The sequence below is a fragment of the Pinus tabuliformis genome, chromosome 8, assembly GCF_031772625.1.
Source record: "Pinus tabuliformis cultivar Carrire ecotype Pingquan chromosome 8, CPIR1, whole genome shotgun sequence".
NCBI lineage: Eukaryota > Viridiplantae > Streptophyta > Pinopsida > Pinales > Pinaceae > Pinus > Pinus tabuliformis.
Genome location: NC_142294.1, coordinates 1,668,779,372 through 1,668,851,460, shown reverse-complemented (window position 1 = coordinate 1,668,851,460; position 72,089 = coordinate 1,668,779,372). Strand labels below are relative to the sequence as shown.

The following is a 72,089-nucleotide window of genomic DNA, read 5'->3' as shown; positions in this document are numbered from 1 at the left end:
TCTGAAGATAAACAACAGTATTGCAGGTCTCAACCCACAAAAATAAAGGCAACCCCTGATCATGAATCATCGCTCTAGCAGCCCCAACAATAGCTCTGTTCTTCCTTTCAGACACCCCATTCTGTTGGGGGTTGTAAGGAACTGTGAACTCTCTCCTAATGCCCTCCTGTGCACAGAAGTTAGAAAACCCACCATCGGTGTACTCACCACCATTGTCTGACCTCAAGACCCGAATCTTCCTACCTGTCTGCTTTTCCACAAGAGCTTTGAACTCTTTAAAGCGACTGAAGACCTCACCCTTGGTCTTCAGGAAATATATCCAAGTCTTCCTAGAGCAGTCATCAATGAATATATGTTAAGTTATGGTATGTTCTATGCTTATAACAGTTTACTTCTTTTTCTTATTATATTCCACCGATTAGCAATCACATGTACATAAACTAAAGTGCAGATAGAACATTAAACGATCGATAGAAAACAAGCCAAGACAAGAGACACAAGATGTGGCGGCTAGCCAGGGACAAAACCCACAATGTGTGGGGAAACCCTTTGATCAAATCTTCTTTTATCTTCAATAATTCAGCAGAGAGAAATAGTACAATAAATCTGATTCATATCAGCAGTAACAAACCCTAGATCAGTAGCATCAGCATTAGCAGCTTCATTATCAAACTAGGGCAGACCATATCTCACAAACCGACAGTCGGATTGAATTCATTCCACCACCAAAAGTTTCGGCTTCCAGAGGAGGTTCAGATGAACCTACAACGCAGTTCAGATGAGGAGATATTCTAGGCCACGCAAGTCAATCTTTACTTCTGCAGTTGCAGCTTCAAATTCAACAGCTTCCGGCTTCACATGTGTGAGAGAGAGAGACCCATTTCAGCGTAGTAGAGAAGAGACTCATATCTGCGCAGTAGAGAGAGAGAGAGATGTGATGAGATGAGTGAGTCTAAATGAGGAAAAGTCCTCTTATATTTATACACAACGTTGGTGGGTGAATAGATGCGACTGTTGGGCTTCTGAGCCTACATGAGTTGTAGGTAGGCTTGATAATAATTCCATAATCAAAATAAATTCATATCTCCATGAATACTTATCGGAATTGGATAATCTTTATATCAATCCTACACCTCTCGACGAGAGGAATCTAATAAAAATATTATTAGCCATGAATAAGATGACCCACATGAAGTTTTGCCCTGGTTGCCAATTTTAACACTCCCTCTCAACCATGGAGAACTTCATCTGCAATCTGTCTATCGGTCGTTACTATTCATCCATCAAATGCACTGCCTTGTACAGCCTGACCCTAACCCTGCTTTGCTCAATTTTGCCTGTTTTGCTTTGTCTTGTTCTGCCCTGCACTGATCTGTACTGTTTTGTTCTGTTCTGCTCTGCTCTTGCATTGTTCTGTTCTACTTTGCTTTTGTCCGAATTATGAAGAAGAAGAAATGATCGAGGATGTATCATACTGACTCAAAGTCAGTCTCAGAGTATGTACCACTGGTCCCAGACCAGTCTCAACCAACCCAAAGTCAGCGTCATAGTGACTACAACTCCAATGGTCCCAGACCAATATCATCCTCCACTGACTCAAAGTCAGTCTCAGAGTATGTACCACTGATCCTAGACCAGTCTCAACCGACCCGAAGTCAGCGTCATAGTATGGTACAACTCCTACCACTGGTCCCAGACCAGTATCATTGATCCCAGATCAATGGAGGTCATCCTAACGTAGGGAGTACGATAGTTACAACGATGCGTCCATCGCTACTACTATGGTCCCGAACTTCATTTCCCTGCTCATTGATCAGATGAGAGGTACTTCCCATGAGTCCCAGACTGCATGGGTAGGATGCCTCGACAGGAGAACTAATCAATCCTGTCCTCACAGGAGAACACATCAATCCTGCTACAATTGCCATGGAGAACACATCAATCTAGGCCTCACAGGAGAACACATCAATCCTGCTACAATTGCCATGGAGAACACATCAATTCAGGCCGCCATGGAGAACACATCAATCCAGGCCTCACAGGAGAACACATCAATCCTGCTACAATCGCCATGGAGAACACATCAATCCAGGCTCTTGCATTGTTCTGTTCTACTTTGCTTTTGTCCGAATTATGAAGAAGAAGAAATGATCGAGGATGTATCATACTGACTCAAAGTCAGTCTCAGAGTATGTACCACTGGTCCCAGACCAGTCTCAACCAACCCAAAGTCAGCGTCATAGTGACTACAACTCCAATGGTCCCAGACCAATATCATCCTCCACTGACTCAAAGTCAGTCTCAGAGTATGTACCACTGATCCTAGACCAGTCTCAACCGACCCGAAGTCAGCGTCATAGTATGGTACAACTCCTACCACTGGTCCCAGACCAGTATCATTGATCCCAGATCAATGGAGGTCATCCTAACGTAGGGAGTACGATAGTTACAACGATGCGTCCATCGGTACTACTACGGTCCCGAACTTCATTTCCCTGCTCATTGATCAGATGAGAGGTACTTCCCATGAGTCCCAGACTGCATGGGTAGGATGCCTCGACAGGAGAACTAATCAATCCTGTCCTCACAGGAGAACACATCAATCCTGCTACAATTGCCATGGAGAACACATCAATCTAGGCCTCACAGGAGAACACATCAATCCTGCTACAATTGCCATGGAGAACACATCAATTCAGGCCGCCATGGAGAACACATCAATCCAGGCCTCACAGGAGAACACATCAATCCTGCTACAATCGCCATGGAGAACACATCAATCCAGGCTCTTGCATTGTTCTGTTCTACTTTGCTTTTGTCCGAATTATGAAGAAGAAGAAATGATCGAGGATGTATCATACTGACTCAAAGTCAGTCTCAGAGTATGTACCACTGGTCCCAGACCAGTCTCAACCAACCCAAAGTCAGCGTCATAGTGACTACAACTCCAATGGTCCCAGACCAATATCATCCTCCACTGACTCAAAGTCAGTCTCAGAGTATGTACCACTGATCCTAGACCAGTCTCAACCGACCCGAAGTCAGCGTCATAGTATGGTACAACTCCTACCACTGGTCCCAGACCAGTATCATTGATCCCAGATCAATGGAGGTCATCCTAACGTAGGGAGTACGATAGTTACAACGATGCGTCCATCGGTACTACTATGGTCCCGAACTTCATTTCCCTGCTCATTGATCAGATGAGAGGTGGAGAACTAATCATCCTGCTACACAGGAGAGCGAATCATCTTGTTCCACAAGAGAGCGAATCATCTTGTCCCACAAGAGAGCGAATCATCTTGTTCCAGTGTGCACCACCAGGGGAGGGTGAGTCACCCTGTGGTCGTATGTTGCTCCAGTAATAACCGCAAGCCCTCAAAGCTCCCAGAGCTCAATGTATGCAACATGCAGGACCCTTGTACAAGGGTTTCTTACCGACTCCAAGTCGTTTGGGAAAATCACAGATTAGATCTTTCCTCGGGGCTTTGACAAGGTGTATCAACCTGTACATCATCTTAATGCGATGGAGCCTCCTTGCTCATCAACTTACCATATCCAAGATGATGTCTATCTGCTGGAGCAATCGACGAATACGGGATTCCTCAATAATCGAATCCCACCTCTGGTTGTTATAGAGAATCACAGTGGTATCCAATGTAAATCCAAACAACTCACTGAAGAGCTTTCACAACCAGACTACCTCACACGAGGTTATGTTAGCAACAATATATCCTGCTTCGACGGTGCTCAAAGCCACCGACTTCTGCTTCCTGCTCATCCAGGATATCGAAGCAGATCCCAAGTTGAAACAACACCCAGAAGTGCTCTTACGGTCCACCACACTGCCTGCCCAATCAACATCAGTATATCCAAGTAGTCTCACATCTCCGGCAGCGTATCTTAATCCATGAGAGATTGTGTCCTGAAGACATCTCAGAAGATTCCTGGCATCAATCCAGTGAGGCTCAACCAAATATGAGCTCACAATGCTAACTGCAAAAAATATGTTCGGACGGAGGTTCACCAAGAACATCAATGCGAATGAGTTTATGAAACTCAGAGGCATTTCCCAAATCTGGTCTGACATCACTACCATATAACTTCTAAAAGTTAAGATCCTCGAGGTAGTCACAGGCTTACAGTCCATCATACCAAATCTTTCCAATATCTTTACCACATATTTCCCTTGAGATAGGAAAATTTCCCTTGGCTTCTGCCATACTTCAAGTCCTCGGAAGTAGTGCATCAGTCCTAGGTCTTTCATTTCAAATTCAGAGGCCAACTCCCTCTTACATTTGTGAATGAGAGGGTCTGCACCTGTTAGAAAGAGGTCATCCACATACAATACCAGTATGAGAGGCTTGTCATCTTCAACCTTAAAGTAAAGGTTAGGATCGGCTTCACTCCTAGTGAATCCCAACTTCATCAAGTAGCTATCGATCCTCTCATACCATGCTCGGGGTGCTTGCTTCAGCCCATAGAGAGCTTTCTTCAACCTGCATACATGAGATTTTCGATCATAAATCTCAAATCCTTCGGGTTGCTCCACGTAGACCTCTTCTTTGATCGAGCCATGCAAGAACGCAGTCTTGACATCCATCTGATGTAGGTTCCATCCTTGTGAAGCGGCAAGCCGCAAGGGCTATGATCGAGCGGATGGTCGTATATCTGGCAACAGGTGCAAATATCTCATCATAGTCTATACCTTCCTTTTGGGAGAAATCTCGAGCAACAAAACGAGCCTTATACTTTTCCGTGCTTCCATCTGCTGCATGCTTTATCTTGTAAAGCCATTTTGAAGTAACAATTGTCTTGTCCAGGGTCTGGGAACTACTTCCCAGACATCATTCTCCATAATAGACTCATATTCTACAGTCATAGCATCCTTCCATACTTGATGCTTGACGGCATCTGAGAATGACGAAGGCTCATTTTGTATGATCGTGCTCATGATGGTCAGGTATCCTTGATACCTATTAAGTTTCTTACTTTGACGGAAGGTTCCCTAGGGTGCAGCATGTCCTTTAGCATCATCAAGTATCCCCCTAAGCCATGAAGGCCTCTTCCTAGAAGAGGAAGGCTCATGTGGATGAGAATCTATCAAATCCATGGGTTCTTCTACATCAGGCATTGATTCATCATCCTTTTCTTTCGGTTCCTTGGTGTTGGCTTCTTGAGAGCTCCTCAAAGTCGAAAGATTGTTCACCTTGCGGTGAACTTTTCTTTAGGAGTCTTGGAACCCAATGCTTGATGAGGGCATCAATTTTGTATATATACGACGGTGATTGTAGTTTCAGCCCATAGAAACATCAGAAGTCTTTGATCATGTAGCATGGCCCAGACAGCTTCCATCATCGTGCGGTTCTTCCTTCCCACCACACCATTCTGCTCAGGAGTATGTGGTGTAGTAGTCTCCCTCTTAATGCCAACCTCAGGTATGCCTGAGTGAACCAATTGTAATATATCAGAGGTCTTGCTTTGGCTTGAGGGGAATGGTCCCCTTTTGAGCTTTCCTTCAGCACATCCTGGACATACACCTTCATTCTCTATTCAGAATTCGGGCATCCCTATCACCATTTGTCTTACACCGAGTATAGCTTTATAATGAAGGGGGGAAAACCTCTAATGCCAAAGTTCGAACTGAAGAGATGTGTCATAAGACATGACACCTAGCAGACTTCCATCGACCTGATATAATGAATCAACACTAAACCCAAGAGTAAAGGCATCTTTAACATTATTTTTCCATATACATACCTTGCCATCGCTGAAGGTTACCTTGTAGCCTTTGTCTTCCGTTCCCGAGATGGACACTAGGTTCTTTTTGAGGTCAGGTGCATTTAATACATCCTGGAATTTCTGGCCTTCTTGAATGCTTGTCCTCTTCCTTGATTCCCAGCTCTCCTCTTACCTTTGCTGTTGAATTTGTCATTCCTTTGATTGCCATCAGAGGGATTTTGATCATTGTCCTAGAGTGAGTCCTTTCTATCAGGGCACTCCCTTGCATAGTGACTTGCTTTATCGCAAATGTAACATCGTCATTTTCTTCTAGCCTTAGGTCCAGCGTTTCCTTTTGATTTAGTCCCGGAATTATTTCTTTTCTTTGCATGAAAAGAAAAGGCAGGAGGAGGACCTTTAGGCATGGGCATTTCTTACACGTCTTCCCTTGTTTCTTCTTGAATGCATCTAGCCATTAATTCCTCGAAACCAGGAATTACATTATAGTTCAGAAGAGTAGTCCTGAACACATACCATTCAGATGGTAATCCTTCAAGAGTTGTGAGTGCCATTTCTCTGTCAGTAATAGTTTCCCCAATAGATAGGAGATCGTTCTTGATCTCGGTGATTCTTAAGAAGTATGCTTGCATACTTTCATCTTTACCCTTCTTGATTTCCCTCAGCTTATTTCTAAGAAACAAAACTTGATTTGCATCATTAACTTTAAATAAACTCACCAGTCTGTCGTAGATTTCCTTGGAGGTGTCTAGATCAGAGATGTAGGCCACCAAGCGCTTGTCGATAGAGTCCCGGATGATCTTCTTTTTTTTGACTTCTCCATTTTTCCATTTGTTCCAAGCAGCAGCAGATGCATTTGATGAAGGCTCAACAATATTGCCTCTTACATGGTCCAGCACTCCTTGATCTTCAAGGGTTAGATCGATAGACATCTTTTATCCGTGATAGTCAGCTTTCTCACGGAGCTTGTCTTCGGCAGGAAAGAGTATTGAGGACCCCATAGTTCTTTTAGGATAGCCTTGCCAATCTTCTCTTCAATGATTGCTCTTGCTCTTGCTCGGGCTTTGTCTTCACCTCAGCTCTGATACCATGTTAAGTTATGGTATGTTCTATGCTTATAACAGTTTACTTCTTTTTCTTGTTATATTCCACCGATTAGCAATCACATGTACATAAAGTAAAGTGCAGATAGAACATTAAACGATCGACAGAAAACAAGCCAAGACAAGAGACACAAGATGTGGTGGCTAGCCAGGGACAAACCCCACAATGTGTGGGGAAACCCTTTGATCGAATCTTCTTTTATCTTCAATAATTCAGCAGAGAGAAATAGTACAATAAATCTGATTCATATCAGTAGTAGCAAACCCTAGATCAGTAGCATCAGCATTAGCGACTTCATTATCAAACTAGGGCAGACCATATCTCACAAACCGACAGTCGGATTGACTTCATTCCACCACCAAAAGTTTCAGCTTCCAGAGGAGGTTCAGATGAACCTACAACGCAATTCAGATGAGGAGATCTTCTAGGCCACGCAAGTCAATCTTTACTTCTGTAGTTGCAGCTTCAAATTCAACAGCTTCCGGCTTCACATGTGTGTGAGAGAGAGACCCATTTCAGCGCAGTAGAGAAGAGACTCATATCTGCGCAGTAGAGAGAGAGAGATGTGATGAGATGAGTGAGTCTAAATGAGGAAAAGTCCTCTTATATTTATACACAACGTTGGTGGGTGAATAGATGCGACTGTTGGGGTTTTGAGCCTACATGAGTTGTAGGTCGGCTTGATAACAATTGCATAATCAAAATAAATTCATATCTCCATGAATACTTATCGGAATTGGATGATCTTTATATCAATCTTACACCTCTCGACGAGAGGAATCTAATAAAAATATTATTAGCCATGAATAAGATGACCCACATGAAGTTTTGCCCTGGTTGCCAATTTTAACAATATAACATAATACTCATAACCACCCAAAGACACATGAGACATACGACCACTAACATCAGTATGAATCAAGTCTAGTATACCTGTAGATCTGTTGTCGCTTGCTGGGAATGGTAACTTGGTGTACTTGCCCAAAGCACACCCTCTGCAGACCTCATAATGCTCGACACTGAAATCAGGAACTCCAGTAGTGATCTCCCTCAGTACTCTCAAAGCTCCATGATGCATATGCGCCATCCTCCGGTGCCATAACTCGCACAAGTCTCTATTGCTGGTGGTACTAGTGTGAGTGCTATCAGATGTGCTGCTCACCAATGCTCTTGCCGACTGAAAACTAAACCTGTATAGTTTCCCAGAGCGAACTCCAATCACTTTGGTCGAAGTGATGGAAGCTCCCCTAGGCTGCATCAATACCTGCCCTCCTGAGCAAGTGACGTCAAACCCCTTCTCCTTGATCCAGGTGGCTCCAGGGACACACAGGACAAAGAGGCTTATGGAAGCTCAAAAATCAAAGTGATCAGAATGCTTTCGAACTAGGACCAGAGCGTAGAACTTGTCATCCTGATCGCAGCAGTGCAAACGGTTCATCAATTCGAGCTCGTATGAGTGAGAACGAGCTAGTCAAAGTTTTGGTCAAAGTTGGACTGTGGGCCAGGTTTAAGTGTCTTATAATTTGACCAACCTCGGAGCATGAAACCTAGGTCCTGAAAGCGGGCGAATTTGTTGGATTGTTATTTTGTCTAATATCCCCTATATTAGACAAATTCAAAAATATGTGTTTGTTTAATAAAAAAATATATTTTATGGGGTGGCAGGCCACCAACCCCGCCACCCCCCCCAACTACCAACACATATATATAAACTAAAATTTTAATTATGGGCTGATGGGCCATGACCCCCGCCGGCCCTCCCTCAACCACATATTACATTAAACATTTAAAAAAGGGGTGGGCGGGCCACCTCCGGTGGACCCAACGCACACCCTTTCCCACTTACCATATATATCATCATATTAAAGTGGAGCCGGCGGGGATTGAACCCGCTCGGCCCACGTGGACTGGCCTCCACCGGGTGGGCCCCATATGGTGGCATACAACCAACCCACACCTCCATTTAACCAATGACCCAATCCAAACTTAATACCAACAACACGCAGGGGCGAGCCGCCCAATGTGGACCCAACCCCCAAAACAAACATTAATGCAGTTTTCAAAAAACAATATGGGTATTAATATGGAGGGGTTAGGGTTTGGGTTTGACCACCTGACCTCCTCCTTGTAATTTGCCTTCTTTACCAATGCGCCAACGACATTCCTTGGTTTATTCGCCGACACTTGTTTATATAAACCCTCATTTTCTTAAGAGTGGGGAGCATGGAGGAGCGAGGAGCTCACACGGAAATTGAGATGCTGATTTTATTAATTTTTGCAGGTGGAACCATGATCCTAAAAAAGGGCAGGCGGAACCATGATTGAGCAAAATTCTCAGGACGACGAAATTTTGCCAGTGTCCAAATTGGACAAACTTTATGTCGATCTTACACCTCTCAGCGACACGAACTTGATGGCGTAGTCAGAATTTTGATTTGAGCAACAGATCTTCAGATGACCCGGAGGAGGGAATCTTTGAGGAATCTAGGGGGAATCTAAAAGATTCCTGTAGCCCCAAATTTCCATTTTCTCAGAATTCAGAAATTTGACAATCGATTTTACTCTATTCGACACCACAGCACTGATGGTGCATTCAGATTTTCCATTTGATGATTTCATTTTTCGGCCACTCTCGAAAGTGGAGTGCAGGTGCAACATTCATATGCGAGCAGTCAATTCCATGAGATTCGATGCAATGAGATTGATGGTAAAACCAACTTCAACAATTTGACATCTTTTTCTTCAGATGGCCCCAGGATGTGAGGTATATGCAGTGCGTTCATGTACTTCTTTTTGTTATGAGATGCATTGTGTTGCATAGATCCCTGTTTGATGTTTGATGTGGGATCTTGTTTTCTTACTTGTTTCATGATTCCTGCTTGATGTGACACGAAATCATTTGTGGGATGTACTTGTCATGATTGTCATGTTGTTATTTGAGATCCCTTTGTTGTCATGTGGACGGGATACTCATGTTGCAGTCATTTATGTCTCAATTGAGATCCCTTTTATGCCATGATTGGCGGGATGTTCATTATTGTCATATGTGAAATTATGTCATACTGATAGGAGTCCTTTTTTGAATGAGAGTTCCTGCAGTGGAACATCTCTTGGAGCCACTCCTGCATGAGGGCATATTCCTTGTATGCTAGATAAAACACATGCATGTATATCATCACTCTTTCTAGCACTTAATGTAGCGGCCTACACCATCTTGACACCGGGGCCCAGAGATGTAGTCTCTCCTGGACGAACTCCGTTATTAATGTCTTGAGTTTTATGTTGCTGATTATTGTCATGTTCCTTCTTCTTTACAACATGCATATGTATTCATTTATGCTCTTTTAAATGCAATTATAATCACATCACGAAAGCAAAATATCTTGGTTAAATCCGGGAGTTGAGTCATCTCAGATCACTCCTCCATAGCAGACACTGAATTCAAGTTCTTCTTCATCCCCGGAACATACAAAACATCCATGATCTTCAAAGGAGGCAAATACTCCCTCTCAAAGGTCACAGTCCCCACACCAACAACTCTCACAGTGCGGTCATCTCCTAGTACAATCTCAATATCAAATGCCTTCTCTACAAGCTCTTAAAAGAACTCCTATGCACTTGTCATATGGCGGGAAGCCCTGCTGTCTATGTACCACACATCAGATGATGTACTCCTACTAGATGTAGAAGTGATAAATGCAAAGTCCTGGTCAAACTGTGAAGCAAATTGCTCCACCTTTGCTGAAGCTGCAGTACCCTTCTTCCCCTCGTTCTTCCTCTCATGACACGTAGCAGCATAGTGTCCCGTCTTCTGACATGCCCAACATTTGACTTTGGACATATCTATATCCTTTTTCTTCTTCTCCTCCTTTCCCTTAGCCCCATCTGATGAGGCCCCTTTCTTGGCCTTCCCTTTGTTCTTCCCCTTGGCTGTCAAGGCTATATCCTCCTCATCTACGATCTTCACCCCACCACTGCCAGTCTTCCGTATCTCATGCTGCACACAATCATCCCAGAATCTGTCCCAATTGGGAAGATTCTCCCTAGAGGTAACAACATCTCCAAAGACCTCCCAAGACTTAGGAAGTCCCGCTACAACCATCCTGACTAACTCTGTGGGTCCAACTGCTTCACCAATAACAGTGAAATCATCACGTACCTGTTTGACCCTGCTAAGATAATGAACTACACTTTCAACCTTTGTCATCTTGATTTTCTTCAATTGTTCTTTGAGTACCATCTTCCTGCTCTCATTGGTACTCTAATAGAGAGTGGTTAGAGCTGTCCACATCTGATATGCATATGTTTTTCCTCTCATTTGAGGAACCACATGATCCTTCAGACTGTCCATCAAAATCATTTTTGCCTTTGCATTATTTTTTGCGAATTTAACAAGTTTATCTGTAGCAGTAGGAGGTACAACCACTTGTTGCACTATGTCCCAAACTGTTGCCTCCTCAAACACTGTCTGAATTCTATCCTTCCAAATGGCATAGTTGGATATCCCATCCAGTCTGTCCTTTATCCTTAAGAACATGGCCATGACTGCTGTCCAAAATTTACAAAACCAAGAAAATGGAAAAATGAACTTTCCAGCGCACCTTGTTGTCCCAAAACTTTAGTCAGTGTGAAATCACCTTACTGTCCCAAAATATCAGTTTGCTGTCCAAAAATTCAGTTTGTTGTCCAAACCACTGTTTACTGTCCCAAACTACTGTTTGCTGTTCAAACTGCAATTTTCAGTCTATAGCTTTGATACCATGTTGAAATTGGATGACTAAAAAGTTTTTTACAACCCCAACCCGGTTTTAATTTCACCTTATCGCTCCCATTCGTTAAATGCCCTTTCCCATAAATATACATTCAACATATAGAATTCTGGAAATGAAATTTTCAAATTAAAACACATGGGACTGTCAACACATGCTGAAAATAAATATGGACATAAACAAACTAGCAACACATAAAAATACACACAGATTTTGGTCAACTTAGACCCAGGCAAAACCCCTTCAATCTTCTTCGGGAAAAACCTGTTAGAGAGCTCTTCAATTTTTTTTCAAGTTCAGGAAAAATACATTTGCAGACAAAACAAAACAGCGAAATACAACTTATCTCTTCGGCCCAAAACTCCTTGAAAACCATGTCCACTTTGCCTCGATTTCCGTGCCCACTTGAAGCTGAAAATATGTAATGTACGGATTGTACGGATTCCTTACGGACTGTACGGATTTCCGTACCACTGTACGGACTATATAGTTTTTTCATTTATTTTCAAAAACTTCTTTTGAACGACGTGTAGCTCACAACATTAAATGTTGTTCGTACTATACCTTCTGTGGTCTTCTATGCCTTGATTTTCATGCCCAACTTTGCCCATAAATCACTCCTTTAGCTTGCTGCAACAAATTTCTCCTTCAGAACTTTTCTCTAGCTCTCAACCTCCTTTCTCCAATCTGCTCATGAAGAATGAATGTAATCTCTCTTTTCTTTTCCCCCTTTTGTTTCCCTAAATGACTTTTGGGCAACCCTAAGATCTAATGGCTCAAATTCATTTAGATCAAGGGATGAGAATAAATGTGCATTTAATTCTCACTTTCTATTTTTTAACTCACCCATTAAATAAAGTACCCACATTGTACTTTATGTCTAAAGTCACTTTCACTTTATAAAATCACACTTAGGAAAATAATTATTTTGGACTCTTTTCCCTAGGTAGAGACTAACCCATGGGAAACCACTTGTCCAAGGTACATTAAAAAATCAACACTTTTAGGAGTCCCTTTTAGGTCCCCTACTAGTTTGAGTGGTAACAAGGCCGACTTGATGCATTTGGGGGCCGACTTGATGGAGGCTAGGCCCACATGATGGAGGAAGGACAAGACACTATTTTTGACATAATAATCTTTTTCTTTCTTGATTAAAAGGCCTAAGAATGGTTTGTTAGATAATGATTTTCACTCAAGATACAAGCCTAGAAGCTTTCAATGGAGGCTACACCTATTGACCAATGACCCAGGCATGAAACCCATGCTTTAATAAGTCAATTTTCTTTAACAATAAAAATTTATTTTTCTTTCTTTTGATAAATACATTACATCATGACTCAAATGCAATTATGAAGACTAACACTAGTTACATTCTTCAACACTCCCTCTTAATTAGGGAGGTATTTGTAGTTACATATATAGAAAGGTACATGGAAGATCTCAAAATGATATGCTCTATGAAGAGTCTCGACACACACTGTGCTACAAATTAGATATTTGACCAAGGTATCTAATTAGATGGTACTAAGGTGTGTTCCAAGCTTTAGCCACTCTAGGTACCATCAGGCTTCAACTCTAACACCAACCTAGGGATCTAGGTATCATATCCAAGGTTAGAGCTCCACAAGACTAACAATACCCTCCCTACTTCAGGATCTAGGCATCACCGACCAAATGTCCTCCCAAGCATCTTGTCTTCCCAAGATGCTTCACCTCCCCTTATCAACTAAATCAGATATATCCACCAGTCCAAGCATGCTTCAAAATGTTCAACCTTCGTATGGAGAGATCCTGCACAATCACAACCCTAATTATTGATAGACTTTCAATTTATATATATACATATGTATGTTTTGCACAAGCCTTTGGGGCCCTCAATCATTTTGATGTTGCTTCGGTCATCACAATTTCCAAACTCACTTTTACAGAAGCTTCCTTATTCAGCAACACCAAACTCATCCTCAATACTTTATCTAAGTCTTGTTCATTAATCACGAATATCCTTTTGTAGTGCTTTAGCTATTCTCTGATCTTAATCATCCTTATGATCTTTATATCAAATTATCAGCTGGAGGAGATTAACTTTTTCAACCAAGTGCCCTCTCAAATATACATTTTTCGTTTATCCAAGTTTCTTCTCAACTAGGGAATAAGTTCATAAAAAATTTGATTCTTCTAGCCACACAAACTCGTTTCTTTCGTATCATCATTTCATCGGAGAACTTCAATTTATCGAAGCTTCATTCCTTTAGGAACAACATTCTTTCTATGGCAACAAGGTCATCTTTTAATGTCATCATTATTCTTACAACTCCCTTTTTCCATCACGATGATCATTATTATCAAGTCATCTTCAACATCTTGAAAATCGTGTACCCTCAACTCTTCAACAAGTACAACTAAGTAGAAATATATAGGGGCATGAAGTTAAATTTATCAAAATAGGGTTAGCATGTCATTGTAATCAAAGAAATCAAGCTTTAGACATCTAAAACCTAGACCTAGTTAGGTTTACAGTCAACAAGAGTTACATCTTTTCATAATCTAGACTTCAACAATTTCTCTAGGGGTTTGTCACAAACCCTAGATTCCATCATTTCGACTTAAATCCTTAGATAACAACAACTAAATTAAGCTAGCAATCCAATCATAGCATTTTACATCTAACATTATGCCCTAGAATTTCATGCCAAATACTACTAGGGTTTTGTTACAAACCCTAGATTTCATTAAACTAGAACATGAATAATAATCAAGTTATCATTTTATAATTTAATATCTAGGATTTCATTATCATTTCCTTATATCAATCTCTTACTAAGATTTTATTGTAACCGCTGGATACAAACATCAAACTTCAACAATTTTGACCAAACTAGCGCTTCAATTATGCAGAAACTCATCCACCTAGGGCTTCATTCCTAGGACCTTATATTTTACTATTACAAGGGTTTTGTTTATAAACCCTAATTTACCAAATCCTGAGAATCTAGGGTTTCATTATATACTCTAATCATCAATAACAGACCCTAAAAACTAGGGTTATGACAATATTAAAACCTTAAACATATGTGATCTAAATTTGATCGACAAACCCTAAGTGGATGAGGGTTTCATTATTAACATACCCCAAGCATCAAAAGGCTAGGGTTTTACAATGGACCCTAAAGGTTAGGGTTTCTAAAAAATGAACAATTGGCAAGAGATAGTATAAGAAGGGTAGATTCAATCTAATGATTAATCACCCTAACAAGAATCTTTATGATTGAAGAGCCTAGACATAAAAGAGTTAACAAATTTCAAAATGATCGTGCCTTTTAATGAAGAAGTCCTACTACAAATCATGTACTTATACATATGTTGAGTTGCTTCTTTTACAAAACTTGTAGTGTTTCCTTATTGAAGGACTCCCTTTGAATCATGACAACATCTTCATGGTCCAACTCGATTTACCAAGTCATCATTCTTAATACCTGCAATTTTATTGACAATAAAAGTATACAAGTACACTAGTGTGTGATTATCTAGGGTTTCCTTTTAAGAGAGAGTTCCTAGGGATTTGAGTTACAAAATCTAGACATCATTATATTTCATTCTTTCCAAGGATTGTTATATATCTCGGACAATTTACAAATCCTAGGAATAAGTGAATATGAGTGAGACTTTTATATGTACTATCTAGGGTTTACAAACCCTAGTCATTAACAATCTTCAATGAGGACTTGTCAACCTAAGACATCAAATTCTTAACAAATTATTCATACCTCGGAATTTGCATACCTTTGTTTTTCATGCTTGAAAGACTGATATTTCATTGAGCTTAATGCCTTCTCTAGCAAACTGAAAGACATATGTTAGATGACAAAAAACATGAAGAATAATATTAATACTTACTTTAGTTAGATGATGTCAAGCTGGTCTGCTTTCTCTTGATTATATAGAGGGGTTTCAAGAAGGAGTTGCTACAAGACTTCATGTAGACTACTCCTCATGCAAACATAGACTGCATATTGTTTGGTTATAGATTGAGATTATGTCTCATTGAACTTAGACTTCAAGCATGTCTGATTGTCATCCTTTTAGGTTGGCTTTTATATCATTGCTTAGGCTCATACATTATATATATAGGTGTATTGGTTCTTGTCCTATTCCATATTGATCTCGGCTCCTCCTTGTAGCTTTGGCCTATAATCCTTTTTGTGCCGGCTTCAAGGACTATTCATATGATTCTATCCCTTTGATACATAACTTGTGGTAACTTTAGTAATTTCTAGATCTTCAGGATTAATATTGCAGAGCTTCGCCTTATCCCATAATGAATTCAACCTTTTCTAAGCTAAAAATCTAAATTCTCGGTCTCCCAAAGATGTTACTTGGATCTCATTTTTTGTTGTTGCGACTCTGCAACCTTAATTGCAAAATAATGGTATTATAATTATGCCCACAAATATACCATGACAATGCGGTTTTTCCTTCTGGATGATTCAACTTTCGAGGATGGACTATTGAACTAGACATTCAGATTTCTGAAATAGAGTTTTTATGCTCCTCAAAACTTTGCTTTCCTTACTTAGGTCCACAGTTTGAACACTGTGATTAGGGCTTTATGAATGTGCCCAAAATTTTGATTTTTCTTTTCAGAGGAGCTCGGTCCTAGAGAACTAACATTTCTTGCTTGATTTGAACCCTATGTGATCTTCTTACTACCCTTATGCAAGTGAACCAAGCTCTGATACCATGTCGAGAAATCTAGGGCAGCTTAGCTAGGGCATTTTAAATTTGATTTCTCCTTTAGCTTTGATAGATGCTTTTGATCTTCTTATTAAATTCTTCTTCTTCTTCTTGTTATTATATCCTTGATCATCAAACAACTACCAAAATATGAAAATTAAAGAAGACAAATGGACACTAGATATAGGTATTCAGCCAGGGAAAAAACCCCTTTGGAGGGGAAAACCTAGTTAAACTCTTCCACTAGAAAAATCAAATCATGTTGAGACAAACCAAGACCCTCTTGACCATGACACAAACTTTCCTCCATCCATCAAGTCAACCTCTATGAAACCAAGTTAACTTCTGGCACATTTCTTCGCAGGTCAACATCAATTATCTCTTTAAGGTCAAGTATTTCTTCACAGTTCAACATCAATTATCTCTTTAAGATCAAGTATAAGTCTTGAATTTTGGCTCTCTCTGTAATTCTGTAACTTCAGTCCTTACACCCTCGACCCTGCAACAAATATGTTCCTTCGGTCCTGTAGTGGCACTATAGTGGTTCGGTTCTGTGACAAAAAAGGTTAAGTACTTCAAATTTCATTCATAAGATATCACCTTTTCTTTGCTTTAGTTTTCCCTTAGTCCTTGACTTGTTCGCACTCTTCCTCTTGCAGATCGAGCCTTCCTTGTTGTAGATCACTTGACTTGCTTGGATGGTCGAGTTACACGTCTTTATGTTGAAGAATCAAGGGCAATTAGGTGTAGTTGGATTCTTCTTGACTTGATAACAATTTGTAAAGCACTTTTACAATTATCTTAGCTTGATCTTCTTCTTATTATTAGTGTGCATGTTTCATCAAACTGCTGCTAAAAACATAAAGACAAGAACACAAATTTTGGCTCTCTGCCAGGGCCAAAACCTCTCTCTCTTAGAGAGGAAAACCCTTCGGTAAGTTTCTCTTATTGAAGCTTCTTATTGATCACTGCCAAACCCTAGACCCTTGACTAGGATGTCCTCCAAGCACAAGTCAAGTCCCTCCTTTTTGCACTTGGAAAGAGTTTGGTACTCTTTTTGTTCCAATATCTGCTTAGATAGGATATGCTTTAGACTGTCAAATGTCTAGCTTAATATTAACTAGCAATTGCCCTTGGTGTTGTAAATGTAAACCAATGGGATGTAGGGTTAGAATGTTGTACTGTAAATTGTATTTTGGATATTTGTGTAGTTGGATTATTGAATGGAGCAGTTTGACAAGAGTATAATTTTAATTTTTTTAGGGTTGTTATTGTTTGGAGTGTTTGAAGAATAGATTTTGAGAGTGCCTTTGTTTGAATGAGCATGGAAACTCCTTGACATGGTCAAAACCCTCTTCATCAACATTGTAGCTACGAAGGATGCCATAATAAGTTAATTTTAAGGAGGATCACCTTGCTTGAAGAGGTATAGTGTGGCACTAGAAAACATTCCTATGGTCAAAAGAGGTCCCTTGGTGGCATAATACTTTGTTTGAGGCATGTTCTACATACTTGTGGGAGTGCCCAAGCATAAAATGGCCAAAAGAGACTTTGAAACATGAATCAAAAATTATATTTAAGACATGGAGAGGTTGACCCTAATAAAAGAAGCTCAAGTTAGTGAAAAGTTATAATTAAACATAACTATATGTTTTGGTTGACCTTTATCTAAAGTCATTATTAAAACATAAGTTATGCTAAGGTTGGCCCTAATTCAATTGATAAAAACCACCTCAATGAAGAAAAAGGTTGTCAATTGTTGAACACCCATGTGGAGATCGAAAAATGTGCGATAAGATTGAAATAGAAGGCTTGGGAGGTGTGCCCTAGCCTTAGGAGCTGCCATGTGTCCTTTGTGAAGTATTAATTCATACTTATGATATAATGAAATCATTATAATATTAATGAAAGTAGATTGTAACAAACAATGTTCGTACTCACAAGTTAAATACTCCAGAACACTTGGAATATGAAGATGTCCATTGAAAATTCAAGTGTATATATAAAATGTATGAATAAGAATATGAATATGGCTAGTTACAAATGAGGGTCATCTTTACATACTAGGCAAGGTGACCCTTTATGAATAGTCATGTCCTTTAAGACATGTCTCTTCAATAACTAATTATTATTTAATTAATCATTATTACGATTATTATCATTTATATTATTTATATTATTTTTATATATTATATTCAATACATTGCCTTCCTCTTCAGAAAAGATTTATCCTCAAAGCTTATTGTTGATAAGGCGTCTCATCTGTTTCTTTGTCTTGTAATCTATTCACATTTTTCGAAATTCTTTGAGTTGTCATCTTTGATGATACAAGATGATAGGATCCTCTTAGTGATTAACAAAATTGTTGAATTGAGAATGGATCTGACGATTCTAAATCAATTTTTGTGGAATCTTGTAGTTGCTAGATGCTTCAAATGATATTTATCATAACACTGAGTTGTGGTGACATCGATATTCTTTCAAACATAAGTCACTTGTCTCTGGTCTAAGTGATATGGATTTGTAGATTGGTTGAGGTGTCTGCTTTTATGATTCGGGTGTCGATAAGGAGTTCTTGTGATCTGATTTCCCCTTATTCTGTTTGTGGCGATTTCTTGATGTACTTCAAGTATCTGATTTCCTCCATGTATGGAAATTACTTGCCTAATTGTTGGATCTTCACTTGAAATCTTCATCATTTCAACTGAAACATCTGAGTATGCTTTGGCTTTAATCGGGTATGGACTTGTCTGAATTGTGAGGTTAATGGGATCTGTATTTGTTCCCTTTTCTTCAACTTGAATTTCCACATTTGAAAATTTCGATGCTTCCTTCTTGATAAGCTGATGTACCATGTTTTCCAATGACTTCTTGTCCTTTTTAAGCTTCCTAATTTGCGTCAACAATTTTTCGCTATGGTCCAATGACTTCTTGTCCTTCTTAAGCTTCTTAATTTGCGTCGACAATTTTTCACTTATTCATTTTGTTAGTGGTGATTTTGTCAACTTCCCTTTTCATATTTTGTATCGTTTTTTGGCTTTCTTGAATAATTACTTTTGAGATATCATTTATGTCTTCTGGTGTTACTGAATCTGACTTCAATGTAATGTCTTGTAGTGTTATTTTTTTCCTCCTGTAATAAAATGTCAAAAAATTCTTCATATTTAGAATGAAGGACCCTAGTGTTTACATTTAGGGTGAACCCAAACTAATGTCACTGCGATCTCTCCACAAAGATCAAATAGAGAATTGCATTATAAATGAATAATCCCTAGTGTTTAATTGTAAATCAGTTTTGTCATATTGTTTTTTATCCCTCAAAGGCTTGGTCAACCAGAATGTCGGTTATACAGAAGACAGGTGACCATAACTTTGGCATGACATGTAGATGCCATCATTCTAAGGAGAGGATTACTCTCACAACAATGTTCTTGATCCTCTTGATCCCAAATGTCTAACTTTTTGATTACATTTGACTTAGAATCACCAATTGGTTTTCGATTTTATGGTTTATATAATTTTTATCTTTGGCGTGAGATAGAAATACTAACATCTTTTCTTACAAGAGTCCCTTCAATTCTAAATAGCACTGAAGCATAGTTATATGAAGTTTCTGCAAATCTTCCTTCATTTCCGAATTGGAATCCTTTCCTTTCTCGTTAGTGATTGATTTCATTTTGCTTTGTTGTTAACACCCACAATATTTTATTTAAATTTGGAATCTTTTGACTTGTAATTTTGACCTTTTTTTTAAAATAATTCTTTTCCAATATTTATAACAAACTTTGCGAGTGTTCTTCTTGTTCTTATAATTGAATCGAGAGGCACTCTAGAACCTAGTATAGGGGAGATGTGTGTAATGTAAATAAGTATTGTAATGCAAGTTTGTCGACATTTTTGAATGTCGTCTCTATTACAACTAAAAGTAAATGTATAAGTAAAAAATATACATCATACAATTTCATATTAATATATAATAATAAATATTAATAAATAAATATATATATATATATATTTCACATCTTTTTTTTTTTCACATACTGGTTCACAGATACCCGGGTCAGTGGGTAGCCGCTACGTCTAGGGTTGTTTAACATTGAGTGGACGCCACCCGAAGGGCATCAACACCCCTCGGCCTATTTACTGACCTGACCCCAAGAGCTTTCGGGATTTGACCCTGTGACCTCCCATTGGCGAGGCACTTGATTTGACCGATTGAGCTAACTCTTGGGGCTATATTTCACATCACTTTATATCAAAATATTCTCATTTTTCATTTTACTAAATATTGATTTAATCTCTATGGAATATTGACAGAATATTCTTAGTAGTAGTGAGGACAAGTAGTTTAGATATATGTCAAAGGTAATTATAACCTTTTTGCTTTTAGATTTAATTAAAAATGTCAAATTAAAATTAAAATAAAATATGTATAAAATATTTTGATTGTGAAATGAGTTATGGCTTTTGGGCAGGTGGTATTGATAAGCCATGGTATAGGCCCATGATATTGTCGCAAATCCTATTTACAAGTTAATTACGCCAATAGGCGTTCCCTTTTGAAATTGTTCACTTGACATTTTCGTCTACCTTTTTGTTGCGCCTGTGACATCTGTCCAATAACTCTACACGGATGATATCTGTCCAAGTACTTTACGCAGTTACACCTGCCAGAACGGTGGCTCTATTTTCGGAAGGGTGGCTCCATTTTGGCAACTTCATACACTCTACGAGCAAATTTCATGACGCATGACCAACACTCTGTCGATTTTTATGGCGCATGACCAACATCTTGTGAATTCCATGATGCAAGATCAACTATTTCCTTATGCATCGGGCGGTCGGCACCTTTCTTGCCATGTCGGGTCAAAGTAAGTTCCTTAACGATCTTATCTACAATGAAACTGTGTATTTTCCCTGTTTGTATTTGTTTTTTCTTGGTTCTCTTCTTGTATTTGTTGTTTCTCAGTTTGATTCATTGGGTATGCCTGTTTGACAAACATAATTGTGTACTGCAAGCGGCCCATATCAAATTTTCATACATGGAGCCCCTATGTATTTCAAGTTGGATTTTTAATTTATGTAATTTAAACTAAATTCTGTAATTAATGGAATTTAAGAATGTTCTCGATGCTGTTCTTTTGCTTCTGGTTGTGTGGTGAATAGTTGTTTGGGGTGCGCTTTCCTATTCGAGTATACTCTATCTATTTATCAGTTTAATCCATGGGATCCAATCTTTCAGTTTGTCAAGTATTACCAAATTCTGCCGGTGAACTGATGGCCATATGATATTTGTATTGGCCGCCTCCAATTTTGAATGCATACATTAATGAGGGAGTGGGGAGGGTCACTCTGATAACATCTCGGTACCTTCCAGCGCTTCCTTCTGTAATTCCTATACTGAACTTCGTATTTTTGTCAGAACCCATACTTCACATATCATGAACATCACTAAGCTCAACTGCACCAATTCAAAACAATTTCTTTCCATGTACGATATAGACTGACCTTTTTGTTGGCTTCATCAGGGAGAGAATACTTCACTTTCCAGTCTTCAAAAGCCTTCAATATGTCAGCGACAAAATATATCCATCCCATGTTATTAATTTCTTTTTGCACACAACTTAAAAACTAATTAGAAGCATATGTTATCCATAACATAGACAAACTTTAATGTAATTTTGCTGATTTTAATTTAGCAAACGAAACTGAAGAATTTGAAACTTTTGGGAGCTTTTATGCCATTTATGCTTTTTATTTACCTTTGTTCTGCTTCTCCCTTGCAAGTATTAGATCACTCTTTAAAGTCTGTAGGTGATATAGACCTTGATATAGAAGTTATCTCTATTCCACGTTTCGTGGTTGCATTCTTCATTCTGGGATCTGCAGGATTTCCCTTCAAGTAATTTCAACATATTAATACATGATAACTATTTATTGCAGTATAATAGACAAAAATACCATTTCAATTAACCTTGACCCGTGATAAGCTAGAACCTACGTCGCGGTAGTCAATATTTCCAGCAGAGTCAATTTTGAATGCTGATGTCAATCCCCTTTTCTGCACAGCTTCACAAAATACAGCCTCTGCAGTGGGACTCTGACAAATGTTGCCTTCCAAGAACAAGAATAAAGAGAGATTATTTTCCTTGACGGATTGCCAAATATTTTTTCAACTACTTAAGATATCTAATCTTGCAATGTTTTTATCATCCCTAATTGTAACAATAGGGGTCAATAAGAAATCATTATCCTTGACAAATTAGATAATAATTTTTCCACAGCTAATAATCATTATCCTTCTTGACACTGAAATGCGTCGTGGCCTTGAAAAAAAGAAATCATGAGCCTTGACAGATCAACTGTAACTAGTTACTAGAATTTCTGCTGAGTAAAGGACTGAGGTAATGCATAACTCTACATGAGATATTTTGTTACCATGAGGCGGTGATGATTCTACAAAGTTTTTATAAAGAAGTTTATAATGGTCGTTATCTCGTGTGATTGTCCTTTATGTTCCATTCTCTTCCAAGTTGAACTCATGATTAGATATTAAAAAAATTGTATCATGATAAACTCAACAACTTGTGTAAAGATGAAGCAGGCTCTCGTGTATTAAAATAAAACTGAAATGCAACACTCAGCACTAAAAACAGAACTATGGAAACCCAATCCTTGTAGGTGATAAGGCCCTGGATTCCACTAAAATGTTCAGCTAGATTTAATGACAGAAAAATACAAAATACAAAACACAAACATGAGTGCAGGGAGCACAATGAGCCACACTCCTTGGTGACTGGCGCTGTTTTGACATGAAACTGACAACCAGAAACACACAAAAATCATCTAGAAACTACTTAGAATGGAGAGACCTTATGGAAGCAGTAAATTGGCCATTGAACTTAGAAAGTTCAGGCAATTGGAAGTCACAAGCAAAGAAGTGATCATGTCAAGAGTCCGACCCTTGCTTCAATGGCCCTCTATGTCTCTGCATTTAAAAAAAAATATTTTTTCAGTAGTTGTACATTTGAATGAAAACAATGTGTTTTTTTCTTGTCTCATAATTCCCTTGTTGCCATTAAAGCATAATTGTTGAGAACCATATGAACTAGTCAGTGAACCTTCTGAAAAGTAACAACGCTAAACCATAGAAGCCTGTTTGGTCATATATGAGAGTTGCATTACCCAAATTGAATTTGAAGTTTGATTGATGCAATATCTATAGGAGTCATGTGTCTTCTCATTTAGGAAATCATTCTAGGTAAGATAGAAGTCGAGAATCAATCAACTCCTGGGATTTCGAAAATGAATAACAGGTTTGCAGGTTCTTCAGCTGTCTAAAATGTTGAAAAATCCAAAGCGTGGCAAGTTAAATGATTTCCCTTGTTATGACATTATCTTGGGATGTTTTCATTATTATTATTCTTTCTTTCAATTTATCTTTTCTTATCAGCAAGACTAATGCCAAGCAAGAAATAGAGGAGCTGGAGGACACAAAATGTAGGCACGTAGCCAGGGAAAAACCCCACTCTAGGGGAAAACCCGGTCAAAATTCTTCCTTCAGTAGATTCAAAAGATGAGACGACCAAGATCCCCGCAACTTAGACTCAAGACTTCCTCCATCAAGTCATCCTTGCATTATCTTCTTCAGTTCTTAGTTCTGTGAGTAGTAGCTCTCCACAGGCAGCTCTGACCTTATCAATGCTTCCCATATACATATCACTGCTTCGACCTTAGCAATGCTTCAGCCTTTATACATATCAGTACTTCGATCATAAACATATCACTGAGCCCGAATGACTATGACTGTGACTTCACCCAATCTCTGAAGATGATCCAAATTTGTCCTACTCTGAAATTTATCTTCGCTTATATATGAGATTTGCACCGAACTTGCTAACCTGTAGATTTCTGAAGTTTTAATACTTAATTCCACTGAAGTTTTCTCTGCAAAGTATAGCAAGTCACATCTTTATTGTACTGTGACTACACCGAGACTTGACTGACCCAATTTTTGAAATGAACCGAACTGTATTACTGTGATATATACCGAACTGTAATCCACACTTGCTTCTGAGGTTATACGAATTCATCTCTCTGAAATTTCTGCGACTTATGTATCTGACCTGTGGAGCGAGGTATACCCTCCTATTTATAGTTGTTCCCCATAGTTAATAAGCCGACATGAGTACTTTGAAGAGCAGTGTCTATATAAGGTTAGGCCGACATGAGTTCATTGAGGGAAGCCGACTTGATGATGATTCTTTTTGAGGCTGACAGCAAGGAGACTTTGATGGAGGAGTCTTTGACCAAACAAAAATTGATTTTGACAACAACCTAAAGCCTACAATGGAGGCTTGACCTAAGACAATTGACCCAAGCATGAAACCCATGCTTTAACAAGTCAATTCAATTAATAATAAAATTCTTTTTTCTTTCTTTTGACAAATATATTACATTTTGACTCAAGTACAATTTATGAAGACCATACCTAGTTACATTCTTCAACATAAAATTTGGAATAGAGATGTCAACAGAAGTGGCGCTTGTCATAATTCAATGTGATGATATTACAGATCAATCGGAATAATATCAGGACAGGAAATACTTTGATACATAATACACACACTGCAGGTCTTCTAAGACAAGTTAAATGGCTAGAAGCTTGTAGAAGGATCACCAGAGTCCAAATTATATAGAAAGCTGATACAAACAATAATATATCTCATAATATTTTCTGTAAGGTTTTAAGAAAAACCCAGCTATAATCTTTTGCATACATCATCACATGTTACATCAAATCATTTGTACATGCTGTGCAACAACTGCCCGTGAAAAGGGGCATTTGAGAAAATTCCAGAGATGCAAAGCACTAAGTTTAATATCCAAATATTGCAAAAAAGAAAACCACTTGGTCCTAAATGGAGTAACTGAGATACAGGTCTAATTAATCATGTTCTAACATTGCTGTCCCAACAAAAGACACTTCAAAATACGATCAGGAATGCCTTCCATTAGGTTGAATAAGTGACCAACCCCAGGAAGCTCATGATAGTGGATCCAAGAAAGCTTTTCACCAATGTAACGCTGCAAAGTCACCGGCACTAATGCATCCTCATCCCCTTGCCATATATGAACTGGAACATCATTGTTAGGAAATGGGTTATTGAGTTCCAAAGGATCAAAATTTCACTTGCCAAACATCACCATCAGGTCTTGATGTAGTGACTCAAACAATCCTTGCTGCATTGCTACCCTCAAGCGCTGCAGAGGCAAATGAATCAGTGAATAAGGAGAAAGCAGCTATTGGATCCAGAATCAAGCACAATACCAATATCTTGTTAATTTGAGATTCTTTGTCTAATCTTAGCATTGGTTTATTGAGAAAGGTATCATCACATGTTACATCAAGTCATTTGTACATGCTCTGCAACAACTGCGCGTGAAAAGAGGCATTTGAGAAAACTCTAGAGACGCAAAGCACTGCATTTAATATCCAAATATTGCCAAAAAAGAAGAAAATTACCTGGTCCGAAATGGAGTAACTGAGGTACAAGTCTAATTAATCCTGTTCTAACATTGCTGTCCCAACAAAAGACACTTCAAAATATGATCAGGAATGCCTTCCATTAGGTTGAATAAGTGACCAACCCTAGGAAGCTCATGATAGTGGATCCAAGAAAGCTTTTCACTGGAACATCATTGTTAGGAAATGGGTTCTTAAGTTCCAAAGGATCAACATCTGACTTGCCAAACATAGCCATCAGGTCTCGATGTAGTGACTCAAACAATCCTTGCTGCATTGCTGCCTTCAAACACTGCAGAGGCAAATGAATCAATAAATAAGGAGAAAACAACTCTTGGATCCAGAATCAGGCACAATACCAGTATCTTGTTAATTTGGAATTCTTTGTCTAATCTTAGCATTGGTTTATTGAGAAAGAGAAAAGTCAATCAACCTCAAGCAAATTCCACAATTCAATTTCGTTAAGAACAGCATAGCATTCTGACTTGACTTTTGAAAATGGTTTTTTCTAGGAAAAGGAGAGATCAAGGTCTGAGATGGAAACCAAAGTCAGTCAACCTCAAGCAAATTTCGAAATTCAATTTAGTTGAAAAACATAGCATTCTGACTTGCCATTTGAAAATGGTCGTTTCTAGGAAAAGCAGAGGTCAAGGTCTGAGTTGCAAACCACGTAAAATAACATAAATAGACAAGAAATTATAATTCACTTTCCAAAAAGAAGTGAGAGGTATAAGGCCTAGATCAAGGAAAAATAAATACTTCAGCAGATCTTCCACTTGCAGCTAATTTGCGGCCTAGCTCCCGGTCATGCCTGTTCAGAGGTTTCCATGTCCCTTGAATAACGCTTGAAGAAGGAAACCATTTTTGGGTATTCCACCAATAAGTCAGCCAAGGGGTATAATAAGCAACACGAAGTGCCCATTGATCCTGTCGGGCTTGCTGATAATAAGCTTCTTTAGATAAATTAGCTGGGAAACCAGGCCACCTGTAGTTTATTACAGGTGCTAAGAGTGCAGCACCTGCTAACCTGTGTTACCATCATTCATATTTCAATGTTATTAAAGTGCAGAATCCCAAAATTTCTTAGAAAAGGATCTAACACAACCGTTGTGTTTCTTAACTATAGTCACAGAGACTGCATGCTTTTCTATTCACCCTAATAGTATTATGTCAAGTAATATCATATACAATAGAAGCAAAGTTGGGAATATATTTGAGGCATCCCCATATCGCGTGTCCCCCAAGGGAGAAGCTCATCACATAAAATTTGGGACCAAGATCAAGTTGGTCTGCAAGCTCTTCAATATCTAAAGCCGCACTTCTTACAGATCGCTTAGGATGAGGATCGCTTTCTCCGTACCCAGGCCTGTCAAAGGTTACAATGTACACTCCCAGCTCTTTCACAATTTCCTGCAAAATCCTTGATGGCTTAAAAAATGCCATTATCACAAGCTCACAACCATCAACCACTGAATTGGGTGTGGCAAACGAATGTCATTCTGCACTTACCTCAGAGGCTTGAAAGGTATCATTTCTGGACCTTGTAAAACCATGTGTCATAATGATCTTATACTTTGCTCTCTCTCTGGGAACTCCACTTTCCTTGTAGGCCAAATGTCTTCCATCTTGAAGGCGAATACGAGGGGCAGTAACTGGAGGGCCATTAGGAGATCCACAAATAGCAGAAGGGGGTGGCTGGATGGACTTGTATGGCTAATTTTCTCAATATACCTTACATGATATGTTGTTACCTTTGCTTACGCCTTTGGATATTAGAGTACGCTAGCTCATAAAATAGGGAAGGCATTCAAAACTATAACAAAATTGCCATTAATGATCAGAAAGAGCAAAAACCAATATTGCACAATAATTCTGTGTATCATTCTCATCATCCTTTGGATTTCTCTTTTATACCGTGTTTCCACATTGTTGTTTTTATGCCAATATTTTTATAACAGTTAGAATGCAAGTTTATTGATTAAAAGCCATTTTGCACTTGTAGATTAATTTATGCTTTAGGCTGAAATAAATTAGGAACAAATCCATATATTCTGGTTTTTGGATTGCAATCTGTCAAGTAATTTCTTAAAATAAGCTTATATATAATGACTAAGGTCTTGCTAACTGTAAATTAGTATCATTTATTCTAAGTGATGTTGAGAGAAAAATCTTAATTGAATTTATCGAGGATATATCAAGTAGTGTGAAGCAACCATCTGATCATAAACAAACAATAAGTTACAACAATGTTATCATCATTTGCCTGTGGTATATTAACCTCTGGCACTGTTCTTTTTAGCATTAAAACCAGTGTTCCACGGGGACGCGTCCCCCAGGGTTGGGTGCGCGCACCCCTCGCACCCCACGCACCCGGGACGGGGAGTCTCTTGGGGGTGCGTTTCCCCACGCACCCTTTTTGGGGAGTCTTGGGGAGACGCAAGGGGGTGCGTTTCCCCAGTGTGGGAGTCTAGACTCCCCACGACTCCCCAAAAAGGGTGCTTCTGGGCGTCCCCCTTTAGTGTGGGAGTCTAGACTCCCCAAAAAGGGTGCTTCTGGGCGTCCCCCTTCAGTGTGGGAGTCTAGACTCCCCAAAAAGGGTGCGCCTGGGCATCCCCCTTTAAATTTGTCTAATAAGACTTAAAAATAAAAAAATTCAAAATAAAAAATTCAAAAATCAAAACCATTAATTTTTTTTTTAACTAAAATTAAAACTAAATAACTAAAACTTAAAAGTCTAAAAAAAATTAAAATTAAAACTAAATAACTAAAACTTAAAAGCCTAAACCTAAAAGACATGAAAGGCAAAACTTAAAGTTAAAAGCTCACTTCATTTCAACCCAAAGTCATTTCCATTTCCACGCAATGCTGATTTGAATGAGTTATCGATCAATGTATTTGAATATTTTATTATTGATTTTTATTTTTGTTTTTCGAATCTCATGGTATGTATGAATAATAATTAATTCAATAATGAGACTTGTCACTTGAGTATGTCATATGAATGATATATGTATTAAAATGAATGATGATGATGGATCAATGACTCAAATTTCAATTGTCTATTTAATATTTTTATGCTTTCATTATTGAACAATGAACAATGAATATCAACTTGAATTATATATATATATATATATACCTCGACGACTCCCCGCACCCCCGAAATTTCCCTAAAATTTGAGGGTACTCCCACACGTCCCCCCTGTGCGTCTCCCCGCACCCGCGTCTCCCCGCACCGGAGTCTTGGTGGAACATTGATTAAAACTAAATTCTCCTTCTGGCTATCATCTTTTTTTTTTTCGTTATTTTTACCATATTCTGGATCTCGAAATGCACTTTCAGAATAGAGAATCTTTTTCTGGTTCTTGTAATTAGGCTTTTCTTGAATTCCTTTAAGAAGTGTTTCTTTTCCCTTTCCCGTTTCATTCCCTGTTTTGCTCTGCTTTATAATATATATTGTATTTTTTGGCTTTTGCTAACCTAGCCAATCATGAAATTATGTTAATAAATTTTTTAGCTGTTTAAAGTGATTGGAATTTTTGTTTGCTGATAAATTCTGTTTTGCTGACAGCCTCTTCATACACATCACTCTTAATGAAACTGCTTCTGATTGAAATAGTTGTTCCTTATCATTTCCCCCACTAATATTTAAGACTTTATACACTTACATATCACAAATGATTGTTCATGCATTCCTTGTATAATTTATAGTCCTAATTTTTATATCTCTTCAAAAAAATTGAAGAGTTTTACAGGGTTATCTTGCCAAACCAAAATTTTACAGTGCTTATATCATGGAACCAACCTTGAATAAGAAGATTCAACCATTACTCCGAATAATTGATATTGGCTCGGTTACCTCAACAAGAACTACATCCTCACACTTCCACATTTCTCTCTCTAATAGAACACATCAACACTAGACTTTGCTACCATCTGCATATGCTAGACAGGTTACATCTAGAGATATCCAAGTCAGCTCGATTGTTTTGCTTAAAAAAGTAGTTTGCACGGTCTTCCAACACTCTACGTAAGACCCAACTTTTTCCTTCACTCTCTTCTGAATTTTTGTCTCTTTGCGCTCTTCCTTCATTTAGCAAAAATACTAATAGATTCTACATTATTTTCTTCTTCTTTCGTTTGCACAAAGTCCATAAGGTTTCTTCAATTTGAGGTTGTGAGATAGAATACAACGTTGACTAGAGACTCATCAACACTACTACATGCAAAGACAAACACACTCCAAGCTAGCTCTTCATTAACACAAGAGGGTTTGCCCTCTATATTAACTCCAACAAATATGTCCACAACTACAACTATCTCATTCAAGGCACTCGATCCCTACCAAAAATATTGGTAAATCCAAGATAGAGCAACTGCAAAAACAACATTGCAAACTTACAACAACACACGTGGTTCAGGAAAAGGCTTTGGCTTTGACCTCATTGATCGAGACAAAGATGAGATCCACCTTTCTGCATTTGCTAAATTGGCTGATTTCTTTTATGATCTAATCCAAGTTGGACAACTATACATTGTTTCGAATGGCAAAGTGAAAGAAACAAACTCAAAATACAACCACCTTAAGAACAAATGGGGGATTTTTTTGTTTGTTGCATTGTTAAAATTGGCATCTAGGGCCAAACTCCACCTTGGACAACTCATATGATGAAGCTACTATTTTTATTGGATTCCTCTTTCTGAGAGGTGTAGGATTGATCTAAAGATCATCTCATTCTGACATGTACAAATGGAATTATGAATTTATTTCTTTTATGGGCAAATTGTCAAGGTCGGCCAACAAACTAATGTAGGCTCAAAAGCCCAAAAGTCATGTCTTTTCATCCGCAAAATTGCAAATAAATAGGAGAATCTACTTCATTTGGACACTCATCATCACTCACATCTCTCTCTCTCCTCATCTGATTGAGTCGTACAGATTTCTGGGCAGCGTTCTCCTCCACATGTGCCAAGGGCTGGCTGTACTTTTCTGTTTTCGGCATTGACCAAGTTGCAACAAGTTTGACTAGCATTGACTAGGCATCAGTTGACCTTGCTTGACTGTGTTTTTCTTGGGAGAAATTTTGTTTGGACATACCACATTTCTTGGCACAGATTTTGAGTTTTTTTGGGCTATTTGACTAGCATTGACAGTAGGTTTGACTCTGCGTTGATTGAATTTTTCTTGACTATTTTGGGTTGATTTAGACTATTCTTGAAGGCTGAATTGACAAGGTTCGACTAAGTTGATTTGGAGGAGTAATTTTGCTAAGTTGACTAATGTTGACTTTCTAGTTAGGGTATCCTGTTGACTGGACAAATTTCACTATGTTTGGGAAAGTGAATTTTGTATATTGTGCTCTATCTCTCCGCTGAGCTTTTGAAGAATAATAAGAAGATTTGATCAAAGGTTTTTCCCCACATTGGGGTTTTTCTTTGGCATTCGCTAAATATTGTGTCCTCTTGTCTTGGCTTGTCTTCTGCATATTGTTTGTGTTCTATCTGCATTTACTATCAATGCTAATGTGATTGCTAATTTGGAAATTGATATTGGACTAATAAGAAAATTGAAGTAAATTGCTCTTAAGCATAGAACATACCATTGTTATCTAAAATTAACATGGTATCAGAGTTGAGGTGAAGACAAAACCCAAACAAGAGTGAAAAAAGAAATCACTGAGATTTGTTGGACAAGGACAAGATTCAATGGCCTCCACATCTTACTTCAAACCTGATGACAAGATCAATGATATGTTTGATTATCATGCATGGAAGATGTCTCTTGATTTGACTTTGGAAGAGCATAATGTTATGGACTATGTGCAGGGAAAGATTACAGAACCTCTTTCAAATGCATCGACTGCTGCTAAGACAAAGTACAAGAAAGGTGAAGTCAAAGCCAAGAAGATCATCAAGGATTTTATTCATAAGCATTTAGTTGCTTACATCTCCGATTTGAACACATCTAAGGAGATATATGACAGGTTGGTTGGTATGTTCAAAGGTAGCAATGCAAACCAAGTCCTCTTTCTCAAGAACAAGTTGAAAGACATAAAGAAGGAAAGAGGCAAAGATATCCAATCCTACTTCATGAGGATTACTGAGATAAAAAATGATCTTCTTTCAATTGGAGAAGTTATTGCTGACATGGAGCTCACTCTCATTGCCTTTGTAGATCTCCCTCGTGAATGTCATGTGTTCAACACCACTATCCTCAACAATGACAAAATTCTAGGTTTTGATGAATTGCTGACTAGATGCACTCAAGAAGAGACAAGGATGTTGGAACGAGACATGCCTTCAAATATGAATGATCCTATTGCATTCTCTGCTCATGCTAAAAAGAAGAACAATACAAGTTCAAAGAAGCAATGTCAAGGAAGACCGAGATTCAAAGATGGAAGGAAGGGAAGATGCTTCATTTGTAACAGGTTTGGCCACTGTGCAAGGGAGTGTCTTAATAGAAGGGATACACCTCGGGATGATGACAACAACTACAACAACAATTTCAGTAGCAACAATAATCAAAGAAATGGAAGGTTCAACAACAAAGGAAAAAAGAATGCTCTCGCTACTCAACATGGAAATGGGTGACCTCCCAAAAGATCAAGAAACTCTAGGTATGATTAATCTAATGTTGTAGATAACAAGCAAAAAGAATTTTATCTTATATCTGCCCTCTCTACTGCCTCTCCTCCAGACACTTCGGGAAATTGGTTGATTGATAGTGGTGCCTCAAGGCACTTCACTGGGTATAAGGAAGCTCTCTCAAATTCGATAAAAAAGGATACAAATTTGGAAATCATTCTTGGAGACAATGCCACCTATCCTGTGAAAGGAGTTGGGAATGTTACTCTTAAATTGAATTAAGGTAACACCATTCATCTACAAGAAGTACTATATGTACCCGATCCAAAGAAGAACTTGGTACCTATCTTGATGATGGAAGACAAAGGATTCAAGATGGCATTCATTGATGGAAAGGTACATGTTTGGAAAAGAAATTTCAAAGAAGCATTTACTCTTGGATTAAGAGTTGACAACTTATATCAAGTTGCAGGGAGTCCACTAGGAGTTGTGTCTTGCGACACATCACTTCAATTCGAACTATGGCACTAGAGGTTTTCTCATCTTCATTATAAGGCTCTACCCAATATGAGGAAGATGGTGACAGGTATGCCCAAATTTAAAGTGGAACATGAAGGTGTTTGTTAGGGATGTGCCAAAGGAAAACATACAAGGGGACCATTCCCCTCAAGTGATAGCAAGACTACTGAAATTTTGCAATTGGTTCATTCTGATCTATCTGATATGTTGCCTATGACATCTTTGGGAAGATACTTATATTATGCTATCTTTGTGGATGACTTCTCTCATAAAACTTGGATCTATTTCTTGAAGAAGAAGGATGGAGTGTTCACATGGTTCCATTTTTTCAAAACCTTGGTCAAAAATCAAACAAGGAAGAAGATCAAAATATTGAGAACTACTAATGGAACCGAGTATGAATCAAATGAATTCAATGACTATTGTAGAGAAGCTGGAATTAAGAGGGAGACTACTATCGCAGATACTCCTGAACAAAACGGTGTTGCTGAAAGGAAATATCGTTCTATTATAGAAGCCACTCGTGCCATGCTTCATGATCAAGGCCTTCCGAAGTTCCTATGGGGAGAATTTGCCAACACTGCCGTGTATGTTCAAAATAGATGCCCTCATCAAGCATTGGACTCCAAAACTCCCGAAGAAGTTTTCATTGGTAAGAAACTTGATGTATCTCATTTTATAATTTTTGGTAGTCCCGTGTATTTTCATGTGCTGAAAGAAAAGAGAAGCAAATTGGATGCATCTGGGAAGAAGGAACATTTGTGGGCTACAATGAAACTTCCAAGGCATATAGGATCTATGTGCTTGATAAAAAAGAAGTGGAGATAAGTCATGATGTCACATTCGATGAAGATGCTGCCCTTGGGAAGATTAACAACCTTCCTATTCCAAGGAAGGACAAAGAAGCAGATACAAGAAAACATTGAGAAACGCAGGATGAGCCAATGCACAATGTTGAAGAACCAATGGATCCCATTGATCCACCTCCTCATGAGCCCTCCTCCTAAAAAAGGAGACCCTCATGGCTTAGGGAAACTCTCGAAGATGTTGAGAGACATATTGCACCAAGGGGGGACATTTCGTGAAAGTAAGAAGCTGAATAGATACCAAGGGTACTTAACTGCCATGAACACCATCATTCAAACTGGGCCTTGCACATTCAAAGAACCTGTGAAGCACCATGTATGGAAGGATGCTATGAATGAAGAGTATGAGTCGATTATGAAGAATGATGTATGGGATGTGATCCCTAGACCCCAGGACAAATTTTTTGTCACATTTAAATGACTCTACAAGATCAAGCATGGCGCTGATGGAAGTGCTGAAAAGTTCAAGGCCAGATTTGTTGCTCGAGGCTTCTCTCAAAAAGGAGGTGTGGACTATGGTGAGATATTTGCACCAGTTGCCCGATATACCACCATCTGTTCAATTACAGCCCTTGCTGCCTCGCAATGATGAAACCTACACTAGATAGATGTCAAGACCGCTTTCTTGCATGGTTCACTTAAGGAGGAAGTCTATGTAGAACAACCCGAGGGGTTCGAAGTCCAAGATCGAAAGAAACATGTATTTAGGTTGAAGAAAGCCCTCTATGGGCTGAAGGAAGCACCCTGGCTTGGTATGAGAGGATAGACAACTATCTGATGAAATTGGGTCTTACAACAAGTGAAGCTGATCCGAACCTTTACTTTAAGGTTGAGAATGATAGATCTCTCATCTTGGTACTTCATGTGGATGGTCTTTTTCTGACAGGTGCAAACCCTCTCATTCATTAATGCAAGAGGGAGTTGGCTTCTAAACTCGAGATGGACTTATGACTGATGCATTATTTACTAGGGTTGGAGGTTTGGCAAAAGCCAGGTGAGATTTTCCTTTATCAAGGAAAATACATTGTGAAGCTACTTAAAAGATTTGGGATGGTGGATTGTAAGTTTGTGACTACTCTGCTGGAACTCAACTTCAAGAAGTTATGTGGAAATGCTGCTGGGCCCAATTTGGGAAATCCTTCTCAGTATCATCAACTAGTGGGGTCCCTGATGTTTTTAGTGAACTCCCGTCTGGACATATGCATTGCAGTGAATACGTTGAGTCAATTTATGGTCGAGCCTCATCACATACATTGGATTGCTGCCAAGAATCTTTTGAGATATCTTCGGGGCACAATCTCCTATGGACTGAGATACACTGCAGGGAATGTGAGGCCTCATGGTTATTCTAATGCAGACTAGGCTGGTAATGTGGTGGATCATAAGAGCACATCTATATGTTGCTTCTCACTAGGTTCTGCTTCGACATTGTGGATGAGCAAGAAGCAGAAATCGGTTGCCTTGAGCACCGTTGAGGTTGAATATATTGCTGCTAGTATGACCTCCTGTGAAGCTGTTTGGTTGAGGAAGCTCTTTAGTGCGCTGTTTGGACATGTGTTGGATGCCACTGTGATCTTCTGCGACAATCAAAGTGGGATTCGTCTTTCTGATAATCCCGTGTTTCATGATCGCTCTAAGCATATTGATATCAGGTACCACTTCATCTGTGATATGATCAACGAGGAGCAATAAGGCTCCATCACATTGGGACTGATAAACAGGTTACCAATATTCTTACAAAGCCCCTGGGGAAGGTCAAATTCTTAACCTTCCGTGAACGACTTGGAGTTGTGGAGAGACCCTCTTATGAGGGTCTCATTTGAGTTGGATATTGAGCTCTGGGAGCTCTGGGGGACTTGGGGTACTTCTTGGAGCGATGAACAACCATAGGGTGAGTGGTTCACCTTCCCCTAGTGGTGCGCTGTGTACAGGATGAGTGGTTCACCTTCTCTTGTGATACCCCATGATGGTTGATACATGCATAAGATGAGTGGTTCACCTTCTCCTAAGCATATGAGTAGGATGAGTGGTTCACCTTCTCGTGCCGATACATCCTGCCCATGTAGTCTGGGACTCATGGGAAGTACCACTCATTTGGCTAATGAGTAGGGAAATGAGGATAGGGACCATAGTACTACCGATGGATGCATCGTGTACTGCCTTACTCTCTATGGTAGGATGTTTGATATTGATCTAGGATCAATGGAGACTGACTTCGGGTCAGTGGAGTGGTATGACACACTCGATCATTTCGTCTTCATTATTTCTTCATGGTTCAACAAAGCAGAGCATAATATAATAGGGATGTCAGAGATGGTACAGATTGACAGATGATTTGGCAGGTGGAGTTCTCCTTAGTTGAGAGGGAGTGTTAAAATCGGTATCTAGGGCCAATTTCGACCTTGGATAGCTCATATGATGAAGCTGCTATTTTTATTGGATTCCTCTTTCCGAGAGGTGTAGGATTGATCTAAAGATCATCTTATTCTGACATGTACAAATGGAATTATGAATTTATTTCTTTTATGGACAAATTGTCAAGGTCGGCCAGGACATGTCTTTTCATCCTCAACCTTGCATATAAATAGGAGCATCTACCTCATTTGGACACTCATCATCACTCGCATATCTCTCTCTCCTCATTTGATTGGGTTGTATGGATTTATGGGCAACTTTCTCTCCTCCACACGTGCATAGGGTTGACTGTACTTTTTTGTTTCCTGTGTTGACCAAGTTGCAACAAGTTTGACCAAAATTGACCGAGCAACAATTGACCTTGCTTGAATGTGTTTTTTTTGGGAGATTTTGTTTGGGCATGCCGCATTTCTTGGCACAAATTTCGAGGTTTTATGGGATGTTTGACCAACGTTGACCACAAGTTTGACTTTGCATTGACAGAGTTTGACTGACTTTTTTTGGACTGTTTTGGGCTGATTCTGACTGTTCTTGGAGGCTGAATTGATTGGGTTTTGACTGAGCTGATTTGGAGGAGTAATTATGCTAAGTTGACCAATGTTGACTTTCTAGTTAGGGCATCTTGTTGACTAAAGTTTGACAGGACAGATTTGACTGTGTTTGGGCAAGTGAATTTTGTATATTGTACTCTCTCTGTGCTAAACTTTTGAAGAATAATAAAAAGATTTGATCAAAGGGTTTTCACCACATTGAGGTTTTTCCCTGGCATCCGCCAAATATTGTGTCCTCTTGTCTTGGCTTGTCTTTTGCATATTGTTTATGTTCTATCTGCATTTACTATCAATGTTAATGTGATTGCGAATCTGGAAATTGATATTGGGCTAATAAGAAAATTGAAGTAAATTGCTCTTAAGCTTAGAACATACCATTGTTATCTAAAATTAACATGCATCCACTATCAAGCCATGTTTGCAAGACGATGCAACCTTTCCTTATTAGTGCTTTCATTTCAAAACTATCAATGAAATTAAGTCTGCAAACTCGAATACCAATGTTGGTGTTACTTTTGTGGTTAGTTCCACCACACCTGTCTCGACAATTCAACGAAGGGATGGAACCAAAACACTTAGAAAAACTCTCACATTAAAGGACATGTTGGGATTTAACATTGATGTAACACTATGGGGAGACCATTGTGACTTTGAAGGAAATAAGCTTGCTAAATTGTGCTCTTCCGACAACTTGCCAATCCTTGTAATGAAAGGAGGTAGTGTATCTGAATTCAACGAAATCACTATAGGGACTATGACCACCAAAAATCTTGTCATAAATCCAAACAATGTAGAAAATCAACAACTTCAAAGATGGTTCTGTGAAATAGGATTCAAAGCTTCCTCTCCATCTTTGAGAAGGAACTATAATGTTGCTACTAAGCGAGCCCAAGCACGGAAGACAATTCATGACATTACTTGCATGCAAGTCTTTGAGAAAGCAATCTGGGTTTTTGTTTGTGCAATTGTAACTGCTCTTCACATGGACAATTTCTATTTTCTCGCATGTCCGCTGAGTTTCAATGGCAAGCAATGCATAGAAAAAGTGATGCATAATTCTAAAATATGTGGCATTGTACAAAATGTAATGATGACTTCCCAAAATGTGACCACTGTTACAAACTTAGAATTGAATTACATGACCACACTGGGCACTTAGAAAATGTCATAGCTTTCAATGATGTTGGAAATGAGCTCATGGGTGTTACAACAAAAGACTTGTTTCTTCTTTCTATCGAACCATCTGATGTCTAAGAAATTTGTGGAAGAATTTCAGGTCACCTTTTCCTACTAACACTTTCCATCAAAACATATTTTTTCAATGGTGCCAAGCGTTTGCAAATAATTCAGTTAACCAAGAGGAACTTCATTATGAATTTGCATGCAAAGAGGTCCTCAAAGACATTCAAGCAATGCCTGCTACACAAAAATTTGCTATCCATCACCTTTGATATTTCTTCATGGCACCAAGGACCACTACCATTTTGTAGATGAAGTATCATCTTTGTAGGATTCATTGTTCTATAGCTCTGTAAAATATCTCCATGTTGTTGTAGTACACCATTTTTTTGAAAGACTCTTGTTCAAAAATTCCAAAATATGCATGTTTACCTCGTCCAAATTTACAAAATATAAATAGTAGCATCTGTAGCAATAACAATTTATTTTTTGTACAATATCTATATGTCTATAAATTAAATGTTTGTCCTTTTAACTATTCATGCCATCTCTCAAGCATGTTTAAATAGAAAACTAAAATTTGATTATCTCACTTTATTTATTTTGACATTTAATGCTACAATAATGTATTTTCCTACAAACCTAACTTGTATCTTTTTAGACTTACAAGCATGTCATAGACACACCCCTTAACAAAGCTATCTTTTCTTCTTTATTATATAAACTAATTTTAAATGTAATGACTCGTAATTCATTTTCTATGCATACAAAGCTCATTTATAGTTGTCTGTAATTTTCTTTTGCCTCCAATCTAATAATAAATGATTTCTCCTTGCTTAGATATGAGATGCAACAGTGGAAATGCAGAGAAAATCACACAAAGGCATCTTCTTAATGCGCAAAACCAAGATACAATAAATCCATGTCAACGACTACTTTATAAAAAATGCAAAAACCCTAGTTCCTCAACTGCGTCCCCTCCCACCTCAAGTGCTCCCCCAAATGTGCAAACCAACTCACCTCACCTTCTTCAAAACCAATACAAACCCACTTCCCCCCAATGATGAGCACTGTCGCTTTTGACAAAGGATAGATAAAATTTATACCATGCATGTTTGCACAATATGCAAAGAATCAAACCCATGTATGAAAACAAGACCTTTTCATGGTAATCTTTCTTGCTTTTTCTTCGCCTTTTCTATGTCTACCTATCATTATTCTCATTTGAACAACATGGAACCCAACACACAACCACTTTCCCTTCGTAATTTAACACAAGTTGAAGAAATGCTCATTGCATGTGTGAACTCCATTCTACAAGTTACTCATCCCCGTGGATGTCAATACAAATACAACGACCATACAATCAACTTCCCCCATGACATCACTACTATTGTCAACTATATACTTCAAATGGTTTCTAAATTGGACATCATCATTGTCAAAAGACACAATTATTCTAAAAATGATTACGAATTATTTGCTTGTAAATCACGTTAATGACGACACTTGAATACAAACTAAAAAATGATCCCTACTACAAGGATGTCCAACTCAACCCATCTATAATTTATGTTATGCCAAATCAACCTACAAATATCTCCTCTTCTCTTTGTAGTGTAACCACCTCTTCTCTCGAACCACATCAATCTGTAGTTTATTTTAATTATGACCCTGATGTCATCTTCACTCCATTAACTCTCCAACATTCCTCTTTTGTTCCAACTCTCCAAAATTCATGCATTGAGGTTGAACACATATGTGCTAATTTGCACTTAACCCATTCAAATTCAACATGCTCACTTGATTGGCTTGCAATACCCCTATCCCCTGTGAACGAATACACCATTGAGCACCTATTCGCTATGTCATTCCCCACCCTCTTTCCTATATGCATTGATATGATTGCACAAACATGGATTACAAAAATTGTGATGCATGGATATGCTTTGCACTTGATGCACTACCATGATAACTAATTCGGCCAACATCCAAGATTCTACTACTATTTATACAACATTCTAGTGCGCCATCGCAGCCAAGCAATTGCTACCATATTTGAAAAAACACATTGAGAACAACTTATAGACCACTGTTTCAGCTCTTCGACAATGCTTTCATGACTTCCTAGATTCCAAATATCAAGAACAAGTTATGCGCTTCGGTTTAGGTCTTCTAGGAATAAGCTCTTTCTGGAACAATCAACAATGTGAGATGACTGATATGATCACACAAATAGGAAGTCCAACATTCTTCTTCACTCTCAGTGCAACTGACACAAAGTGGCATGATTTGCACATGCTCATGTCATTGACACACCACTTCCTTAACAAAGCTATCTTTTCTTCTTTATTATATAAACTAATTGTAAATGTAATGACTCATAATTCATTTTCTATGCATACAAAGCTCATTTATAATTGTCTGTAATTTTCTTATGCATCCCATCTAACAATAAATTATTTCTCCTTGCTTAGATATGCCATGCAATAGTGGAAATGCAGATAAAAGCACACAAAGGCGTCTTCTTAATGCGTAAAACCAAGATACAATAAATGCATGTCAATGACTACTTTATAAAAAATGCAAAAACCCTACTTCCTCAACTGCGTCCCCTCCCACCTCAAGTGCTCCCCCAAATGTGCAAACCAACTCACCTCACCTTCTTCAAAACCAATACAACCCCCCTTCCCCCAATGATGAGCACTGTCGCTTTTGACAAAGGATAGATAAAATTTATACCATGTATGTTTGCACAATATGCAAAGAATCAAACCCATGTATGAAAACAAGACTTTTTCATGGTAATCTTTCTTGCTTTTGCTTCACCTTTTCTATGTCTACCTATCGTTTTTCTCATTTGAACAACATGGAACCCAACACACAACCACTTTCCCTTCATAATTTAACACAAGTTGAAGAAATGCTCATTGCATGTGTGAACCCCATTCTACAAGTTACTCATGCTTGTGGATGTCAATACAAATACAACGACCATACAATCAACTTCCCCCAAGACATCACTACTATTGTCAACTATTTACCTCAAATGGTTTCTAAATTGGACATCATCATTGTCAAAAGACACAATTCTTCTAAAAAGGATTACGAATTCTTTGCTTGTAAATTACGTTAATGACGACACTTGAATACAAACTAAAAATGATCCCTACTACAAGGATGTCCAACTCAGCCCATCTACAATTTATGTTATGCCAAATCAATCTACAAATATCTCCTCTTTTCTTTGTAGTATAACCACCTCTTCTCTCGAACCACATCAATCTGTAGTGATTTTAATTATGACCCTGATGTCATCTTCACTCCATTAGCTCTCCAACATTCCTCTTTCGTTCCAACTCTCCAAAAGTCATGCATTAAGGTTGAACACATGTGCCAATTTGCACTCAACCCATTCAAATTCAACAACTCACTTGATTGGCTTGCAATATCCCTATCCCATGTGAATGAATACACCATTGAGCGCCTATTCACTATGTCATTCCCCACTCTCTTTCCTATATGCATTGCTATGATTGCACAAGCATGAATTACAAAAATTGTGACGCATGGGTATGCTTTGCACTTGATGCACTACCACGATAATCGATTCGGCCAACATCCAAGATTCCATTACTACTTATACAACATTCTAGTGCGCCATCTCAACCAAGCAATTGCTACCATATTTGAAAAAACACATTGAGAACAACTTACAGACAACTGTTTCAAATCTTCGACAATGCCTATGTGACTTCCTAGATTCCAAATATCAAGAACAAGTTATGCGCTTCGGTTCAGGTCTTCAAGGAACAAGCAACAATGTGAGTTGACTGATATAATCACACAAATAGGAAGCCCAACATTCTTCTTCACTCTCAGTGCAACTAATACAAAGCGGCATGATTTGCACATGCTCATGTAGATTTACAATTTTCTTCAAAGAAGTCTTAGAAAAATGCCTTCACACACTTGATTATTGGTGCAGGTTTTCATTTAACCATTATTTCCTCCATTAATAGAGATAAAAGCACTGTTTTAACTCGGCTTTGACACAAAAGCATACCATAGAGCCATGCCCAAAAGATCGTAATCAACCCTCCTCAAATTCGACCTACAAGAACATAAGAAAGTATAACAAACTCGTCCTGAATTACGAATTGAGCATAATTATTGATTCTAAAGTGCCTTACACTTTCGAATGGATAGCATTAACATTGGATGAGTAGTTGTTGCATAATAAGTCCTTTTACTCTTCAGTCAATTTGTTTAGTCCATTCTTAGGAAAATTAACTCAGCTTTAAGTTTGCCTACCTATCAACTACATTTGGATTGACTCAAACTCCTAAACAACAGGTCAAGACATAAGTTACTAACTAATGGATTTAACTATGGGCTCATTGGCATTATATATAAAAGCCAAAAGAAAAAATCTCAATCCCCCTCAACAAAATTTACCATAACACTGCTAGACCAAAATAAATCGCATATATATAATTTTTAAAACATTAAAAAACTCAAATTTATTTTATCAATGATTATTTGCTTGATTATGGAAGCCAAAGTACATTTTTTTCAATTTAAAATGTCCTATTGGCATCTTTTTGCATTTTTGGAGCAATTGCTACTAATATACAAGGTAAAATGGTCTTAAATATGCATGGTTAAAAACCTTTTATTATTAATTGAGACAACATTTAAATGCTTACACTCATTTATTGACACTACAATATCTCTCCCATAGTCCATATTTTTTTTTATTGATTTGACTCAATGGAGATTTGAATATTGAATCTCATTGTTTACATCACTTTATAACATGGCAATGACCAATTAAATTATCTCCTATGAGCATTAGATAGGCCATAATAATATTTTATATAAATTTTTATTTTTCCATATCTTTAATTTAATTTAATTTTTGAATTTTAATTTCTTAAATTTATATTTTGACCCTTATATAAGTTTATTAGTACCATTATTATTATTATTATTTTTAACATAATCGGTTGCTATTTGTATTCCAAAAAAAAATAGGGAGACTGAGCTCTTGTAATACAAAGTTTTAAGCTCGAAGGCAAAGCTAGGAGATGATTGGGAAGACAAAATTTCCCTTTGCTTCTGTCATTTTTTACTTTTGGAAAACAAAAGTAAAAATTCTAACAAACTGAGACAGAATTAAGCAATATCTGCAACACATCTTTAATCTATGCTAACATGGCTGATCTGATGTGTTGTTGAATTTTCTAGTTTGCTATCGACTTCAGCATTCCTGAGGCTTGAAGAACTGGTGTTGGGAGCATTCTTTTTCTCCATCATGTACTTCAGGATTTCGATTGATTCCTGGACATGGCTGCATTTATTGGCCAGATCGTTAAATTGTGTCTGGAGCGAGGAGACTCTATGTAGAAATAAATTGATATCTGCTTCATATTTTTCGTTGGTCAGTGTGGCATGGGAATCTATTCTGGCGTCCAAAAGTTTTTGATGCACGCGGATTTGTTCCAATTCCGCCTGTAGATCAGCACAATGCAGGCAGTCTTTAGATCTTGCCATATCGTGGATGTTGGGAGCTGCCTTAGTGCTCTGCTTGGGATGAGAAAGACCTGGAATGTTTAAGGAGTTTTGTCTAGTCGACGAAGATAAGGAAGAAGAAGGACTATAAAGGAGAACGTCCTGGTGAGCAAAGGAACTGAGAGGATAATCCTTTTAAGACGAAGAAAGGGAGAAAAAAGGAGGGCGCCGCGGAAAAGGATTGAGGACAGAGCGCAAATCAGAGAGCAAAGGGGAATGCAGGCGAGGGAGAAGCAAAAAGAAGCATCGTGCTGGGGAGACAGAGGTCCTAGCCAAGCTGGGAGTCGAGGAACAAATGCAAAGAATCACGTAAAAAACTAGTGAACAAAACTGAGCACTGGGTTGAGGGGGGATGCTCGAATTTATAAGATGAAGATCACAGAAGAGGAGGCGCGGGATCACGAGTGAGGGAAGGAGGGAGTCACAAGAGTGAAGGAGTCGAGTCAATCGGGGCAGAGCGGAAGGGGCGACAGGACAGATGGGAGGAGAGAAGATCTTAATCAGAGATTTGATGGAAGAAGAGAGATGCAGATGTCTGTCAGAGAATCCCATGAAGATGCTGCGGAGGACAGGGTCAGATGAGTTACCACAGATCATGATGAGGGAAAAGATTACGGGAGATGATGATGGGATTCTGTATTATTGCAGAGAAGATTGCCTTTGGGTTTGCAACAAGCTCTGTTGGCACGCATGTCGGCTTCTTTGTTGAGAGAGTGGAGCACATGGAAAAATCTAAGTTCCATGTTTTGACGGGTTAGAGCTTGACACCTGTTAATCGTTTGCTGAAGGAAGATATTGGATGCCTTTCGATTGCAAACCATGAGACTGATGATTGTGGCAGAGTCTCCAAAAATCAACGCTTTTCTAATTCCAAACTTTTGGAGTTGATTTAGACCTTGATAGAGGGCAAGAGCTTCTGCCCTGTTGTTGGATAAGGAGCCCAGTCCCCATTCATTAATGGATATAATGCTACCATTGGGATTGTAGATGACTCTGCCTGTACCTGTTGTTCCTGGGTTGGATTTAAAAGCTCCATCGAAGAAGAGATAGTGGAGATTACTGCCTCGGAGCCAGCTTGAAAATTCTTCTTCTTTGTTTCTTATTTTCCAATTATGTTTAGGGATGCTGGACTGGATGCTGGAATTACTTTCAATTTGATTGCTATTGCTTTTATCTAGCAAATAGCCAATAATATCCTTTTCCTCAACACATAGGCCAGCGACATCAATTTTTTTCAGATTTTTGGCAAAATTGGTTTCTAACGTTAAACTTTTGGCCTTGCTGCAGAGATGCCTTATGACGGTTTCCTTGTTTTAGAAGATCATATGGTTCCTTGCCAACCAGATTTTCCACAGAAGGGCATAGGGGAGGGCATCCCAAACCCTTTCGGATTTATTGTTCTTCTTATGTTGCCAAGGATAATTCTTCTTCCATAGATTCAGAACCTCGCCAATGGAGTTTTGGGAATTCCATGGAAGATAATCGTTGGGAAATATTTCTTTCCAACAACAAATTGCAAAAGGGCAGGCGATAAAGAGACGCTTGATGGTTTCTTTTGCTTCTTTACAATTTGGGCATTGCGAAGGTCCTGCCATACCTCTCTTTTGCAGATTATCAGTAGTGAGAATTTTCCCTTTCAAGAGGGTGCAGATGAAGAATTTTATTTTGGGGATGGCCTCAGATTTACAAGGAATTTTCCAATAAGTCCAAGCAGGAGCAGGATATTCTTTGTTACATAAGTAATGGTGGCCAGCTTGAATTGTGTAGTTGGAGCCTGTAGGATCCCATCGAAAACTGTCGATATCATTTTTTATTATGGGGGAAATGTTGTGGAGATGAGCTTGAAGAATGTTAAAGCTCTCCTTAAGATATAGGGGTATGGGTGGAAAAGTCCATCCCATCCATATCTGCGAGTGAGTGTCCCATTGCGAGATTTGGTCCAGATAATGAATTCCTTTATTGCAAAGAAAGAGAAGGATTTTATCCATACTTGGTTGACTACTGATAGATTGATTCCCTATAATTTTGTCTGCTCCAATTTTGATACTACTGCCTCCCTTGGGGACTTTGGAGGTGTTTTGAGCCAAAAAAGAGATTACTTTTTTGCATAGTTTTCAAATTTTTGAACTGTTTCTAACATGTATTTTACAGTCCAAGAGCTACTGTCTTGGGCAGCGTAGATATTTGACTTCTAAAACTCTTTTCCACCATGTCGTTTGCTCACTGATTAGCCTCCACACAATCTTGCCTCCAAAAGCCAAATTTGAGAGCTTGGGAGATCTGATTCCAAGTCCTCCACAATCCTGGCCTTGAATTACTTGCTTCCAGTTAACAAGATTGAACTTCTTTTTTTCGTTTTCCCCCCCTTGCCAGAGAAAATGGCGGAGAATACTTTCCATTTTATTATGGAATATGGCTGGGGCCTGCATTAGAGTGAATTGGTAGAGTGGAAGAGATGAGAGCCCTGATTTTAGAAGAACAAGGCAGCCTGCTGGGTTAAGCCATGTAGAACCCCACTGCTGCACTTTCCTCTTCATTTTGTCTATAATTGTGTCCCAGATTTCAGCTTTTAAGGGCCCAATGCTCACAGGCATTCCCAGATAGGTGAAACAATCCCAATTCAATTTGCAAGGGACCCCAAAAGTATTGGCTATATTATGAAGGGTTTGGGTTGTTGCATGCCAACCATAGATGCAGCTTTTTAAATGATTAATCATGCCTCCTGAATAACTCATATATTTGTCCAGAAGAGTTTTGAATCGACGAGCTATTGTGACAGATTCCCCTCCAATTAACAGAGTGTCATCCGCAAATTGGGAATGGTTTATGTTTTTGACTCCATTCTCGAATTTTATGCCAGTGATGAGACTAGTTCGTCTCTTGTAATCTAAAGCTTTCCTGAAGGATTCCGCCATCAAGATAAACAGGTAAGGGGAGAGAGGGCAACCTTGTCTTAACCCTCTCGAAGATTGAAAGGGAGGTCCAGGTCTATCATTGACAAGGGGGGAAATCCAAGGCCCCATGATATAGGCCTTGATGAGATCAAGGAGGGGCTTAGCAAAACCCATTTTATTAAGGACAACGATAAGGAAGAAGTGCCTTACCCTATCAAAAGCGTTGGTCAAATCCAGCTTCAGGATGAACCCTTTTTCTTTTCTGGAATGACTGGAATGAATTGCTTCTTGAACAAGGAGGATTGAATCAGAGATGTGCCTGTTGGCCAGAAAACCACCTTGGTTTTCAGATATGAGTGAAGGAAGGAGAGGTTTGAGATGAGTAGCTAAGATTTTTGTGAGGATTTTGTAAGAGGAGTTGCAAAGAGAAATGGGCCGGAAGCGGGAGAAGGTCGTGGGGCGATTCTCTTTAGGAATGAGGGCTAGGTAGGTGGAGTTGGTATAGCCTCCATTTTTCCCTTTGCGCTGGATCCATTTCATCATTTTGATAAGATCCTTTTTAATAATGCCCCAGTGAGCGTTGTAGAAGCAGACTGGAAAGCCATCCGGTCCAAGAGTTTTGTTTGGTTGGAGAGCCCAGATGGCTCCTCTTATTTCTTCTTCTTCTATCTCCTTACTCAAGTTGTCATTGATTTCTTTGCTGATCCCACTTGGAAGGTATTGCAACAAGTCTGAATAGTCTTCCTCTTCCTTAGTTTCTGTTAGAAGTTCTCTATAATGATCTGAAGCTGCCTGCTTGATAGCACCTTGGCTGGTTTGTAGATTGCCTTCTCTATCAACGATAGATGTAATGTTGTTCCTAATTTTCTGGGTTGTAGTTTGCTTATGGAAAAAAACCAAATTTTTGTCTCCTCCTTTCAGCCATAACTGCCTAGACTTAATTTTCCATTTCTGCTCTTCTTCTCTATTAATACGATATAGCTGGCAATAGAGTTTATCTTCACGATCTTTATCTTCCTACTGATATCCACGCCTCTCAATTGTGCTATGGAGATCCTCCAATTTGGCTTTGATCTCTCTTTTCTCTTTTTCCGGCTCAGTGTAGCAGTTTTTTGCACAGTCTTTTAGTGCATGTTTGACTCTTTTAATTTTGCTTTCCCAGATATAACTTGACAATCCTTCTATGTGTTGCTGCCAAATACTTTGAATAATACTTTTGACTGTTGGGTTATCATCCCACAGAGGACTGTACTTAAAGGGAATAGGTTCCAATGAGTAGTGGGTTTCAAGAGTCAGAAATGTGGGGTAGTGATATGAAGCTGTGGAGGGATGGATGAAGGCATAAGATGCAGAGAAAGTGGAGAGAAGTGAAACATTCACCAAGATTCTATCCAACCTTTCCATAATATTGTTTTTCCATAACCTGCAATTATTCCAAGTGAATCTGCAGTTTTTTGGGACTACATCAATAAGGTCACAGTCCTGCATGATAGTCTCCACCTGGTTTCTGTATGGATCTGAAGAGAAGCAGCCTCCTCGCTTCTCATTGGAGTGCAAAATGAGATTTAGATCTCCCCCCAGAATAATGTTGTTATTTTCTTCTTCATCTATATTTTCTTTGATTGTGCCCTAACATTGCTCCTTGTCTCTATAATGGTTTGGAGCATATACATTATAAATGACTATCCTTTGATTATTTGTAGTGCTCTCCAGAGCCATCTTTATCCAGTTTTGGTTGATTGTTTCTACTGTGAGACTTCAAGTGTTTTGGTCCCAAAGCGTTGCGATTCCCCTAGAGGCTCCTCTTGATTCACAAACGCTGCCTTTGTACTGTTTATGATATGCTATGATTTTTTTCATTTCTTGCTACCCTTGCTTTGTTTCTTGAACTAATACAACTTCTGGTTTCTCTTGATTTATTAGATCTATTAAGACAGTTATTTTGGAGGGGTGCCCTAGTCCCCTACTGTTCCAGGAGAGGACTTTCATCATTTCATGTGGGGGCTACGAAGAGTTGCTCGCCCTTCCTGCTCCTTGCTTATCGTATCTTTGTCGATTTGTCCCATGATGTAGGACTCTATGGGGTTCTAGGTGCCCATGCCTATATCCTTATGGGTATTTTCATCTCTCTGCTGCTTGGCGGATTTCCTTCCTGGCCCATTTCTATTTTGAGTGTCTAAAGTTGCCCCATGCTCATTTGAGTTGCTTCTGGTGATTCTTGCTGAGGGTGGATTAGGAGGGAGGGTGGAGGAGATAATCAGAGGGAGAGGAGATTCAAGGGCATCGATTTGAGCCAGGGGGGGGATTTTCCTCTGGGGGAGTAAGGATGTTGAAAGGATTGGAGGACGAAGGAGGTGGTTGGGGATGGGGCTGGTCCAGCGAAGGAAGGGAGGAATGAGAGAGGGACGAGGAGAATGGAATGGGAGGATTACGAGCAGAGCCAGCTTCATGGTTTGACTTGGGGGTTGGGTCTGCTTTCTTTTTCTTGACTATTTCCCAATGTTCATCTTGCAAAGTATTCTCTACATCAACTAGTTTAGTGCATCGATTAGCAAAATGTCCATATTCATGACATACCTTGCACTTGAAGGGAATCTGTTTGTAGTCCAATTGTTGAATATGGGTCCAATCATCCACCTTGAGCTTGATGGCCTCTGGAAGTCCTTTGCCGAGATCCACTTCTACGCATATGCGGGCACAAGCCTACATATTGTCTTTTGGTTCACTGCGATCAATGTATCTGCCCACAACATTCCCAATAGCTCGGACTGATTCGTCTCCCCAGCAGTGGAGGGGGAGATGTGGAAGCCGAACCCACACAGGGACAACGCTCGGAATATCTAACTTGGGATCGAAATCCGGAGTCCATTTGTTGAAATATATCCCTCTTGAATCCATGAAATAGGGTCCATTCCTGAATATCAAGTCTTTGTCTTCTCTAGTTTCAAAATGAAAGGTGAAGTACCATTTTCCACAAAATCGAATGGAGATTTTGCCTTGTATTTTATCAGACCAATTTCTTTCAACCCATGTTTGAACTGTTTTCGGCGATGGTCGGAGCCCAGTAAATTGCTCAATGAGTCCTCGTTTTGCTAGTGCAAGAGCAACCATACGAGGCAGAGTTGGGGGGAGATTGACTTCCTCCAAAACATCAAGCTTCTTCACGAACTTGGAAATTGTTGGGCGAGGTCTCTGGGGTGGCAAGGACTTACCAGATCTGAGAATGTCTATTGAGCAGCGGCCACCTCCGGTGAAGCTTCCGAAGGGGCCATGGCAGAGAGCTGAAGGCGATGTGCGAAAGTAGTCTTGACCTAGCAAGGGCTTGATGGCGCGCTATGCAACAATTCTTCTATTATTACCATTATTATTAATCTCTTATATATTAATTATTAATATTAATCCTTTTTATAATAATTTCCAATAAATATTACAAGTTATTAATCTTTAACATTTTTCTTTTATAAATTATTAATATTTCACTATTTTTCTTTTGAATTCTCTTTATGTTAACTAATGAGTTAAGAATATTAATTTATTAGCAGTCAACTTAGATCCATCTTAACTTCGGGTCTACCAAATGCTAAGAGAGATCAAATATCTTTTCAATCTAAACTATGCACTTCATAGAGATTTGATTCCTCTCAGTACTTATAGATCCAAAGAATTTAGATAAATCTTTATATATAAGTTTCAAAAAAATCTCATATATATCAACTATTTTTTTAGACTTTTTCCATATTCTTTATTTAAAATAGGTTAAAAAAATTCAAATAAAATAGACATTTTATTTTATTTTTCCATATTCTTTATTTAATATATGTTAAACAATTCCAAATAATATAGATAAGATAGGTTAAAAAAATCCAAATAATACAAATATTTTTATTTTTTTAATATTTTTTCATATTCTTTACTTAATATATGTTAACAAATTTCAAATATTATGGATATTTTTTTAATCTTTTATAATTTAACCTTTTAATATAATATGTTTTCTTCAAACTTGAATGATAACATGACTCTCCTAATGGGTCACGTGCCACGTTGGAATAGTTATGATAAACACAAAGTCGTATAATCTTCCATAACTTGATTAGGGAATGAATTTAATATTGAATAATGATATTCCGAAATACTTAGCCCACCTTCACATATTCAATTACACAACTCAATTTTCTTAGCAGAGCTAAGATGGCACGTTAAAAAAATGGCCATTCTGTTTATAAATGGTGACAAAAATGCTTTCAAAAATATGGCTTCTGCTATGTATGCAAACAACGACGAAGATGTGGACAGAAGGCACAAACATAGGTTGTGACACTGTGCAAGTGCTGTGTAAGGCGTTCAACAGGAGAATATTGGTGGCAAGGAAAACGCCGGAACGATGCTATGTGGTTTTGTTTAAATATATATGGATAATGGTTTAATGGCAAATTGGAAACTTTCTAAAATCTTTTAGGGTTAAAAGTCTCACAAAAAATTTGACGAAAAGTTGATGGCCAAAAGTTAGATTAGATTGATTTTGTGTAACATTTGAATAACTAGAGGGTCAAATGACTTTGATACCATTATAACAAACAAAATTCATACTCACAAGTTAAATACACCAAAACACTAACAATATAAAGATGCTCATTGAAGATACACGTTATATATATATATATATATATAGCTACTTACAAATGAGGGCCCTACTTATATACTACTCAAAGTGCCCTTTCACAAATAAGGGACATGTCTTTTTAATTAATCATTATTATAGTTTTATCATTTATATATTATATTCACTTATTCTAAAAGTCTTTTTATGACGACAGTGAGAGAAGTTAGAGATGGAAATCACATAAAATCAACTAAGATATCTATAGAGATATTCATGGATGTATTGTGGAGATAGGTATGGAGATGGTCGAAGCAATTAATTAGAGTGAAAATTTTGTTTAAGGCACATTATTCTCATATTACAAGACCTCAGGTATTATATTGATAAAAGTGAGGGTGTGTTGTATTAGTATTGTAATTAATAAAATGTGATGTTTAGAACCATTTTGTTGTTTTTATTCCGTAATTAATAAAATAGGATTTTTAAACTATTTTATTGTTCTTATCTGATTTTGTGTGGAAATATTTCTTCATTGCTGCCCTTATAATAACATTTTGGTATCAGGGCCATGGCCACGACCACGATCTCTCTATTGTGTAAAGGCATCATATGGGAACCATAGATGGACATGTGAAAAGCAGGTTGAAAGAGTTGTTCCATCGAGCAAATGGTAATTGTTATTACTACAAAGTAGTTAGAAAACACACTTGGAGAATGAAAAGATTGTGAATTCAAGATCTTCGGTGTTGGCTTTGTTAGTGCTTTGACTTTAGTCTAAGCATAAGAAACAAGCGTATCCGAAGTCTACAGTTTATTGCTCGTTGTAAAGGGAAATTTCCCTAGCAAAATTTTTAGGGCTTCCTCTCGTCAGTTCATGACTTGAAGAGAAGCTAAATTCACATGAAGAACCATAGTGAAAAATTGTATAACATAGTGTGTTGGTAACTTTTGAGCATTATCGCTTATAGGAAAGGAGCATGTAGTGATTTCATTTTGTCCATGCAAAGTAAACAAATACATACAAGTGCAACACAAATGTAGTATTGAAATACTCAAAAAATGGTGTTGTCTTGAGAAAGTTTCATGAGTGTTTCTGCTTATTAAAAGTGCAATTGAACCATGAAAAATAAGAGTAACTGCTTATGTGGTAAGTCAAGTGAAACATCAATTATTGCAACAAGAGAAAGATTGCCTTGCAATTTTTGAGAATAGTGGGATTTGATATTATTCTTAGATTCAATACTATATGGGCTCCAAAGACTAGCATTGCGGGATATTGATTATAGATACTACAATATAATTCTTTGGAAAGTAGGAATGGAAAGCATAGACTCGATCCCTGACAAAGGCATTGAGAGGTTCTCCATATAGAATGAAGAGACAATACATATAGAAGCTTTAAAAAGAAGAGTATATATATATATATAGAAAGAAAAGTGCCATAATGTAACTCCTTTTCATATAATAAATGAAAAAAGGTATGAATGGGACATGTCGAGTGGAATCGTAACAAGAAGAATGAAAGAGGTACCATTTTTTTCATAACATTCATGAAGCTTGATTTTCTATCGAAAAGTTTTCACAAGAAGAAATAGTAATAAAGGTGGGTTTATGATTTGGACCATAACTAAAGATTATTTTATTGAAAAAGGCCATGATTATGTTAATCGAGTGATATGGCCATGAAATGATTTGAAAAATGATATGGTGGAATATTAATACCCATTAAGGAAGAAGAGTTTTGATCAGTGATGTGAAATTTTTCAAAATTGTAATGACCTATCTTGAATTGCGAGCAATATAAAAATATTATAATGCATATGAGACATACATATTATAGCTATATATGCATGTATTGTATGCACTGCATTAGTATGCATACAAATTAATTATGAAGAATATTTAAGCATAGATAAATGAACCAATACTAATTTATAATTAAATATCAAATCTAAATATCGAATTTAATTATAATCTTCTTAATTAAATAAGTTATTTATATACTAACTAATATGCAATTAATAAACTTATTAATTATCAAATTTAATTATAAAGTCATTTTACTAAAATGATTTATGAAACCTAACTATATAGGCATTAATTATATAAATAAGTTATTTAAAATAATTTATTAATAACTCCAAGGACCGACTTAATCAATCAATTAATGGTCATTAATACTCAAACATCCAAAGGTAAAAAAAATTAAGGGTTATAGCTAATCAAACATCCAATGAGCAGTAACATAATGGTTACGACGTTTCAAACAACCAAAGGGCGAACAACCGCCTGGAGTTGTCAATAACATTCATTGTGCTAGAAGGTGGAGGTAGCTGACATAATTTAAAAATAATTGTTAATGGAGAGGTGATGAGGAAAGATTATAGAGCAACGAAGAAACCTCTGAATATAGGGAAGCAAAGGGGGTTTTTCTGAGGAAGGTGGTAGGCGAATGGGAGGAGAACAGGGGACAAGTCATATGAGATGGAGATGTGTTTAGTGCGAGGGACAAGCCTGTGGCTCGAATTTGAATTGGAAATTGGGAAACTTGAGTTGTTCTTGGAGATTTGGGCATACGGGCTAGTGGACTTCGATCTAAAAGTCCTCTGGATCTGGGAACCGGAAAGGTTGATCCCAGATAGGTAGGGAGGAATCAGTGTATTTGGGAATGAAGGCAGACTCAGAGCAACGACAAAGGTATCGACATCAAACGAGAGAAACAAGTACATACTTGTTTTTATTTGGTTAAATTTTACGTAAAATTTGCTTCTATGTTCAAAATGAATTTTTAGTACTCTTACACATGGTATTAGAGCTGGTTACAAACTCTTAGACCACTCTTAGACCAGGTAAAATGGTGTTATAGTCTGTGTTTTCCTATTCATGATTCCATATTTAAAGTTATGTGAATTTATTTCGCAAGGCAGGAAATATTACATGACTGTCTTGTTGCAAATTAAATTATACTTGTAACACATGAATTGAGTGACTATTGTGTGGTTTTGTAATTAGCAACCATTGTGGCTTTAGGATTTTAGGGCAGTAAAAATGGGTGAACATTAAGGCTGTGCTTGGTGAACATTATGGCTGTGCCAATTTGTTTCACTTGCCACAATGTTGCCCATGTGAAATTTAAAGAGATTTGAACGTGAAGGCCATGCATTCAAAAGACCTTCAATAGCATGCAAATGGCCTTAGAATCGGTTTAACACATTATCAAGAATCTATATTGTAGGTAATGTTGGTGCACCAATCAGCTCTAAGAGGAAAAGAGATTCTATATCCCACTAGTTGGTAGTATCTTTTCTCCACCCCGAACCAACAAAACAAGTGTGGCCTCAAAACTTCGTAAATGTTGTTCAGGTCCCTAGTTCTGGAGACTTTCTTTTGAGGCATGGGGCATTTGACGAAGATGTCAGTGTTATTGCTCACATTTTAAATTATTGGAACTCTGGAAGAAGGGGATGGATCCATTAACGTTGAATTGAAACACAATATACATCTTCATTGCGACAAAAAAGAGAGGGGGTGAACCCAAGATTCCTTTGTCAAAAGACCTTTGATTCATGATTTATGTTTGGCAACAACCCACCAATTTCTAGTCTCTTTGGATGGTAGTTCACCTTTTTTATCCAATCATTGAAAAATGGAGGAATAGCAAAAATTTAAACTTTATTATAATTTAGTTTATTCCTTGCCATCCTTTGTCGAGCAAGACATTTTCCCTTATTTTATCTCTGCTACTATCTATTAAAAACTCCCTCAACATAAAGCTTCTTCTCTTTCTATCACCCATGGAAAAAATACTAGCGTAGTTTGTAATAGTAAATAATAAACATATAGTAAGGAAGGAAAGATTTAGTGTAATTATTATGAAGAAGAAAAGTAATTTGATTCTATTTTTGAAATATTTGTCAAAATAAATTTATTATTATTATTAAATTGACTTATTAAAGCATGAGTTTCATGCTTGGGTCAATGGTCAATAGGTTAAATCACTCATGCTGTATTCTAGGTTTTTGTTGAGTCAAAGTCAATTTTAATTATGTAAACACTTTTTGGGATCATTGTATTAAAGAAAGAACTTGATTGAGTCACGTTAACTCCTCCACCATCATGTCGACCTCAAGCTCTTCAAATTTGGCTTCAATCTCATCTTCTACAAGTTGGCCTCTCCTACTGGACATGTCAGCTCAATGGGCAGACATAAATTGCTATAGATACCCTAGTGAAGTCGACCAAATGTACAACAAATAAACAAGTTCGTATAGACTACATGCAACAAAGTTAAAAGTGCAAAAAAGTTTGGTTTTAGATCACATACAAGACAACAAAGTATTAAAACATGACATAAAATCAGGATCAAAATTCTTCACAATCACATAGGCCGAAATTTTATATCATTACAAATTGCAGGACCAAAGTTTCTTCCTGTAATTGCAGGACCTAAAGTTGTTTTATGTTTGAATAAGGATCTCTTATTCTTGAAGATCAATTTTGGAAGAAGACTACTTCAAGGCTAACTTGATGAATGGAGAGAGGTTTAGGTTAAGGGTCTTGGTTGTCTCACTGTGATTTGAATATACTTGAGGAAGAGTTATTGACTGGGTTTTCCCCTACTTAGGGTTTTGCCTTGGATGTGTGCCTACATCTTGTGTCTTTTGTGATTTTAAAATTTGGCATTTATTCTGATGAAATAAGAATATAAATAAGAAAAAAAGAACCAATAAGTATATAAGAATATTCACAAGTAAATGTCAAGAACTAAGAAATATGATGCCATAGATTTTTTTAACATGGTATCAAAGCAAGGTTCATTTGCATAAAGGGCAAGAAAGAGATCACAAAGGCTACTAATCATGACAAAGAAGTTTGATATGGCTACCAAGCTACTAAAAGAAGTATAACAGAATTTTGGGCATTGTAAATAAGCCCTAACCAATGTAATAGGATCACAAACCTATATATGAAAAGTGAAGGCCTAAAGTATTTGTTTAAGAGGACCGAAAGGATAAGTAATCAGCCCAAAGAAGGCCGAGTCCATCAAGCCAAGGATCGAAGTCCTGAGCACATTCTACAAGGAATGAAATCATCACTAAAAGAAGTCTAAAATTTGGTAACTCAGAGATTTGAATTTCATATGGGTACTTTTTGAAATCAAGAAATAAACTCTATGATAAGGCAAGCTAGTGTGAAGTGTTTAAGACTTATAGGCCTGTTTGGAAAATTCACTATAAGAAAAAGGAGATGAGTCTCCTATGACCTGGGCCGAAACTAAATCTCACTACAGTCACCCTAAAGGAGGAATCAAAAGTTCTAGGCATAAAGTGCTTTGAATAAAGTATATCCACAATCACATTCAAAGAAAGCCGAGACTCCTATTGGAAAGAAGCTTCAATCATTTGAAGAAGTAACCAAGCCTCCTACCTCAGTCCCGGGCTTAAATATATTAACTGTCACATTAAATTGGGCTAAGACATTTCTACAGACTTGTGCATTAAGATGAAGTAAGTTTGTCATCCATCTAAAGGTGAAATGCAACCAGATTCATTCATACATATCAAAGGACATATGATCTAGGTGGATATTGGTGGCCACCCTCCTATTCCTCTTGGACCCCCAACAATGTCTCTTTCAGTTTTTCAGTTTCCTTAATTGTAGCACAATTTAGTATTTTTTGCATTTTTTTGGGTCCTGAACTTCCAGAGCCGTTTTGAGGACATAAATGATGTTTTTAGGGAAAACAAAGATATCAAAAAAGTCCTAAACCAATTAAATTGTTTGTTTTCGGCCTACTCTTCGAAATCTTCGAAACGAGGTATTATGATAGCCAAATGGAAATCGTATGCCAAAGTTACAACCCCGGGAAATTGATGTACTAATTTACCCAAACGGGGCCTACAGTTTTGGCGCTTCATCTCCTAGGGTTAGATTTCTGGTTGTTTAGGGTCTTCCATTGTTTTTCAATAATAAATAGGTCTTGAAACCTCATTGTAACACAAAGTTCAGATGCATGTAGCCACCACATCAGAGATAAGCTACCATTGCCCGAACTAGTTTATTTCCATTCTATTTGTAGGCATATTTCAGCATTCTGATATTAGTGAAATGAAGTGTTGTTTTTGTTGCATTTCTATATTTATGGTTATACATGTAATTTGTTGCGTTCCTGTTTAAGTTCGGATCAATGGTATCAGAGTGGTTTTCTCTTTCTACAGTGCCCCACTCTAGTTGACTGACAATGATACGACATTAACATTTATTTAGCCCTACGACCCACACTTTATTCTTTGAGGACCTCAGGTTGAGGATCCATACACATGATTCTATTATTATTGGATGTGATGGTTATGTATGTTCTCTATTGATATTATGATGATAATAACATTAATGATTATGTATGTTTTCTATTGATATTATGATGGTTGTATCATTAATTATCTATTGATATTATGATGATTGTAGCATTAATGGTTATGTATGTTCTCTATTGATATTATGATGATGATAACAGTAAAGGATATGTATTCTCTCTATTGATATTATGATGATGATAGCTTTGATGGATATGTATGTTTCCATTGATGTTATGATGATGATAGCCCTGATGGATGTGTCCCCTATGTTAGCTACTTACATTAGTTCTGGTTCACAATGAAAAATGATGCGAATGACTAGGTCATGTTGATGATGCTATTATGACAATGACTAACACTAAGAAACTTTGTTATTGATGATTATTGAGTATGACAGGAAACCACCAGAGGCACTTGCATATGATGAGTTGATGACACTTGGTTTGATGGAAATTAATATTTTGTCTTTGAAATTCTAAGTCAATTTTGAAACATACCATATATATATATATATATATATATTCTGATGATATGTTAGTGGTTGCAGGCACATGTTAGTTTCCTGGCCGAAGGACTCACATATGGGTGATCGGGTTGTACAATTGGATGGAAATACAGGGGAGGGGTGGGACAATGTCCTTGATCTCACCTGCTAGCACTCCTACCGTGACTTAGGCTGGAAAGGTTGGAACATCTCCGCCTTGAAGATCACGATGTTGTGGGGACAGGTCCCAATTTTGGGTTTCTCATGAGGATTTTACTAGGGGACACGCATCAAGGCGGATTCCTTGATCCCCATCACCATTAGTCTCAATATAGCAGGAAACATAAGAGATGATAGCGGTCTTTGTCGTTGCACCTAGACTTTCCCCTCGTAGTCACTAAATGCTTGAAGGGAAAGTGGCATGGCACCCTTGGAACTTCAAGGGAAGTTCTTGAAGGGCACGACCGACTTGGCACCCTTGGCATCACAAATAAATTGTTAGGCGTGGCACCCTTGGAACTTCAAGGGAAGTTCTTGAAGGGCACGACCAACTTGGCATCCTTGGCATCATTAAAAAGAAACTAATAAATATAATCAATATATGAAAATCCTACAAATTCACATCAAGTGGTAAATGATGTTATAACCAAGGCAATTAAATCAAGAATAAAACTTGGGGTAAGGGGAGAATATGAAGAAATAAAATATTTTACCTTGAGAACTCTACCCTTCCCATGTTGGAAAATATTAGGTAGATAATGTACATACGTAACTTAATTAGGTAAAAGGGGGAAAGAGGGACATTGCTATAAGTATAAATATTAATCCTAAAATAGTTAAACTTCATTAAGAGAAGATGGTGGTGAATTAAAATAAGATTAATAAATTAAATTTTAGAGAAATTTAGAGAACCTCCATGTGGCAACAACCAACATAAGAATATCCATCTAAGAGGCAAATTGAGTTAAATTAAGAAGTATTTAGGGGACCAAATCTGAGACTTATCAATTGAATTTAGTAATGAACACAAATTAAGGAGTAAAAAAGGGGGATCAAGAGACAACTAAGAGAAGAAATAGGAAGTCTTGTTGGAGTGAAAAAAATATTATTTTAAAATTAAAATTTAAGTAAATAATTTTGGAGATTCTTGGTGAGAGAGTGACACATGGGTGGGTGAATAATCAAACTATTGGATTAATAAAAATAATTAATTATGCATGAAATTCCAAGTGTCACCTATGAAGCCTCCTATAAAAGAAGGGGCAAGCCATGGGAGAAGGGACTTTTTTTTACCCTATTATTGGATGGATGAGACTATGCCAGAGTAGTGACTACGAGATATAGTTGATTTTGGTGAGGTACAGGACTTTAAAGAGGGGAATCTTGAGCCAAGGAGTGCCCTCTTCTACCAACTAGCACATTTTCTCCATTGTACAACCCCATTGCAGCTCGGGGGTCCGCGGGGAAGGAAAGTACCCAAGGAGTAGGTTGGGAGGACAACCGTTGTGTCACTACATTCAGATTAAGCACATCAACATTCACACTTGGAGGTGAACGACAACAAGGGAGTGCAAGTAGTGGCAAGTCAAGATTGAATCTCGTCTCCTGGTGAATGGTACCTATGTTATTTAAAATGTTATTTTATATGACTTCATTGTGACTATAGTTAAAAACATGTAAAATAGATGATATGTGTAATGCAGTGAAATTCATGGATGTTTTATATAAGTGCTTAATATTTTTGAATTCCCAATGCTATCTGCTTATGGTTGTATTCTTAGTTTATTGTATTATTCTTAAAAAAATAAAAAAAAAATCATAGGGTTGGTCCTTACACTTTTTGTTTTTTTCTTTACATGTCCCCAACGAGATCAAGGTATAAGGAGTTAGGGCTCGATCTAGTTGAACCTTTGCAAGACCAGCCTCGCAAACCTCGACAACCTCCCATGGCAAAAGAAAAGAAAGACAAGGGATAAGGTTATCCTTTCAAAATATTGCTCGAGGAAGCCCTCGAGCGACAAAGGAATGCGATGATGTATAGCTTTTCCCAGATCCTTTGATGACTACCCACATGTGACACATCTTCATCCAGCAGCCACTCTGGAGGCACCACTCCTTTTAAGGTACAAGTTAACTTTGATATTCCCATATTTGAGGCCCAGATATATACAAATGTTGTAGATAAATCTATCGACATTTTGTTATGGAGAACACTCTATTGACCCAATGGACCAATTTATTGATGCTTTATTATTGAGAACAATGAGATCAAAAGGCAGATTCAGGAGTTGTCGCGGAAAGGGCACATCAAGCCAAGCTCATCACCCTGTGGGAGCTCGATTGTATTGGTTCAAAATAAATACGGGACCTAGAGATTTTGTATTGACTATCGGGCATTGAACAAGATCAATGTCCGGAATAGGTACCCAATCCCATAGATTGATGACCTTCTGGACCAGCTCAAGGGGGCCAAATATTTCAGCAAGATTGACTTGAATTCCGATTATCACTAGGTTCCTATCGAACCCTTTGATGTGTGGAAGACTTTCGTCAAATCCAAGGAGGGCCTTTTCAAATGGTTGGTCATGTCTTTTAGGTTGACAAATTCCCCCACAACCTTCATGAGATTGATGGATGACACCTTGCGACCCTTCACCAATGCATTCATGGTGGTGTATTTAGATGACATCTTGATCTTCAACTAGAGTTGGGAAGAGCACCTCCACCATATTCGATAGGTCCTTCAAACCCCGCGAAAACACAAGTTGTGTGCCAATTTGGAGAATGCATGTTTGACATTACCTAGGTTCAATATCTAGGGTACATCATTGATGAGAAGGGTGTGCATGTGGACCCATCCAAGATACAAGTAATTTGGGATTGGCCAACCCCAACCACTCTAACATAGCTCTTGCAACTTTCTAGGTCTTGCCAATTTATATTGCAGGTTCGTGTTGGGGTTCTCTCATATCACCTGGCCTTTAAGTAAACTCACCAATGGAAGAGAGAAAGACAAGTTTTTTTGGTCTGAAACCCAACAGAAGGCATTTGCCGAGTTGAAGCATCACCTCTGCTCTGCATCAGTGCTCACATTACCAGACTTGCAGCAACCATTTGAGATTGAGATAAATGCCTCTGACTATGCTATTGGTGCAGTTCTTACTCAACAGGGGCATCCAATGGCTTACCATAATGAGACACTTTCAAACACAGTCTGAAAGTATCCCACTTACGACAAAGAAATGTATTCCATTATGCAGGTCTATCGTCAATGGAAGCATTACATTATGGGGAAGGAAACAATCATCCACACAGACCACCAACCCCTGCAGTTCATACAAACACAAGGGAAGTTGCAGAACAATCACCATCAGAAATGGTCCATATACTTGCAACAATTCCATTTGAACATTAAGTACAAGAAGGGAAACACCAATAATGTTGCAGATTTCCTTCACCGACCACTAGTCATGGCGCCGATCACTATGCTCGACTCCTATGGGTACGAGACTTTGGGGTGGCCGCATCTTTACGAGAATGATCCAGAATTCGACAACACATACTAGACACTCCTGGAAGGTAAGCAAGTTCCAAGTTTTCATCTTCAGGATGCATTGTTATGCCACTTGGGACACATCTGTGTTCCTTCAAGCGAGCGTGTCAAGATGATTTGGGTGGCGCACTACAGTCAAGTCATTGGGCATTTCAAAGTAGAGAAAACAATGGCAGTATTGTAGAAATATTTTTATTGGCCGAACCTTCATCGGGATGTTGGGAGGTACATCAAATACTACACTGCCTGCGCCATTATCAAACCAACCATCAAGAAGCAAGGCCTATATACTCCTCTTCCTACTCCTAGTCGACCTTGGGAATCTACGTCCATGGATTACATGTCGGGCCTTCCTTCTACTAAGCATGACAATGACTGCGTTTTCGTGGTCATCGATAGATTCTCTAAGATGGCCATTATGGTAGCCTACAAGAAGAGTATCACAACAGAGACCATTGCTAAGCTCTTCTTTGAGTGAGTGTGGGTACACTTTGGGATCCCACAGTCCATTGTCTCTGATCGGGACAACAAATTCCTAAGTTCATTTTGGTCAAGTCTCTAGTCGATGTTGGATAACAAACTCATTAAGTCCATGACTTTCCATCCCCAAATTGATGGTCAAACAAAAGTCGTCAACAGGATGATCATACACATTTTTTGCATGTACAACTCGAAGCATCCATTCACATGGGATGAAATCCTACCCTATGTCCAGCACAGTTACAAAAGATCTCTCCACAACTCAACGGGCCACAACCCCTTTCAGATAGGGCTGGGATTTTAGCCATTATGTCCCATTGATGTGGCCATACCATTTGCAACTACTCAAGCAGATTCGGCTTATGACTAGTTCGAAGCTGATAGTGCTAACAACTTCATTGATCACATTCAACGCATCCGCCAGCCGGTCCATGATATATTGGACAGAGCCAATTCTAAGTACAAGCAGCACCATGATCAACATCGGGTGCTGCACAAGTTCTAGGTGGGCGATAAAGTTTGGCTACATTTGCAGAAGGAGTGCCTCGCTGGACCCCATCGCAAGCTTCGCTCGCTCTGATATGGGCCATACACTATCACCAAGGTTGTAGGGGACAATGCCTTCGAGCTCAACATTCCACCGTTCCTTGGTCTGCACCCAATGTTCAATGTAGATTGCCTTCATCCATACTTTCCACCATTGTTGGACACATTCGACATTGTAGAACAACTCACACCAACATAGCTAAACCCAGACTGCATGGAACATGCCACAACTGATCGGGTCATGGAAACATAGATCAAGAACATTCATCAACAGAAGATCCAACTGTATCGAGTTGTCAAAGCTGGCGAACTCTTGCACCAAGGTAAGTGGCTCACCAGGGACCAAGTTTAGCAGAAGTTTTCCCATCTCATGGAGGCACTTAACGCAATGGGGACCATTGCTTCCTAAGGGGGGAGGATTGATCCAGGTGGATATTGGTGGCCACCCACCTATTCCACTTGTACCCCCAACACTGTCTCTTTCAGTTTTTCAGTTTCCTTAATTGTAGCACAATTTACTATTTTTGGCAGTTTTTTGGATCCTGAACTTCTGAAGCTGTTTTGAGGCCCTAAATGATGTTTTTAGAGAAACTAGAGAGACCGAAAAATTCCCAAATGAGTTAATTAGGTTGTTTTCGGCCTATTCTTGACGATCTTCGAAACGAGGTATTATGATAGCCAAACAAAGATTGTATGCCAAAGTTACGACCCCGGGAAATTGATGTACCAATTTACCCAAATGGGGTTCACAGTTTTGACGCTTCATCTCCTAGGGTTAGGTTTCTGGATGTTTAGGGTTTTCCATTATTTCTCTATAATAAATAGGCCTTGGAGCCTCATTATAACACAAATTTCAGAGGCATGTAGCCGCCACATCTCTTCCAAGATATAAGCTACCATCGCCTGAGCTAGTTTATTTCCATTATGTTTGTAAGCGTATTTCAGTATTATGATATTAATGAAATGAAGTGTTATTTCCACTGTATTTCTGTATTTATGGTTATATCTGTAATTGGTGGTGTTCCTATTTAAGTTTGGATCAACATCAAGCTCCTAAAATTGAAGAGGATATTTGAGAATGAATTGTTTCCCTGAAAAAAATAATGGAAGATCATCATGAAGTCCTGTAGGTATCAATTATAAGAATCAAAATCATACATGTCAGCTATAAAGAGAAGGCATTTGACAATCTTGAAAGTAATAAGAAAGTTATAACTTCTATAACAGACCTTGAAGGAAACTCCATAGTTATGAGAGTAAAGGTACGTAATCATAAGGTATGTATAATATATTTATTTTTTAAAGATATGATTAAAGTTAACTACTTATATGGTTCTAGGGATAGTTGTCTTCATTATCAAAAGTTATTGATATTAGTCTTGATGTTTAAGGTTGTAAAACTTAGGTGGCACAAGAAAATGATAATCTTAAGTTGCTTGTTCGCTCATATAGAAATCCTAACCCTAATCAATCATTAATATTGACTTATAGGGTTTGTAAGTAGTCTAGAGTATATAGTAATCCCTAGTGATGATTGATGGGGATGATAATTTGTTTTTTACTAGTTCTAAGGATTGTACTTGGAAAACCTAGGATTACATCCTCCATTGTTTCATGAAAACCCAAGATTGTCAAATTGACATAATGTTTTTGGAATCGAACATTTTTCTTGGTTGTGTTTTTCAATCAGTATTGTAGGTTTAAATATTATAGCTAAATTCAGAGGGATCACTTCAAGGAAACCCTACAAGGTTTGTAAAGGAGTAATGCAAGGTATGTAAAAAGTCCTATTCATTAAAAGTATGATCATTTTGAATCTTTTTCTTGATATTATTATCTCTTTCATGTCTAGGTTTTCGAATCATAAGTATTTTTATTAGGGTGATTAATCTCTTGATTGAATCTAAACCCATCATATTATCTACCTTGTTTATGAAATCCTAACCTTTAGGGTTCATTGTAAAACCCTAACCTAAGGGTATACCAATGAAACCCTAGTCTACTTAGGGTTTGTACATTGAAATTCTATCCTTGCTTAAATATGTTGACAATAATATTGAAACCCTAGTCCTCTTAGGGTTGTTGATAAAGAATCAATAATGAAGAGTCTATTCTTGTAATATTTAGGGTTTTGGTATTGTTATGACAAAATCCTAGTCTTTTAAGGTTTGTTGATATTGTTCTAGTAATAAACCAAAACCTTAGATCTTTTTGATAAGTTAGGATTTGTTGCTAATAAGTCAAAATCCTATATTTTAAAGGTTTGGTATATTAGGGTTTATGAGCAAGACACTTGTATTAATGAGATCCTAGGAATGAAACCCTAGGTTTGTGTTCTTCCGCATAATCGAAACCCTAGCTGAATTGAAATTGTTGAATATCTAACTTTGATGCATTGATGTTTGTGTCTAAGGTCTGCCAAAGTAAGTTTTACATGTTGATGAAACCCTAGATATGCATACAATAGTATGCTAACTTGATTGTTGATGTTTTACGTTGTGTTTAGGGCATAAAACGAAACCCTAGTAGAAACTAATATTGTAATGATATTGATATGATTTAAATTTGTGATTTACAACAAACCCTAGTAGCATCTATTATACTGTCGAAATCATAGATGTACAATATTACGATTAATTGCTAACTTGAGTGGTTGCTAATAAGCCTTTATGTTTTAAATATGAAGTCTAGGGTTTATGACAAAACCATAGCAAGAAGTTGAAGTCTAGTATGAAAAAGATGTGTCTCTTGTCAATTATGAACCTAACTAGGTTTAGGTATTTAATGTCTAAAAGTTTGAATGTTTTGATGCTTCCATTATAATGATATGATATAGTTAACTTCATGCTTCTATATATTTGTATTTGGTTGTACTTGTTATTAAAGTTTTGCAGGTACATGATCTTCAAGATGTTGAAGATGTTTGTAATTAAAGATATTCGATAATAATGATGATCATGATGAAGGAAGATATAAGAGTGATGATGATCAAGATGAACTTCATGACATAAGAAAGAAATAAAGCCTTGAAATATTGTAAGTATCTCCTATGTTATAAAAGAAAGAAGTTGTTGTGTTGAGAGGGAGCTTGGATAGAAGAAAAGGTATATCCCCCCAATTGAGAGGAAGGGCACATTATGTCAGTCATAATACCTTCAACGAAAGAATGAACGTACTACAAATGGATGAAGTTGCAAATAAAAAACTTGAGAAGTATTGAGGATGTATTTGGTGTTTCTGAAGAAGTAAAAGAAGAAAGCTTCCAACAAGATGTGTTTGATGATGATATAAGAAACGTTAGAATGATTAAAGACCCCGAAGGTTTGCGTTTACTTCTACATATACATTTGAAAGTTTATTATTGATTGGAGTTGTGATTGTGCAAGGTCTCTCCATAGAAGGTTGAAAATTTTGAAGCATGCTTTGACAAATAGATATATTTGATTTAGTTGATTTGGAGAGATGAAGTATCTTATGGAAAGATTCTTGGGAAGACATTTGTCTGACCTATGTGTTGATGTCTAGATCCCAAAGAGGGAGGGTGGTGTTGGTCATGGAGCTACGACCTTGGATGCACACTTAGATCTCTAGGTTGATGGTTAGCAAGTAAGCCTGATGGTACATAGAGCGGCTGAAAGCTTGATTCCATCTTAGTCCCACCCAGATAGGTTACCTTGGTTAGGTATCTAGTCCGTAGCACTATATGCACTGGAAATCTTCATAGTTCTTTTCATTTTGAGATCTTCCATGTACTTTTGTATGTATGTAATTATGAATACCTCCCTAGTTAAGAGGGAGTTTTGAAGAATGCAACTAGTGTCGTTATTCATAATTGTACTTGAGTCATGATGTAATATATTTGTCAAAATAAATTTATTATTATTATTAAATTGACTTGTTAAAGCAAGGGTTTCATGCTTGGGTCAATGGTCAATAGGTCAAAGCACTCATTATGTGCTCTAGGATTTTGTTGAGTCAAAGTCAAATTTAATTATGTAAACCCTTCTTGGGATCATTGTATTAAAGAAAGAAAATGTTTGAGTCATGATAACTCCTCCACCATCAAGTCGGCCTCAAGCTCTTCAAATTTGGCTTCAATCTCATCTTCTACAAGTTGGATTCTCCTACTAGACATGTTGGCTCAATGTACAGACATAAACCACTATATATACCCCACTGAAATTGACCAAATTTACAACAAGTCAATAAGGTTGTATGGACTATAGGCAACAAAGTTAAAAGTGTAGAAATGTTATGCAACCAACTAATAAAATAGAAGAAAAGATAGATCAACAACCTAAAAATTATCCTCTTCGAGGGGGGAACCTCATTTACATTACATAAATGAACAATTATTGGATGATACAAATGATAAGACCTCCTTGGTATATATAGGAGTCTAGGGGGTCACAATATAATTAGAACCTACATAACCATAATAATGTAAGGGCACAACAACAACAATATTGGGCTTCTATGGGGCACAACAATAACTACATGGGGGATACTTGGGCACAACAATAACAATAGGGGGCTACACTAACAACAAAAATAAGGGGAATGCACTAGTATTATAGGGACCTAACATGCCCCTCTCCTTCAAAAAAGTGTTGTCCTCAACGCTTGAGTAGTTCCAGATGCTTCTGTATAAAATTCTCGTCCACCTATGTGGAGTCTTCAGTGGGTAAGTTCGTCCCTTAATGAGATACTCTAAAATTAATTGATTCTGTAGCTGTCAGGTTCTTGTTTCCATGATTGCTTCAGGCTCAAATATTATTTTTCCTTCTTCATCAAGTTCTAGCAACATTGTTTCAACTGGGAGCTTGTCACCAATAACCTTCTTCACGCATGAAACATGGAAAATTGAGTGTATTCAGGAAGATGTGGATAACTCCAATTTGTATGCCATAGTACTAATATTTTGCAACACCTTGTAAGGACCATAGTACTTGGGTGATAATTTGTTATCCTTCTTAGCTTACTTGAGGGACATTTGTTTGTATGTTTGTAGCCGTAAAAATACCCAGTCACCCACATCAAAACTTATTTCGTTGCAATGCTGATTTGCCTATTGTTTCATTCGATTCTGCGATAGAGTGAGGTTATCCTTTAAGAGTTGGAGAACTTGTTTTTGATGCTCGATGTGATATTCCATTGCTTGAACCTTAGATTTTTCTCTTAAAGATGATGTGATGGATGGTGGATGATATCCATAAAGTGCCATAAATGGGGTCATTTTTGCTGCAGTATGGAAGGAAGTGTTATACCACCATTCAGCTAGAGGTAACCACTTGAACCATTGTGTTTGTTTATCAGATACAAAGCAACAAAGATATCCTTCCAAAAATTTGTTCACTATCTCAGTTTTCCCATCATATTGAGGATGATAAGATGAGCTATGAGCTAATTGAGTACCAAGGCAAGAAAATAATTTTGTCCAAAAATTTCCAGTGAAAATGAGATCTCTATAACTTACAATAATCTTTGGGTTTCCATGTAGCTTTTGAATTGTTTTCATAAATGCAATAGCAACTACACTGATTTTAAAATGATGAGATAATGCACAAAAATGTGCATACTTGGTAAGTCTATCAACTACCACCATGATGCCACTCTTTCGTTTAGACTTGGGTAAACCTGTGATAAAATCCATTGGGACCTCCTTTGAATGCTGACTTGGAATGGATAAAGGTTGTAACAAACTCGGGGTATTAATTGTCTCAACTTTATTTTGTTGGCAAACTAAACATTCTGCCACAAACTTCTGAATATCAGATTTTAGGCCATCCGAATATATATCTATATATCTATATATATATATATATATATATATATATATATATATATATAGATATATATATATAATAATAATAATAATAATAATAATAAATAAAAAAATAAAAAATAAAAAATAAAAATAAATAAATAAAATAAATAAATAAAAAAAATCCTTCCTGATCCTGTGGTAAGTATTTAAAAATCATGAGTAACCTCCTAAGGGAGAGGTGTTCAATTCCAAAATAATCTTTCTCTTGAGTTTGGAATTATTACAAAGATATAGGCGATCTTTGTATCACAATGAATCATTTTTCTAGCTATGTATCAGATGTACTAGGATCTTGCTGCAATTTTTGAATGAGTGTCCATACCTCTTCATCATTCTTCCATTTTCATCCCTTCCTTCGGTTATCCAATCATGTTGGATAATAGAAATGGCACAAAACAATGCTTCCACATCCTCATCCTTTCTTAAGAGTGCATCTGCAACAACATTTTTCTTCGCTTTTTTGTAGATGATTTCAAAGTCATAACCAACATATTTGTGACCCATTTTTGCTGCTCTTCTAAAGATATTCTTTGTTCCAAAAAGTATTTAAGGCTATCATGTTTTGTTTTCACCTTGAAGTGTCTTCCCATTAGGTAAGGTCTCCATTGCTTTAGTGCATGTAGTATTTCCAACATTTCCTTATCATAAATAGGTTTGTGTAAATAATTTCCTTTGTTTGGACAACTTTGAAAAGCAATAGGTCTTTCTTTTTGCATTAAAAAAACACCAATTCCATTTCATGAGGCATCACATTCCACAATAAATGTTTTTGTGAAGTCAGGCATAGCTAAGACCGATGCTTGGCACATTTCATCTTTAAGATGATCAAGGGCCTTAATTTCTTCTGGAGTCTAAGACAATCCATCTTTCTGTAGTAATGTTGTTAGAGGTGCTGATATTCTCCCATAATTCTAAACAAACTTGCGATAATACCCTGTCAACCCAAGAAATCCTTGAAGATTCTTTATGGTTGTGGGGATTTCCCATTCCTTAATGGCTTTAATTTTGTTACGGTCTACCTTAACACCCTCATGAGATACAATATGACCCAAATTATCTCCCTCCTGTACTCCAAAGAAACATTTTGAGGTTTTTTCATATAATTGTTTCTCCTCCAATAGTTTGAGGACCCTATCGACATGTTGAACATGATCCTTCAAAGACTTGTTGTAGATTAATACATCATCAAAAAATACGAACACAAATTTTCTAAGGAAGGGTTGTAAAATATAATTCTTCAAACCTTGAAATGTCGAAAGGTGCATTAGTAAGGCCAAAAGGCATGACCAAACATTCACAATGACCCTCATGAGCTCTGAATGTTGTTTTCATAATGTCTTCAGTCTTCATTCTAATTTGATGATATCTTGAATGAATATGCAACTTAGTGAAGTAATTTTCTCTATGTAATTCATCCAACAATTCATCAATGACATGAATGGGAAATTTATCTTTAATGGTGAGTTTGTTGAGCTCCATATAATTTGGACACATATGCCATGATCCATCCTTCTTGTGCACCAATACTACTGGAGCAGAGAAAGAAATTTGACAAGGTTTGATTATACCAGCCTCTAGCATTTCTTCAACCATACGTTCAATTTCACTCTTTTGGGCATAGGGATATCTGTAAGGCTTGACGTTTGGAGGAACACTTCTTGGAATCAAATGAATAGAATGATCATGATCATGAATAGGTGGGAGGCCTTTGGGAGTCTCAAATACCTTGGAATTGTTAGAAAATGTAGCTATGTTCAGTCTTCAATAATGTACTTGAGTCGTTATGTAATGTACTTGTCAAAAGAATAAAGAAATTTTTTATTATTATTGTAACAATGACTTATGAAAGCATGGGTTTCATGCTTGGGTTGTCATTATATTAGTCAAAGTCCCCATTGTGGACTCCTAGTATTAATATTGAGTTCATAGAGTCATTGTATATTCGAAGAGACCCTTCTTGGGTTTTTGAATCATGTAAAAAGGTTTTGTATCAAGTAAAATATGAATTATGTGTCCTCCACATCATGCCAACATAAGGAAGATCAAATCGGCCTAAGGACCCCCATTCAACCTACTAGAAGCCTATATATTGAAGGACATCGAAGTCATTTGGTGAACTCACTCTCAAGGAAGTTTGATATCTCAAGAAGAGCTGGAGAAGTGAGAAGTTTGTTGCCTTAAAGAAGAAATAAGTGTGAGTTTGGGGGAGTCTCTAAACTCTCCCGATTACATGTCCATCTTCATTTAGCTTGTTCCTGAAGACACATTTTATGCCAATCAAAATTTTTCCCCTCGGCCTTGGAACTAAGTCCCATGTGTCATTCTTTTCAATTTGATCCAATTCTTCTTCCATGGCCTTGATCCAATGTTCATCATGGCTAGATTCTTCAAATCTACTAGGTTCAGCTATGGATAATAACACAATATGTCCTTGTTATGTCACGTGTATTTGTCGAGTTCTTCTGGTTCTTATTCCTACATTTATGTCACTGATGATTTGCTCTAAAGGGTGATTCTTTTGATACCATCTTGTGGGAGTATTAGAAGGGCTTGCTAACGATCTCATGTCTCTTCCTGGTTGAAATTTGACTCTTCATTTGATTGTTCTTCCTCTTTAATTGTTTCTTCTTGTTTTGGTTATTTTGTTCCTTGTTCTTTTGAAAATGATCCTCTTTTTCTAGCCTTTTGTCCACAAACTTCATCAAATGTTACTTTAATACTTCAGCTATCTTTTTGAGTCTCAAATTATAGCATTTGTAAGCCTTGATTTTGTGTGACAACCCAAAAAATATGCCTTCCTCAACCTAAGAATCAAAATTTTCAATTGTCTTGTCTTCTCTCATAATGTAGCATTTTCTCCCAAAGATTATGAAGTGCTTGACATTTGTCGATCTCCCCATCCATACTTTGTATGGGGTCTTATCATAGTTTCTTATAAGCATTCCTTTGTTCAGAATATGCACCATTGTCTCCACTACCTGAATCCAAAATAAATTGCTCAATTTGGAATCATTCAACATGGTCCTAGGCATTTCTTCTATTGTTATGTTCTTTCTTTCAGTGGCTCCATTTTGTTGTGGTGTCTTTGTTGCTAAGGATTGTATTTTTATTCGACGTGCCCTCACAGAAGTGTTGGAATTCTTTAGAAGTGAATTCCTCTCCATTTTCTAATATCAAACATTTGATCTTCAAATTAGTTTCATTTTCCACCATCTCTTTATAAATTCTAAAACATTTGAATGCTTCTCACTTTCTTTAGAAAATTTATCATTGTCATTCTAGTGTAATTGTTGATCATTAGCATGAAGTATTGTTCTCCTTCCAGTCCTTTAGTTCACATCAGATCATATAGATCAGTATGCATCAACTCTAATGGTTTTGAAGTGGAGTGTTCCTTAGTCTTGAATTCAACTCTTGTATGTTTTCCGTGCCTGCAATATTTAGATGAGGTGCTAACAGGTTTTGAACTTTTTGGAATTTCTCTCACAACATGCTTTTTACTGATTCCGATAAGGTTACCAAAGTTTATGTGTCCCATTCTTCTGTGCCACTGCCAACTTTCAATCTCTTTTTCTAAGAAACAACATTCTTTTACAATCTCATCCAATGTATATATATCATTTGGATTCCTCCTTGTAGTTGCCACCAACCTACCAGATTTCTCTCTTCTTATTTCGCATTTCCTTGAATTAAATAGAACCATGTGTCTTTGATCACACATTTGATTTACACTCAACAGGTTATGGTTCATACTTTCAATGAGCAGAACATCTTATGTTGTGGCA

At 37.7% G+C, this 72,089-nt stretch overlaps 1 pseudogene; it reads right to left on the bottom strand.

The window, feature by feature from the left end:
- Nucleotides 1-25,116: 25,116 nt before the first annotated feature.
- Nucleotides 25,117-46,476, bottom strand: LOC149242589 (uncharacterized; annotated as a pseudogene).
- Nucleotides 46,477-72,089: the final 25,613 nt, after the last annotated feature.